Genomic DNA, 54,876 nt, shown 5'->3' with positions numbered 1-54,876 from the left:
AGAACCTGGGATGTAGTCCACCGGATCTCCTTCTGCCAACCTCAACAGTCTGCTAGTCCCAAAGGCACCAGCAGATTCTCTCTCTCTCTCCCCCCGCCCCAGATTTCCTTCCGCTATCCCATACCCTCCCACATTTATCAGATGAAAATAGGGACGTTCTATAATAATATTCAATATTATTATTAGAGTGGTACCTCGGGTTACATATGCTTCAGGTTACAGACTCCACTAATCCAGAAATAGTGCTTCAGGTTGAGAACTTTGCTTCAGGATGAGAACAGAAATCGTGCTCCAGCGGTGCAACGGCAGCAGGAGGCCCCATTAGCTAAAGCGGTGCTTCAGGTTATGAACAGTTTCAGGTTAAGAACGGACCTCCGGAACAAATTAAGTTCTTAACCCGAGGTACCATTTTATTATTATTATTTTATTTATACCTCACACATCTTATTGGGTTGCCCCAGCCACTCTGGGTATATAAAACATAAACATATATAAAAACATAATAAAACATTGAACAATAAAAAAACCTGCCCTATACAGGAGATAATGGTGTTAGACCACCCCAAAACAAGTAACTATAAAACCTTTAGAAGACATCTGAAGGCAGCCCAGTACCGGGAAGTTGTTTATTGTTTTATTATGTTTTCATATATTTTCGGCAGAAATGACTGGCAGAATCCGAGACCAGGGAGAAGAGATGGTGAAAGAAGACTGGAAGAACTTTAAAGACTATATACAGAAATATTGTAAAATTAATGAATGCTAGAAGGATGTTGGATAGAAACGAAGGGGTTTCCAGCTGTAATGCTTTAAGAGATAGGGGGGGAAAAGGTTTACAAATGGGTAAAAGCTTAATGGTAAGGATTTGCTGAACTAACAAATTGAAGTGGAATACAAAGAAGGGAGGTATGAGGAGGTCTGGGGAAATAAGTGTAAGGAAGATATGTTATGGGAAACTATTTGTTTTTTAACTGTTTTTATGTTGTATTTTGTATTTTGTTTCTTTTTATTTTTCATTTTCATTGTTATATTTTAAAAAACTTTAATAAATATCTTTTATTATGTTTTCATATATTTTGGAAGCCGCCCAGAATGGCTGGGGAACCCAGTCAGCTATTATTATTATCATCATCATCCTCATCCTCCTCATTATTATTATTTGAATAGGACGTCCCTATTTTCATCGGAGAAATGCCGGCGGGTACGCGCTTCTGCTCTCCTCCTCAATCCACTAGTCCTTAAGGAGCCCCCGATTCCTCGTGCGCGCGCAGCTGCTTCCAGCTGGCCTCCTCCGCGCGCCCCCCTCGCCGCCTTGCAAGCCGACGGAAGCGCGAAGCGCTGAATTGCAAAGCTCTTTCTTTCTCTCTCTCTCCACCCCCCACAACCCCCCCCGGAGCCCGGTGCCTGCTGGGAGATGTAGTTCCCCTCTCCGTCCGCCGAGCAGGGCAATCCGGCGGCGCGCACGGCCGGCAGGCGGAACCAGCCCGTTTTGCAAAACCGCCTCTCTCCTTCTCCCTTTTCTTTGGGGGGGGGGTCTTTGCAAGCGGGATCGCGGGGTGGGGGGGAGGGCAAGCTTTCTCCCGAGGAGCCGGCCCCGATCCTTCCGCGCGGGACCCCCTTGGGGCGTAGGGCCCGGGTGCGCGCACCTTCCCTTTCTGCAGACGCGCGCCCGGCGGGGTCTTCCTTCCCACGCCCCGCGCACCCACAGTTTTTTGGAGGGGGGTTTGTGTGTGCGCGCGCCCTTCCCTCTCCTCGCGCAGCCCAGGATCGGGCGCAGGAGGTGGGCGCGCTGCGGAGCCTGCCGCTCCCCCGAGGATCCGGGCCCACGGATGGCCGTCGGGGCTGCCGCGCAGGTAAGGCGGAGGCGGAGGAGTTCAGTTGCTTTGATGTGGCCGAGAGGCAATTAGTCCTCATTTGCGTGTCTTCCGGGCCCCAGATGCCACCCAGGGAGGAGGAAGATCAGCCCTCGGGGGGCAAATCTTCGGGAGGGGCGCCCGGGGGTCCCCGGAGCCGGGTATCCCGGCTGCGCGTTGGCAAAGGGGCGCAGGGGTCGTCCGGCAGAGGAGAAGTGTCAAAATAACTCCCCCCCCCCCTTTTTGGTTCAAAGTGCACATGGCTAAGGCCACGATCCTGCACCAGTCGCCTTGCAATGAATCCTAGAATGGTCGAGTTGGAAGGGACCCCGAGGGTCATCCAGTCCAGCCCCCTGCAATGCAGAATCTTCTGCCTCGAACCCGCCACCCTGTGATGAAGAGTCTTGTGCTCTACCAACGGGGAGCTTTGCACGGCGGAGCGTCCCAACTGGGTCGTGGCCTTAGGGTTGAACTTCTGCATAGGGGCAGGAGGAGACCCGCAGGGGTCACCCAGCCCTGCCCTCCTGGCAAGGCAGGATTCGCACCTGAATCATAGAAATGTAGAGTCGGGAAAATCGCAGGTCGCCGAGCCCAGGAGACACAGATTTGAGGCGATCCGTAGTTGAGAATTTCCATTTGGGACCACCAAGTTTTGGCCTCGCTCAGGGCACCATCTGAGCAAAGTCCGCCCCTGTTGAAAGGGACCCCTTGTTTCATCTAGTCCATCCCCCTGGAATCTTGGCTGAAGCATCCCTGACGGATCCAACCTCTGCCTCAAAACCCACAAGGAAGGGGAGTCCACAGCCTCCCAAAGGAGACCTTTCCACTTGGCCCTCAGAAAGTTCTTCCTGGAGCCAGAATCTCCTTTAAGTTGAATCTGTTCCCAGTGGGGCAGGGGAATAGAAGCTCAAAGAAGCATTAGAAGTAAAACCTGCCACTTATTTTCTCAGCGGTGAGCTGCAGGAAGCTCTGGGTTTTCCCTCCCCTCTGAAACCCTTCATTCTAACCTTCATGCGTCACGGGTGCAACGGCTCGTTAGTTTGGGGCCATGAATAATATTTTATGCAGCAGTCGGGGCGCTTAAATGGAAAGGGAATCTTGATTCGAAGGCACTTTTTAAAGCAGGGGTTTTTATACAAGTGGAGCATAAATCAGTTGTTTGCCCCGCGCTCAAGGGTGCTTAATTATAGGTCTTTCTCTAGCCTGTCATTATGAATATTGCTGTTTTGCTCAAGGGATATTTCAGGTGGGGAGTTGGAAGCCAACCGCTGTTCAGGTGTCCTGGGCGGTAATAACCTTGGCGTTTACTTAACCGCGGTGCTGTAACTCGTGTGGCATCTTCTCATAACGAGGCTCACAGCCGCTTGCAGTTTATAAAGCGAGATTCGGCAGAAGTTGGGCATTGAGCCCCATTCCCTTTGGGGAAACATGGCAGGCGACAGAACCTAGGAAGCTCATTTCACAGCCTTTTTGTACCTTTGAGGATCTAAGCCATGGGGAGGCAAACCGAGGCCCGGGGGCTGGATCCGGCCCATTCGCCTTCTAAATCTGGCCCACGAACGGTCCGGGAATCAGCGTGTTTCTACACGAGTAGAGTGTGCCCTTTTCTTTAAAATGCACCTCTGGGTTATTTGTGGGGCATAGGAATTCCTTCATTATTTTTTTTCAAAATATAGTCTGGCTCCCCACAAGGTCTGAGGGACAGTGAACCGACCCCCTGCTGAAAAAGTTTGCTGACTCCTGATCTAAGCTTTAACTTTTTGCAATGGTTTTGTTTTAATATTTCCTATGGGTAAAGACATGGGTAGGCAAACTAAGGCCCGGGGGCCGGATCCAGCCCAATCGCCTTCTCAATCCGTCCTGCGGATGGTCCGGGAATCAGCGTGTTTTTACATGAGTAGAATGTGTCCTTTTATTTAAAATGCATCTCTGGGTTATTTGTGGGGTATAGGAATTCGTTCATTCCCCCCCCCAAAAAAAAATATAGTCTGGCCCCCCACAAGGTCTGAGGGACAGTGGACCGGCCCCCTGCTGAAAAAGTTTGCTGACCCCTGCTCTAACCATTACACCCTGGCTCTTTGTGAAAGCTGCCTGGACTCCCTGTCTGGGGATATGGTGGGATATGCAAAAATACAAAGAAAATCCCTAGCATCGTTTGGATTTGAGTCACACAGGGCCCAATTAACGGTCCCTGGCGGACCAGTTGCAGAAATACTGCAAAACATACAAAAACACTCGGTTTTGTTTTAAGTTTTTCATGTATGCTAAAACTCAGCCTAAGTTGTGTTTTTTTTAAAAAAAAAAGTTTAACCACATCAGTTAACAAACATGGATACATATGCTATAATGTTATTTTTTTAGTTAAATGAATTGTTTAAATTGTTTTTAAGGAAATGATTATTTCTCTCCTTCCAATAAAGTACAGCAGAAAAGTTGTCCACATATAAACAGTTCACTTATTAAACCTCACACTAATTTTATAATTATCTGTCTATGTGTTTCTAACACTATAACCAAATCAATAATTTTTGGTATAACTGTAAAAACTACTCTGGGAATTTATTATTCCGAAAATGAAACCTTCCTCTGATTGTAAATATTAATGCAACAAAAAACAGCATAAAATACAGTATAAAATGTGAATAACAATAAATTCAGAATTCAAAAATCAATTTAGGGGGGAAATCCATCCAGTAAACATTAGATGATCACCAGGGCTAGCTGGCTAAGTTAGTCCTATTTGGGCCAGCAAGGAGACCAGGGGAGAATTAGCTGTGGGATTCCAGAGCGGGTAATCTTCATAAAAAGGGGAGGGAAGGAAGGGGAATAAAAAGATCAGGCTAAGTTCAAATTGAAAGTCAGGTGGAATAGCTCTGTCTTACAGGCCCTGCGGAAGGAGGTTAAATCCTGCAGGGCCCTGGTCTCATGGAACAGAGCATTCCACCAGGTCGGAGCCACCACTGAGAAGGCCATGTTTCCTGTCTTGCCCCGTGCCCCTTGCAGGTGCCAGTGCGGTGTGAGGACGCGGCCCTGTATCTCGCCCCCGAGCGCTGGAAGGAGTGGGCAGCACATGAGGACACCATGCGGGAGAATTACGGCGCCACCATCGCTTTGGGTAAAACAAGGACTTTTATTCGCCCTCCTCCTCCTCCCTGCCCACAACCTGATCTCCTGTGGAATGAATGTGTGGAGTTTTTTTTCTAGACCTAATATGGGGAAATAGAGGCCTGGAGGGTGGGGGGCAAATACAGTCTTCAGGGGCAGCCCCACATACAGCACATTGCAGCAGTCTAATCTGAGCATGGGGTGCATTGGCCAAGTCATCTCTTGTTGTGCCTGTTATATTATCTTTATATTAATTTATTTATAATCCAAATTTGCCCCAGAACCCGATTGTGTTTCTTCATTGTGCAGACACAGGCATTTATGTATTTATCTGAGACATTTGTATACAGTGGTCCCTTGGTTCTCAAACGCTTTGGTACTCAAAACAACTTGGAACCAGAACACTGCAAACCCAGAAGCAAGTGTTCCGGTTTGCAAACTTTATTCAGCTCTTTTTGTTTTGTTTTTGTGACTATGTGGAACCCAGTTCAGCTACTGAATGATGGATTGCGTGACTGCAGTACATTGTTCATTGCTTTGGTTTTATGGCTCAGTGGTCTCGTTAGATAGCAAAAACCATGTGAAATTGCTGTTTTAGGGGTTGTTTTTAAAAGTCTGGAACAGATTAATCCCTTTTGCATTCCTTTCTATGGGAAAGCGCGCCTTGGCTTTGGAACACTTTGGTTTTGGAACGGATTAAGTTTGAGAACCAAGGTACCGCTGTACTTTAGTGAATTCAACAAGGCATTCTGAGGAGAAGCGAACTGTTTCAAAAGGACTGGAGCAAATTTATATTTTATATGAAAGAAAATTGTAAACATTTGAAAATGTTTGTAGGTTTGAATTGAAATGCTTTGTAATGTGAAAATAAGGAACTGATTTACATATAAGGAGGTAATTTTAATAAAAAAGAAGAACATTTAAGGTAAAAAAAGTGGTTATAGAAATGCGAGAATTTAGTAAAAGATGTTTGGAAGTCAGAAAGAGGGAGGGAAGGAAGTCGATGCTCTGTTTGAGCAATGCTTTATGTTATAGATTTGTGTAATGAGTTGTAATTAAACATGAAAACTCAATAAAAATTAATTTTTAAAAAAGTTTGAGAACCAAGGTACTGCTGCAGTTTAGTGAATTCAACAAGGCATTTTGAGGAGGAGCAAAGCCATTCACTCTGAACAGAGATACTACCGAATCTGCCCCTTTGGTCCTTACCGAAGAGTCAGAAGACAGGATAATTTACGCTTTCTCTCTTGCAGGATCGCCAGTCACCAAGCCCGAGATGGTTGCCCAGATTGAGGAAGGTGGCCCGCTGCTGCTTAATGGTCAGGGGGATGTCCAGCCCAGGGAGCGGTCGGATGCTGCCGACACAGGTGAGAGAAGCCGGCAAACCCTTATTGGCAGAAGTGTGTTCCTGGGTCAAGCACCCTCTTATAGTGTCCAGTGAGATGTTGGCCATCTAAGTTGGCGGCCCTCACTATCTCCTGTGGCAGGGAGTTCCTCAGTCTAACCCAGGGGGAGGCAGCCTAAGGCCTGGGGGCCGGATCTGGCCCAATCACCTTCTCAATCCAGCCTGCAGACAGTCCAGGAATCAGCATGTTTTTAGATGAGTAGAATGTGTGCTTTTACTTAAAACGCATCTCTGGGTTATTTGTGGGGCAGAGGAATGCGTTCATTCACACACACACCCCCAAAAATTAGTCTGGCCCCCCACATGGTCTGAGGGACGGTGGACCGGCCCACATCTGAAAAAGGTTGCTGACCTCTGGTCTAACCCTCCTCTGTGCGAAGAACTTTCTTTTCTCTGTCCCTCATTCAGTTTCATCGCATCCCCGCAAGTTCTAGTGTTAAGAGAGAGGGAGAAAAGCTTTCTTCTCTCCGCTTCCTCCAGTCTGTGAATAATTTCACAAACTCCTCTCGTGTTGCCTCTTCCTCGAATTTTCTCCAAACTAAAACGCCCCAAATGCTGCGGCCTTTTTCATAGGGGAATAATAATAATAATAATAATAAATTTTATTTATACCCTGCCCTCCCTGGCTAGAGCCGGGCTCAGGGCGGCTAACACCAATAAAATAAAATCACCGTAAAAACATAATAGAGGGAAAAGAGAGGGAGAAAAAAACCCCAATTTAAAATACAGGTTAAAATTCAAAATGTTAAAATCGCTCCATCCCCAGGATAATTTCAGTCGCCCTTTTCCACCTTCAGGGTTTGGAAGGCCCCTGAGCTGTTTATTTACCTCCGTGTCCTGACCAAAGTGTGGCTTTTATTCTGTTTTTCTTTCCTCTCTGCAGGATGCGTCTCTCTGGAGACTGAGGATGCCAGGAAGAGCGAAGAGCAGCGAAGGGCCGGGGAGGAGCAGAGGATGAGAGGAGAAGCCCCCAGAGGCCCAGAGAGAGGTGAGGACTGTTATTTATTCTTATTATTGCAATGCGATATGGGGCATCCCTCACCCCTGATCCAGCAGCGGCAGTCAGTGCGGGATGCTGCAACACGATTGCTGGCCTTGTTGGCGTATGAGGCCTGGGCTCAGAGACCTGCACCGGCTGCCGATCTGCTCTGGGGCCGAGTTCAAGGTGGTGCTATTAGTATACAAAGCCCATAACATCTTGGGACCAGTTTAGCTTCAAGATAGCCTTACCCAATAAATGCCCACTCGCAACTGGCACTCCTAACAGGTGCTACAATATCCTTTATTGGGAAGCTTTTAATGTTTGATGTTTTATTAAGCTTCTATGATTGTTGGAAGGGACGCGAGTGGTGCCGTGGGTTAAACCACAGAGCCTAGGGCTTGCCGATCAGAAGGTCGGTGGTTTGAATCCCCGCAATGATGGGTGAGCTCCCGTTGCTCGGTCCCTGCTCCTGCCCACCTAGCAGTTTGAAAGCACATCAGAGTGCAAGTAGATGAATAGGTACTGCTCTGGGGGGAAGGTAAACGGCCTTTCCGTGCGCTGCTCTGGTTCACCAGAAGCGGCTTAGTCATGCTGCCCACATGACCCGGAAGCTGTACGCCGGCTCCCTTGGCCAGTAAAGCGAGATGAGCGCCGCAACCCCAGAATCGGTCACGTCTGGACCTAATGGTCAGGGGTCCCTTTACCTTTACCTATGTTTGTTGGAGCCGCCCAGAGTGGCTAAAATTAGTAGTAGTAGTAGTATTAATCCCTGTGCCTCCTGAAGGAGGGATTAATTCTGCACAGTGTCTTTCAATGTTTATCTTTATTGCATGTTCACAAGTTCTAGTGCAGTGTTTCCCAACCACTGTTCCGCGGCACAGTGTTGCCTGGTGTGCCGCGAGATGTTGCCTGGAGGGAGGCGGGCGAGTCGGGCGGCGAGAGGCGGGGCGGCGGCGGCGAGGAGAGGCCGCCCAGCGCGGGGCTCTCGCCGTCTGCCTGGCTGGCTGCCTGCGAGCTCTGCGGGCAGTGCCTCCGTCCGCAGCGCCCGCCTCGCGGCTCTCATTCCCTGCCCCTGCCAAAGCTCACCCAGCCAAGCCGCGCTCTCCTTCCTGCCTCGCTTTGCTGCCTCCTCCCCCCCACCCCCAAAGCTTGGAGGTTCCCCGGCAAGGGGGAGGGAAAAAAATTGAAACTTACACTTTCGTGCGTCCCTCCCGGCGTGACGCTGCGCGCTGACATCACGGGGCTGTAATGGTGGTGTGCCTCGAGAATTTTTTCATCAAACAAGTGTGCCTTTGCCCAAAAAAGGTTGGGAAACACTGTTCTAGTGTAATGGAAGAAGGAGAGAAGTTGTCCATTTTCTCCATCCCTCACTTCATTTTATAAACTCACTTTAAAAAATAAAATAAAATCCTCCAAAATATAACAACCTCATGCGGATAAATAATGAAATATCCCACTCTAACCCAGGAGATAGAGTTTAGGCAATGCATGAAGAATAACAACAAAATAATGTGAGTTCTTATCCCAGCATACTATTTGTCTAGAAGGTGATCAACAGTTTAAGTTAACCCAAAAGTTTATAAAGTGTGAAGGATTCTCTATTTTCATTTTTAGCCATATACAGTGGACCCTCTGGTTACTTACTACTCTGGATACGTAACTTTCAGGTTATGAACGCGGCAAGCCCGGAAGTGTGTTCTTCCGGGTTTCACCGCCACTGCATGTTCAAAAGCGCTCTGCACTGTGCATGCATGTGCAGAAGCGCTGCCTCTGGTTACAGATTTTTCAGGGTGCACACAGACCCCTGGAACAAATTATACCCGTATCCGGAGAGTCCACTGTACTGTAATATTACATAAACTTCTATCAGGTCACCTAAAAACCCCCAAATGCTGCCACCTTTCGTCCTACAGGTGTTGTTCCATCCCCTTTAACGTTTTCCAACTCCTCGATGCCCTTTTGGAGGCGAGGAGACCAGAACGGCACACCTTATTTCACCCTAGATCTGAACGATGGGATTGTGAATGCAGCATCTGGTCGCCCCGGGAATCAGTCCCCTAACGCCTCTCTCTTTGTGCCCTTGATCCCAGCAGGCGGGTGGCTGCTCCGTGCGGTGAAGGTGGAAGCGGAGGAAGAGTACTCGGAGTGGCCGGCGGGCCTGAGCGCAGAGGTGCTGCTCTCAGGACTGCCCGTCGCAGCGGGAGTCTGCAAGTCCGAAGGCCTGAACCCCGCGGAGGAGTACGGCAGCGCCAGTGGAGGAGGAGGCGGCCTCGGCGAGCTGTCAGGCTTGGCGCTGCAGCAGTGGCAGATGCTGAGTGAGGAGAAGCCGCTGGGCTGCCCCCGTTGTGAAAATCCGGGACCCCCGCCTGCCGGCGGCCCTGGGGACCCCCGCCCTCGCCCCTTCACCTGCCCACAGTGCGGGAAGGCCTTTGGCAAGAAGGCCCACCTGACGCGCCACGCGCGGGTGCACACTGGCGAGCGCCCCTTCGCCTGCGCCCACTGCGGGCGCCGCTTCTCGCAGAAGATCCACCTGGGCTCGCACGAGCGGGTGCACACCGGCGAGCGCCCCTTCCCCTGCGACCGCTGCGCCAAGAGCTTCCGCAAGAAGACGCACCTGGTGCGCCACCAGCTGACCCACACCGGCGAGCGGCCCCACGCCTGCCCGCTCTGCGACCGCACCTTCGTGCACCGCAGGCACCTGCTGCGCCACCAGCGCCTCCACGAAGAGGGGGCCCCGCCGGCGCATGGGGAGCTTCCAGAGGCGGGTCAAGCCGCGGCAGGGGTCTACAGGGGTGGCGCCGAACCTGGGCAGGATGTGGGCATCTGCAGTGGTGAGCACGGTGGAATGGGGCAGGTTGCAACCGTCGAAACCGGGCACGTAGCCGATGTCTGCGCAGAGCAGGGCAGACTTGGGCTGGCGACCGTTTCGTACAACAACGAGGTCGGACTGGGGCTGTATCCTGCCTCCTGCGTGGGGCAGGGGGAGCCATATCCGAGTGCAGCCCTGTTTAAGGCTCAGGCGGATCCCAAGTTGGGGAGAGTCCCTGGCATGGAGCACCCTGGGCAGAGGGACGGTGGCATGGCGGCTCCCGGAATGGTCTACCCCGAGCAAGGCCACTTCGGTGGGCTCTGCAGGATACAGGGGGAGGCAGAGGGTGGAGCCCCCTGCATAGAGCAAGTTGGCAAGATCGAACCGCAAGAGGAGGAGGAAGAAGAGGAACCGAACCCTTGCCAACGCCCGGAAGAAAAGCCTTTCCTGTGCTCCGACTGTGGAAAGGCGTTTGCCTGGAGGAAGAACCTGGCATCGCACCAGCGGCTTCACGCCGAGGGCGGCCGCCCGTTCTCCTGCGCAGAGTGCGGGAGGGGCTTCAGCGACAAGCGCCACCTGACGGCGCACCTCCGCGGGCACATGGGCCTGCTGCCCTATGCCTGCCCGCACTGCGAGAGGAGCTTCGCGCACCGGGCCGGGCTGGCGGCACACCAGTGCGGCGGGCACGCCGGGCAGCGCCCTTTCTCCTGCAGCGAGTGCGGGCGCTGCTTCGCCCACAAGAGGCACCTGCAGAGGCACCGGCGCAACCAGCACTCGGCCGAGCGCCCGTTCTCCTGCGCTCAGTGCGGGCGCGCCTTCGGCACCCGGGCCAGCCTGCTGGCGCACGTCAAGTCCCATGCCGGGCAGCGTCCCTTCGCCTGCCCGCTGTGCGGGCGCGCGTTCAGCCGCAAGTCGCACCTGGCGCGCCACGAGGCGGTGCACACGGGCCTGCGCCCCCATGCCTGCGCCCAGTGCCCGCGGCGCTTCAGCTCCAAGACCAACCTGGTGCGCCACCAGGCCGTACACACCGGCCTGCGCCCCTACATCTGCACCCACTGCGCCCGCAGCTTCAGTCGCAAGACCCACCTCTTGCGCCACGAGCGCACGCACACCAGTGCGCCCCTGCCCAGCAGCGCCACCGTGTGGCCGGCTGCCTTGCCCCAGGGCTCCCTCCCACAGGAGCAGCAGCAGCAGCAAGATCAGCCCCTCGTTTTCCCCATGGCTTTTGGGGGCCCCTGGCAATGACCCAAAAGCCACGTAACTCTGCTGCAGGAAAGTGTGTACTCTGTGCTATAAAGAATCAAAACAACCCCTGCAGAAATAAATTGTACACCAATGTCTGCAGCCTAAATATACAGCAAAGTAATCATATTTTTCATAATTCTGGAAGTTATGCTCTCCCCCCTCCCTGGCTAAGACAATAAACTTTTCATAATTTATTTTATTCTTGCTAGTCACTCATATAGGCAATAAACTCCCTGAGGCATTGAAAGCCTTGCTTCACAGCTGTTGGGATATATTCTCAGTGGCTTCTGAGGGTTCTCCATGCTCTCTCTGCAACATCCAAGCCTAAATCCACCTCCATAAGGGCTAGAAGCTTGGGCTTTTTGTGGGGGGGGGGGAATGAATGAGATCTGGGAGAAGCTCAGTGGCGCACTTTTTGCAGGGATTCTTTGAACACGCACCTGAGATACACGAACTGGGTCAGAGCGGGCGAAATGTCTCAGTATCCAGACCTTTTCAGCTTTAAATAATAATGGAAACTTTTTAAAAAATATATATAATATTGCCAACAAATCATTTTAGTAGCATCCTCAAGCGAATGTACATTACGTTTTGTAAAGCCGCCTTTGATGGAAACGGGGGGGAAAGTTATGTCAGTTCTGACTTTAGCCCTGATGCTTTCAGAAATAAATGATCCTTCATAATATTTTGTGTGTCTGCATCTGGGTGGTGTGGGTAATGTCTAATATTAAGCACCTTACAGGTTGGCTCCCTCTCTCACCCTGCGCATGCCCCTCAGCGCACAACTCTGAGTAAATTGCTGCCTTAATTCCAGAGGACTACGCAGCACCTCCTTCTTGGTAGTAGTTTTGCCACAAGTAACTGAGCTAGATGCATCTTGGCCCGGATCCATTATAGTCCTGGTCCTGTTCTGATGACCCCATGACTGACTGGGATCCTTCGCGGCCTGTGTGAGATCCCATGTGACTACTGATGCTGCTCCATGCGAGGGGGTCATGGAAGGGTTGGATGTAGAGGAATGGGGGGAAGAACCAGCTGGGGAACCCCCCAGGGAAGAAGGCTCAGAGCCCACAGATGGGTGGTGGGTCAGAGGGAGAAGATTGGGAAGAGGAGGTGTCAGAAGCTGAAGAGGCAACAGGGCTTAGTGAGCGAGGAGAGCCTGTGGCAGAGAGAAGTTCAGACTCGGAGGCAGAAGCTGAAGCAGGAGAGATGATCTAACCTGGGGAGAAAACAGCAAAGACCTGATGAAGAGAGCACAGCAGAGGTTATATTTTCTGAGAATCCTCCGGAAAACAATCTCTCAAAGGACCTGTTGATGGCATTTTACCATTGTACTGTGGAGAGTGTGTTAACTTATGGTCTCTGTGTGTGGTTTGGGAGCTGCACAGTCAGGGGGAAAACAATGCTGTCCAGGGTTGTAAAGACTGCGGAGAGAATAATTGGGTGCACTCTTCCCACCTTGGATCAAATCTACGCTTCCAGGTATCATAAGAAAGCTGCAGGATAGTGCTCACCCCGGAAATGATCTCTTTCAGCTTCTGCCTTCAGGAAGAAGGTACAGGATTATAAAGACTAGGGCTAGCTGCCTGAGAAACAGTTTCTATCCAAATGCGATTTTGGGTTTAAACGCGTTGTAAGAAGTCTGTATGGGAGTATATTGTATTTAGAAATGGGGTACAGTATCAGAATTTTTAGGGGCTGACCAGGCTGGGATAGTTGGGATAGCAGGCTTGTTGGGTTTTGAATTTCTTATGTAGATTTTTTAATTTTGTTGTTCTGTATGGGACAATGACAATAAAGATTATCGTATCGAGAGGAGGGGGGGCAAGAGGCAGAGATGGATCTGGCTGGGGAAGAGGCATCGGTGTCTTCCCCCTCCTGCTGCAACAAGCTCTCCTCTGCTATTGTCTCCCAGAACCAGGAGAGGCATGAAGAGGGTGGAGGAGAAGTTAGTGTCATGCCGTCTAGGATGCTTAGAAGAGGAGAGGAGGGGATTTAGGCATCTATGGGGAGGCAAGGACCTTCAAGTGCTTCCTGGGGTGCAAGATGAGTTGCTGCGCTCATTAGGCCCAACGCTCCTGTGCAGATCCTGTTGTGGTTTTTTGCCATTAAAGAGTTAACTCCACTTGCTCCCTGTGATTTGCTGCTGGCTCGCTCCTGTCAGGGGGAAACAAAATCCCTGTTATAGACAAATGCTGCATGCACCAGGCAATATGTGAAGGTAGTCCTACTTGGAAGAGGCCCATTGGAATCAGTAGGTCTACTCTGAGGAGTATGCTTGGCTTGGGTATCACCCACAGCAAGTCCGTATGTCTATTCTCTCGCACACTTTGGGGACTCGCACGCATTCTTAAAACCATCTTGGTCGCCATAAAAAACACATGGGTGGTAAGTATAAAGTTGCTGGAGGGCCACATTGCTTCATGGGCACCCTTGCAGGGGCCGGATGCTGTGGGTGGGCAAAGGGGGCAGGATAATGGAGGTGACTCGCCCCCTATGTATGTTGGGCTACCGCCAGGGGGACGGGGGCATTTGGCAGGCCCCCAGCTGGCTCCAGCCACCGGCCGGCAGCCGGGCGATCTCCAGTCCTCAGAACAGCATCAAACAGCGACACAAGCCTCCGATACGTTTAGAAGCTTGGCACGCTCTAGTCAGCAGAATGAATAACTTCTCACAACGGAAGTGGCGGACAGAGACATGTGTAAGCATTATTTACAAGCGTTTATTCAGCATAGTTCAGGAACAAAGGAAAAACATGTCTGCTTCCCTTCGTGTCCAAGCACACAGCAAGATAGCAAAAGCAATATACAATCAGAAGTTCCCAGCAGACTGTGCTGGAAGTAAACAGGCATGTGACACACACCAGTCATGCCTGTTCCTTTTAAGGTGGAATGGAACTAGATCCTAACAATGTATAGTAGGGCACATTCCAGACATGCAAGTCAGATTCCTCAATTCCATTTGCAGAGCAAGAGGGATGGTCAGCAGTCAAGGACCCCAATTCCAGCTGGGTGCGGGTCAGGGCTCAGGAGGGGTTCCCCCACCCGCAACCCTGCTAAAAGCAGGCAGGCCACACTGCCCCCAGGACTTGCAAAACTTAAAAGATTAGTTACTGTTATGTACTGAAGTTCTCACCCTGGGCCAGCAGGGGGATACTGTAGATAGTTATGCAAATGAAGGATCGAAAGTGACGTTCAGTGATTGGATAGTTTGTATGCAAATGAAGGATCGAAAGTGACGTTCAATGATTGGATAGTTACAGAAAATGGTTACTGTTGCATTCTAGTGGAGCTCTATATAAGCAGGCTGACTGAGCTCCTCAGTTCAGTTCTGTTCCAGCTTACAAATAAAGAGCTGCTTTGGAAGAATCACTGTGTCGTCTGATATGTTCGCCCACAACTTAACAGTTACAGGTCAATGTGGGGATTTCAAGCCACGTTCATGATTTTGGATGTGTTGATCATAATGGTTCTTGAGCGAGACTCTGTTCTGCTGTAAAAATTATTTATAGAATGGCAGTTTAAGTTAATGGACTATGCTGAAATGGCTTAAATAACCGGAAGAATCAGAAATCAGGAAGACCAAAATTTTAATACAGAAAGGGGAAAAATGATAACTTATCTTAAAGACCATTGTAAACAATTAAAATTGTTAGTAGGGTTGGAATATCACTCATAGTTTAAGGTGAATTCTGGACATAATGGAAGAGGCAAAGGATTTGGAGTATCGTAAAAGATGCGGAGGAAACGATTAACAATAAGACCCACATAGGGGAGGATGGAAGTCTAGGAGATTCCTTGGAATCTTGTTTTTTATGATTTATGATTGATATATATCTGTAAACATTTAATTTGAAAAACCAAGTAAATCTGTAAAAAAACACACACATTTATTTATAAAAATATTTATATACTACTATGCTATTTTTTTTAACCAAACTGCGGGAGGCAGTAGAAGACAGAAGTGCCTGGCATGCTCTGGTCCATGGGGTCACGAAGAGGCGGACACGACTCAATGACTAAACAACAACAGCAAATGCTATTTTTAAAAAGTGCTTTACAGCAGCAGCAGCAGCAACAACAAAAACTATTCAGTAAAAATCATTTTTTAAAACATTAAAAAGAGTTAAAGCCAGACATCCATTAACCACCTTTCTCCCCTCAAATGCTAAAAGTGTGGCACTTACTGTGACAACTTCATGGGGAGTACTGGTAACAGCAACCTTCCCCCCCCCCCCAGCACTGGTTCTAACCTTTGACAGCCTGAGCTATTATGATTGTCCTGAGGGAAGGCTGAGCTGGTAGAGCACAAGATACCTAATCCAAGGGTTGTGGGTTCGAGACCCACACTTTGGACGACAAATTGCTGCATTGCAAGGGGTTGGACTAGATGACCCTCAGGATCCCTCCCAACAGGTGAGAACCACAAGATGGCCTAAGATGTGGCTTAGGGCCCTCGTATCTACGGGACCGCCTCTCCTGGTCTGCCCCGCAGAGGACCTTAAGGTCCATGAATAACCATAGTTTAGAGGTCCCGGGCCCTAAGGAAGTCAGACTATCCTCCACCAGGGCCTTTTCAGTGATGGCTCCAACCTGGTGGAATGCTCTGTCCCAGGAGACCAGGGCCCTGCAGGATTTAACCTCCTTCCGCAGGGCCTGTAAGACAGAGCTATTCCGCCTGGCCTTCAATTTGAATTCAGCCTGATCTCTTATTTCTCTTCTCTTTTTTTTTTTTAATATAGTTTTTATTGCATTTTTTCAGATACAAACAGAGAGCAACAAGAAAAAAAAGAAAAAAGAAAAATGTGAAAAAAGAAAATAAAGAGAATCATACCCCTTCAACAGCTTATTCCAACTTTCCATCGGACCTCCCCACATCTCCCGCCCAAAGCATTCCCAACAATAAATTTATCAGCAAATTGTAACCTTGTTTCATATGTTTCTTTGGCACTTTCGATTGCAATTTAAGTTTAAAATCCTTATTGTCCATTTACTCTAGAAACAGAACGTATTATCCTTTTTAACATTTAAACTTTGATCCCTTCAATATTATTATCCAATTTCATAAATATTGCACTCTCATTGCTGGGGCTAGCATTTCAGATTATGCGTCACTTTATAGTTCATATAACTTATGAAATTTTTGCAAATAGTTCTTAAATTTTTTCCAGTCCTCCTCCATTGCTTCTTCTCCCAGGTCTCGGATTCTGGCAGTCATTTCGGCCAACTCCATGTAGTCAATCAGTTGCGTTTGCCACTCTTCCAGCGTGGGTAAATCTTGAGTCTTCCAATGTTTGGCGATCAGAATTCTTGCTGCAGTGGTAGCATACATAAAAAACGTTCTATCTTTCTTTGAAACCCTCTGGCCGACCATACCCAAGAGGAAGGCCTCCGGTTTTTTCGGGAAGGTGTACTTAAACACCTTTTTTAACTCATTGTAGATCATTTCCCAAAAGGCCTTCACTCTTGGGCAGGTCCACCAAAGGTGAAAGAATGTTCCTTCAGCCTCCTTGCACTTCCAACATTTATTATCAGACAAATGGTATATCTTAGCGAGCTTGACTGGGGTCATGTACCACCTGTATACCATTTTCATAATGTTTTCTTTCAAGGCATTACATGCCGTAAATTTCATACCGGTGGTCCATAACCTTTCCCAGTCTTCAGACATGATATTGTGACCAATGTCTTGAGCCCACTTTATCATGGCTGATTTAACTGTCTCATCCTGTGTATTCCACTTAAGCAGCAAGTTATACATTCTCGATAAAACCTTGGTCTTTGGTTCTAACAACTCTGTCTCAAGTTTCGATTTTTCCACCTGGAATCCTATTTTTTTATCCAACTTAACAACCTCGTTAATTTGGGCATAATGGAACCAATCTTGCACCTTATCCTTTAAATTTTCAAAGCTCCGCATCCTCCAATTGTCTCCAACTTTTTCTATTAATTCCCAATATTTCGGCCAGCCGGTCTCCATATTGGGTTTTTTCCACGCCTTAGCCTCCACTTCTTATTTCTCTTCTCTTCCCTCCCCCTCCCCTTTTTATGAAGATCACCCGTTCTGAGACCCCACAGCTAATTCTCCCCTGGCCTCTTCGCAGGCCCAAGTAGGACTAATTCAGCCAGCCAGCCCTGGGGATTGTCTAATGCTTATTTCCTCTAAATTGATTTTTGAATTTTATTGTTGTTCATGTTTTTATACTGTATTTTATGCTGCTTTTACAATCTTCAAGTAGATTTTTATTGCATTAGCCGTGAGGCCATAGCATGATATACATTGAAATAACAACATAAAATGGGGGTGGGGAGGTAAAGGTAGATATCGTCCTGGGCGATTACTTAAAGAAAGAAAAAAAAAAAACTGCTGAGGCTGGGGGAGGACCGTTAAAGGGTCCTTCAGCTCCTCAGATATGTCCTAACTCGATTGTCCTTGTACAATAAGGCTACTTGGAACTTCGTTTGGTTGTGCGGCGTATCGACTGCAGCTGTGGTGTTTTACAATGAAGTGTTTAAAATTTGTTGTTAGCTGCCCTGAGCCCAGTTTTTGAACCGGAAAGGGTGGGGTATAAATAAAAATTTATTATTATTGTTGTTATTATTTCATAGATGATCTAGTTGAGATTCCTGCATTGCAGGGGGCTGGACTAGATGACCCTGGGGATCCCTTCCAACTCTACAATTCTATAATTATTATTATCATGATCCCCACCAGAGGCTGCAGGGCTGTTGACGAGGCGCAGCCCCAAAGGCACAAGATAATAGCAGGGGAACTGCGACCTCCTGTCCCTTTAAGCGAGGCGTCCCGGGCAAGGCCTCTCGTCGCCATGGCAACGCGGCCTGCTGCTGGGTTCCTAAGCGAGGCCTGGGAGAGGAAGGGGAGCAGAGGCGGCCTCGTCGTCGCAGCAGCAGCGGTGAGGGGAACGCGGCGTGGGGAGGGGAGACCCCCGATCCCAACCCCCCCCCAATACTGAATCTAGCACCGGCAGGGCCAGGTTTGGGGGGGGGGGAGAGGAATCTCGGGGATGCCGTTCTGGTCCACGTTGCCATGGAAACGGGATGAGGGCCTAGGGAGGATGGCGATGGCAGGGATGCTTCTGCCTCTCTTTGTGTCTCCTCTCCACCCGCACCAGGGCCGGATTGAGGTTGGATGCGGCCCTCAGCTGCTGAAGGTAATGGGGCCCTTTAGATGTCCAGCTGCCCTTTGTCAATAACAAATTGTCGCTGTTTTTTTGGGTTGAATATATGCTATATGGTCATTTATGGACCTAATAAGTATCCAAGGCCATTTGAACATTACAAATAGGAGCCTACACAACACAAAACACTGTTGCTGTATGTGGGGTTTATTTTTTTATCTTATATTTTGGAAATGTACATTCAGGGTTTTTTTTTCCCTTTAAATTTTTTTGGGGCCCCCAAGAGAGTGGGGCCCTAAGCTATCGCTTGTTTAGCTTATATGCAAATCCAGCACTGCCCCCACCCGCGGAAGGGAGAGAGTTGAAAGGGACCCCTGAGAGACATCTAGCCCAACACACTGTTATAAGGAAAATACCTCAAATTCCCTAATGGGGTATCTGGAGTCTAGAGTTCCTCAGGAGATCTGTATCAGGCGGAGAAAATAACAGAGGCCAACCAGAGTATATTGAAAGCAAAACAGCTAGTAAGCCTGATCTCTATTAAAGGAAATGAACTGCTACAACTCACCACACGCAGGAGGGAGGAGAATAATAATAATAAATTTTATTTATACCCTGCCCTGCCCTTCCCGGCCAGAGCCGGGCTCAGGGCAGCTAACACCAGTAAAACTACAGTAAAAACATAATAGGGGATGGACGGACACCAATTTAAAATACAGATTAAAATGCAATTTAAAATGCAGCCTCATTTTAAAAGTAGCCCATAGAGAACCCTGAACAATAGTGTGCAAACCCCTATATAGGCTTTTGAAATTGCCTACCCTGTAGCCAGAGACCACTACCCCAAAACATCATACATACATCGCAGAAGGAGGCGGTCTACAGCCGAAATTTGAGAGTGTTGCTTCTCTCCTGTCTGCCAGGATACGTGATAATGCCTTACTTGGTTGCATTTTCTGCGGTAGCCTGGCCATTCCTTTGAGATGGCAAATACTTTAGTTCCTGAATCTCTTAAGCATAGTGATAGTTTGCTCAGCTTCACTTGCCAGACTGTTTTTGAAAAGGGAGGTGTAAGCCGGTACAGTCCAAAGGCAATGGGAAAGCTTTTCCCATTGCCTTCCTCCTGGCAGAGAAATATTTGAGGTCAATTTGGGAGAGTCAAAGTGGCTTCAGGATTGTTCTCCTGTACTATTTCAGACATGTGGTTTATATATTTATGTATGTGTTTGCCTTGTACACTGGAGACCTTAGAATTCTTGTAACAACCCTGCCATGTATATATATGTTTCTGTATATGCTGGAAGTCACCCAGAGTGTCTGCAGCAGCCCAGTTAGATGGGTAGGGCATTATTATTATTATTATTATTATTATTATTATTATTATTATTATTATTATTATATCCTTAATCAGGGTTACAACAATGATTCAAAGCAGAGATGGGGGATAACTATTTGCAAAGTGGGGACAGGGACTCCTCCTGCCTCTGTAACCCCCCTCCATGTGCACATGTAAGCAGGTGTATATTTGGCACTGTATATGTACCCATGCACATGCCTAAATGTGGGGGTGATAGCAGGCCCCCAATGGCTAGAGGCATGAAGACGTTAGCAGCACCCAGTGCTCTTTGCAAAATACTATACATGTATACATGGATGTGTACAAGGCGTGTGTTGGGAGATGGGTGGGTCTCTACAGCCCATGTGCTTTTACTCAGAAGTAAGCCTTGCCATGCTCACAGGGGAAGATGTTTCTCCCAAGTAGACATGGATAGGATTGCAGGCTTTGCAGTTCAGCTATGTGGAGCAATGGATTGGTGTGCAAGTGAGATGGTTATTGCTGCTGTTATTAGCACTGTAATTGCGTTGAAATACAGTTATTTGCAAAAAAAAAAGTTGAGAAAAGGTAGAGGTGGCCCAGAAGAAAATAGCTTGTTTTCTCCCCCCCCCCCCCCGCTTCTGTGGAAGAAGCATCATGCAACACTAAACCCATGTGTCTGCCTGGGATGTATTGAATGCAGGGGATTCTGTGCATTGAGCTGTTGTGCTCCAGGTTTCCACATCTGCCTGCTTAGTAGCACTGAAGGGAGGTCTTATTTGGTGGTATCAATTTTAGGGCTGCTGGGATTATTGCATCCAGATGAAGCCAATGTTTTTGGCAGTGTGCGCACACCAGCCCACATCTTGGTGCCTGCTTTGAAGCCAATTTCCACACATCAGCTGGCACGTTCTGAAGACACCCTCAGTGCAGCCCTGCATATGGTTTGCAGAGTTGCATATAATAATGAATCACAATGTCTTGTGGTGTATGGAAAACTGTGTGTGATCTATGGTTGCATATCAAGTACGGTATCTTGTCACTTGGCAGTCTATAGCAGTGTTTCCCAACCTTTTTTGGGCAAAGGCACACTTGTTTGATGAAAAAAATCTTGAGGCACACCACCATTACAGCCCTGTGACGTCAGCGCACAGCGTCACGCCGGGAGGGACGCACGAAAGTGTAAGTTTCAATTTTTTTCCCTCCCCCTTGCCGGGGAACCTCCAAGCTTTGGGGGTGGGGGGGGAGGAGGCAGCAAAGCGAGGCAGGAAGGAGAGCGCGGCTTGGCTGGGTGAGCTTTGGCAGGGGCAGGGAATGAGAGCCGCGAGGCGGGCGCTGCGGACGGAGGCGCTGCCCGCCGAGCTCGCAGGCAGCCAGGCAGGCAGACGGCGAGAGCCCTGCGCTGGGCGGCCTCTCCTTGCCGCCGCCGCTGCCCCGCCTCTCGCCGCCCGACTCGCCCGCCTCCCTCCAGGCAACATCTCGCGGCACACCAGGCAACATCTCGCGGCACACTAGTGTGCCGCGGAACAGTGGTTGGGAAACACTGGTCTATAGTAGCCAAAATGGGTTGGGTCTGGTTGCTGCGGCATGTACTGTACTGTGTGCTAAACTGATGGAGAGATTACTTCAACCTATGGAATCAAAAAACTGTGGGGTTGGAAGGGACCCCAAGGGTCATCCAGTCCAACCCCTGGTGGTGCAGGCAACACAACCAAAGAATCCCTGACAGATGGCCATCCAACTGCTGTTTAAAAAACCTCTGGTGGAGAAGAGTCCACCATTAAAAATAATAATAATTATTGCTGCCACCAAGATAACATTTTATACAAACACCACTTTCTGAGTCCATTCCGCTGTCAAACGGCTCTCATCGTCAGAAAGTTATTCCTAATGTTGAGTCAGAATCTCCTTTCTTGTCATCTAAATCCATTGGTTCGGTTCCCATCCTCTGGAGCAGGAGAAAACAATATCGTTCCATCTTACACGCCACAGCCCTTCAGATATTTGCCTTTCGTATCATATCATATTTGGTCAATGAGTGCTCAAAACTGAATTTGCTGCTTTGTGATTGAATCTCACCTGAACATGGGGACAGTCTGGAAGCCTCCTCAGTGTCAGGCAGTGTGGAGTTTGGAATGTACCTGCATTGAGTTAAATTAACAAATCCAAATTAGCAGTGCTTACTTCCTTGGGCATTCATGGGAGAGGTAGCAGGGTAGAACGCTTGATGTGTTAGTTTATTTCTTTTGGTTTCCATTGTCAAAAGACACAGGATTCTAGGTTCCCTTTAAAGTGCTTTTGCGGCTGAAGAGTGGGGTCCTCACACTATAAATAAGTAAACAGATAAATAAATATTTGACCCCATCTTGATCCGACATCCTTTTTCCTCTCCCCTTCCAGGAGCTCCATTGTCCACATCGATACCCATTTGAAGCAGAAAACCACATCCTGCACCCTCCAGGTCCTCTCTCTCTCTCTCTCTCTCTCTCTCTCCAGAGACAAAGGAAGTGATCTACCTAGTTTTCCCTCCCAACAGCAGCCGTTAACACCAGTTGTGATATGATCAAGGTGCCTTGGAGCTAAGTGAGCACAGAGCTGGAGCCAGGTTGTCGTGGGAACCGCCTCCTTGGCTGCCCTGCCCAAGATGGAACCCCGGACGGAGAAGGGCGAGGAGACAGAGAACGTGAAGATCACCTCCCAGCTCCTGAAGGCCAAGACGGGCGAGTTTGACCTGGAGTCTATCCTGCTGCTGAAGCTCCGGGGCCTGGGCATCGCAGACCTGGGCTGCCTCGGTGAGTGTGCCGGCCTGGAGTGGCTGGACCTGTCGGGCAATGCCATCGTCCACCTGGGGCCCCTCTCCTCCCTCAAAGCCCTGGCCGTCCTCAACGTCTCCTCCAACCGCATCTCCAGCTTGGAGCCCCTGGCCGGCTGTGAGAACTTGCAGAGCCTCAACGCAGCGGGGAACCTGCTGAGCAGCCTCCAGCAGCTGCAGTGCCTGGCCGGCCTGCGGCACCTCGAGAGCCTGCGCTTCAGCGACCCGGTGGGGCGCCTCAGCAACCCGCTCTGTGGCGCCCCCGGGTACCGTACCGCCATGTCAGAGATGCTGCCGGGGGTCAAGGTGATCGACGGGGAGCGGGTCTCCGGGCGCGGCAGTGAGCTCTACCAGCTCTGCAAGGACATTGACAGCTCTCTCAAGCGCTGCCACGGAACCGGAACCGGCGAGCTCAGCGGCCTGACCAAGCCCTGGGTGGAGGAGGGGTACTGGGACGTCCGCCCCGCCCGGAGGAGCTCCATCGTGGAAGAGGCCTACAAGCAGTTCAACGAGGCCCTCCAGGAGTGCCGGGACCTGAGCAAGCGCGCCGACGACACCATTTCCCAAGCCGAGAGGGCCCTGAGCGCCCGCTCCGATTCCAGCTCGTTCGTCTTTTGAGCCACCCTGCACTTTGACGCCCTTCCCTTGGCGTTGCCGAGCTGGGCATTGTTCTTTCAGTATCATCCTTGTCACTCACTGGCCTGTGAAGCCATTATTTTGCCCTGGCCTCTGTCCCTTCTGAAAGCAGTGGGTACGTCCACACCCTTAACTGAACCTGTTTCCCACAGCTCCTGAGAAAGCTTGTAGGAGCTGTGTGACCCTCAGGTCCGAGTCAAAGAGCATCGGGAGGAAGTTTTCGGCCACCTGGAGTATCAAGTCACAGCTCAGCTCGTGTTGGGACCTTTTGGGCTACTTCGGTGTAACGTGGAGCCTAGTTTTTTAATGCGGTGTGGACTGGTGTGGTGCTCCTCATCCAGCCCCCTTTCTTAGCAGGCTGACATCTGGGATCTACATCCATTCACCCTCAAGGATGACTCTGTCTGGCTTCAAGAGAAGGGGCCACAGTGCAGCGCCTCTCAGGCCTTGTCCTCCGAGGTGATTCTCACGGCCCTTTTCCCCACACAGTGAAACCACAGCGAGTTGACTTATCCAGCACGCAAACACAGAATCAGCTTCACTTGTCTTTTTAGACCACCAAGTCCCCACATCCTCCTGACTAAACCTTGTCGGTGACAGATTCCCAACATGCGTGGACATTTGTGTGTTGGTATGTCAGAGCATGCACCATAGTTCTTTCTTCACCCCACCAAGCTGGTTAGCTGGGTGGCATTTATGTAAATCCACAGAAAAATATTTTGAGAACGGTGGGGCTGGGCAGAAGTGGCCGGCTGGAGTGTGAACCCACATATTAAGGAATATCCACATTTAGTAATGCTAAACAATTTGTTCTGGATATTGAAAGCCCCATCTGCATTGAAGCAATATCATAGCACATTAAGCAGTCATGGTTTCTCCTGAAGAATCTAGAGGGCTACAGATTGTTAAGGGTTTCTGAGAGTTGTTAGGAGACCCCTAGTCCCACAAGTAGTTGTATGAACCAAATCCCTCTTCTCATGGAACACTCTGTGTGAAAAAGGGAGTCTCCTAACAGCTCTTACCCCCCTTAAACTACATTTCCCAGGATCCTTTGGGGAAAACTATGATGCTTCAAAGTGGTATGATACTACTTTTAAGTTTACAGTGCAGATGGGCCCTTAATTCTCAGCTGGCAGCTTCCATACTGTCCAACTGGTCCTTACCAACTCATTGGAGTTTCCTTCACAGCTGCCCAACCAGCAGGGTTGAGCTGAAAGTCCCCTTGTGAACTGTGTCATCCCAACTGCAGCAGCCAGAAGAGTCAAAATGATGTGTTGTAGATCCTCTACATTTTGCATCAATCCTACGAAGGAGTGACCCTGTTTTCACAGGCCTTGACTTCAGCCAAATTCTCTACCTCGCATGCTTCCCCAAACTCCTCCAGGCATTAGTTATGATGTCCGGGTCATGCTGCTATTCTCTCCTAGAATACAGTAGCTTAGGAATCTAATCTTCTTTATTTCGTCGTCTTTTCCTTTTCTTATCCTGCCATTCCTCCCACGGGAGCTCAGAGCAGCGAACAGCATAGAAATACAATCTGAAAAAAACACATTTCTAAATACAACACAATACCAGCTCATATATACAGTGGTACCTTGGTTCTTGAACGGCTTAGTTGTCGAACAAATTGGCTCCCGAATGCCAAAAACTCAGAAGTAAGTGTTCCGGTTTTCGAAAGTTTTTCAGAAGCTGAACATCTGGTGTGGTTTCTGCTTGAGTGCAGGAAGATCCTGCAGACAATCAGAAGCCATGCCTTGGTTTTCGAACGGTTTCAGGAGTCAAACGGACTTCTGGAATGGATTAAGTTTGAGTACCAAGGTACTACTGTATATTTATAAAGGGCCCTACTATTCCAAAGCCCTTCAAACTGCCCCAGGGCAAGAAAAGAACAGCTCACCAGTCTGTGTGACATTTCACTTGGTTTTTGCAGATTCAGGGGGAGCGTGGTCAGATCATAAAGAGGAGAGTTGATCTGACTTTTGTGCGTGTCAGAGAAGATGGGCTGGAAGTTTCCTGGAAGAGAACTTGGAGATCCCTGACCAGGGGGAGGGAATCCACACCTTTGAAGCGGAGGTGTAGAAAGGACGCTGAGCCAACGCTTGGCATCTGGGGCACTGCATGTTCCATCCGGGGATTGCGTGCTGGGTCTCCTGACATGGGAACGCCATGCAGTTATTTGCCTGTGAAATAAACCCAATGGTCTCCCTTGATTTTCTGCTTCCTGGCTGGGTGCAGAGCTGCCTGGCTTGTGGAGTGCTTGGTTTCTCCCCCATAGTCCACTCCCGATTCAGACGTGCTCCAGAGTGAGATGCTCTTCCCTGGGCAACTGAGCCTCTTCAAGAAGCTGGTGCCTGCCAAGTGCCACCTGGCAAAGGCCCTCCTCCTTCCTATCCATTTGTCATATGCCAGCCGGATGTTTGCGCCCTCCCTGGAAAACCAAACATTCCCCGCCTTCACCAAGGTAACCCAAATTCTGAACAGCGGGAGCTGCAAATGAAGCAAAGCTCCGTCTGCCTTTGTGCGTCTTGCACATCTCCTTCTCTTGATTATGAAGAGGCGGGATAAGGAGCTGTGAAGCCAAATAAATTCTGCCAAACAGTAGAAAGTTTGTTCACACACCCCCCCCCCCCCAGCCCTGCTCCCTGGCTTCTGAGATTCCACCAGCCTCTGTGCATGCATGCAGTTCAATTGCACACGCAGACAGCCCTTACAACGGAGTTTTGTAGCGTGGAGATCTGCGATTGAAGCAAGTCACGCTAGTTAAATGTAACTGCATGTACTCCTTTAGCTCTGCTATAGGATTTATCCTTTTTATCTTCCATAAAATAAAACACACACACACACAAACACAGAGGCTCCCAGGATACTGAGCAGGCCAGTGGTTTGCTTGCCTTAGGAAATTCATACTTCAACGCTCTCTCCGTCTGTGTCTTATTTTATGCAGAGCAGCAGCAACACATTATTTTATTTGGTACATTTCTATCCCCGCTTTCTCCCAAGGAGCTCCTGGGGGCATATGTAATTCTCCCCATTTAATCCTCACAACGGTGAGGTAGGCTAGGGTGATGGTGAGCAACTGGCCGGAGCTCACCCAGTGAGCTTCATTGCCGAGTCAGAATTTGAACCCTGGTCTCCCAAGGTCCTAGTTTGGAACTCTTAACCATTATAACACACTGGCTTGGCCAGAAATCTGTTGTCCTGTTTTCAGTTTTCTCACTTTTCACTTCCCTTTCACAACTGCCTCCACTGCCTGAGTGTCTCTAGAATGACAGACTTGTGATTGTCCCCCAGGGCTACAGAATAATAGAATTGTAGTGTTGGAAGGAAACCCAAGGGTCATCTAGTCCAACCTCCTACAATGCTGGAATCTCAGATAAAGCATCCATGACAGGTGGCCAGCCAACCTCTGCTTAAAACCTGCAATGAACAAGAGTCCACCACCTTCCAAGGGAGCCCAGTCCACTGTCAAACAACTCTTACTGTCAGAAAGTCCTTCCCCTTGTTTCGTTGGATCTTCTTCCTTGTAATTTCATCAAATCATAGAACTGTAGAGTTGGAAGGGACCCCGAGGGACATCCAGTCTGACTCCCTGCAATGCGGGAATCAAAATCAAATCCATCAGTTTGGATCCTATCCTCTGGAGCAGCAGAATGGAAGCTTGCCCCATCTTCCTTCAGATATTTGAAGATGGCTGTCCTTTCACATCTCAGTATTCTCTTCTCCAGGCTAATGTCGGGTGTGCGTGCAGGAGCCAGGCCCTCTGACCAATAGGACTTTGCAGGACTGGGGCCTTCCTAAGTTTGTTCTGAAGAGGCAAAGCACGGCCGCACAGGTGAGGCCAATTGGTAACTCACAGCACCTGGCGGCAAGAGCCGGGAAGGGATAGAAGGTCAGCATTTCCCTTCAGCTCTTTGCTACAGCAACTCGTTCTCTGCCTTGCTGTGTTTGACTCCTTGCTTCTTGATCCTCGGACCCTTGATTTCATGACTCCTTGCTTCCTGACCCTTGGACCCTTGGCTTCTTGACCTCTGGCCCTCGGACCCTTGGCTTCCTGACTCCTAGCTTCTGGACTCCCATTCCTGCTCCCACCCCGCCATCTTGCCCCTGGTCCTGACGTCCCCAGCCAGGACTTCGATCGCCCGTGAACCAGACCGTGACAGCTAAAAGGCAAGAAGGCATCCACCCACCCAATGGCCTGCTAAACCCCACTTCCAAAAGTTCAACTGGAGGCTCCCTTTCCTCCCCAAGACATTTCCAAAGCTGAGACAGGGACCCCAGGAATTCTGGCCCCCCAAGGTGAGTTGACTAGTTTGTCTCAATGGCTGGACCGGCTCTGGAACAGACCAGAAGAGACCACCAGGGTACAGATGCCCACAGATCAGGGGCCAGAGCGCCCTGGCAGTGGGCACCAGAGAAAAGGTTTTGGGGAAGAGGGATGAGACCCCTTGCTCCTGAAATAACCACACACCATGGCTATGAAGCATCCACTTAAACCTTTATTAGGGAAATAAAGAAAGAAGGAAAGTCAAGCTTGGAAGACAGAAGACTCCTCTGGGACCAAGAGTGGTTCCATTCCTGTGGCACCGAGACCCAAACTGGGGGATGTTCTGCTTGGCTCCAAAAGGAAGAGGGTGCCTTGTTTCCTTGATGGTCGGAGAACAGCCCAGTAAAGGTGAATCCCATCTAGACAGGGAGGAGAATGGAGGTGGTTATTACAGATGAAGTGAAGGATTTCAGGCAGGAGTCTGTCCCAGCCCTACCTGGAGATGCCAACATAGACTGAACCTGGGACCTCCAGCCTGCAAGGCAGACGAAACAGCACATCCTAGAATCGTGGAACTGTAAAGTTGGAAGGGACCCTGAGGGTCATCCAGTCCAACCCCCTGCAATGCAAGAACCACAGCTAAAGGATCCCTGACAGACGGCCATCCAACCACCAACAAAGGGGAGTTCAGCATCTTCCGAGTGCGTCCGTTCTACTGTCAAACGGCTCTTACTGTCAGAAAGTTCGTCCTAATATTAGCCAGAATCTCCTTGTCATTTGAACCTGTCCTCTGGAGCAGCAGAAAACAAGCTTTCTCACTCCTCATTGTGATTGAAGGCTGCCGAAAATATATATTGGGCACTGGGCAATGACTTTAAAAAAACAACAACTCCCAGGCCTTTCAACAGCTTTGATAATATTTAGATACCATTTTATCATTATTTAACGTCATTTATTTTTGTCTCAGCAGACTAATGGCAATTGGTTGGCTTGAGCTTTCATACAGAGGTTGCTTACTGGTGCCCAACATTTTTTTTAAATGCTGAGTTGGATTTGAATTGTCGCTGGGAGGTTGGCTGCCCTTTGCTTTATTGTGGATTTGTTGTGTTGGTTGTGTTTTTCAGTTATGTTTCATATGATCACTGCATGCCACCTCAAGAATGCATTGTTGACGAGGCGATCAATAAATGCAACTAACGGAAAACAAGTATGGGCTACAGGAACTGAAGCTTAGCACTCACCACTCTTCTGGGCGCCCCTTGAGAAAAGCAAACTGTCCGATATGGTACCGTTGCTCCTCATACGCCTCCTTGACTGCCTCACATTCCTGATTCTGCTTCCTCCTCACTTCCTGCGGGACACTCAGAAGGGAAAAGGTGTGCCATGAGCTCCTGAGCCAGTCCTTCCCAAGCTTTTTGGGGTTACCTGCCCCTTGGTTCCATAAACTCACCCCCCGTGCCCCCTACCCTATAAAAGCCATTGCTCAGAATAGCAGCCTGCACAATCCACCAAGGAAGATAATAACACCATAAGATTCAAAATAGTCACAATTGATTACAGGTTTATTCAAAATCAGATTATTCAGAACTCAGGTCCAGGAGCATTTCTGTCAAAGTATGACGTGACCCACCTGGAAGATTGGGTTCTGCTCTGAGAGGCACCGCTTGGACTCGTCCAAAATGTTCTGAGGGTCGCTGGAGTTAAACTTGAAGCAAGCCAGGCACTTCTGTTTCCTCTGGGCAGAGAAAAGGAAAAGGAAGGGAAAGGAACGAGGTCTGTTTTCACAAGAGAGGCCCAAATAAGGTTTTGGTTTGCCCCCAAACTATAACAGGAGCAACACCCCAAAACGGCAAAGGCTGCTCTTGCAAGAATATCCCTGCAGCCTGCCTTCTGAAATGTGTCTCCATTTGTGCTCCCAGAAGGGGTTTACAATGCCTGCAAATTCCATCGAAAGAGGAGCAGCGATTTTTAAAATTCCACATAATGGTGAAGTGGGAGGCACAAAGCTTTGATTCACCCTGAATCAGGACCCGGATTCAGACTCAAAGCTAACAGGGCTGGGTCTTAAATCTGTCCGATCTGAATCCGGCTGGTTTTTTGAAGCACTGAATCAGGATCCAAAATGAACCTTGTTTTACCACTGGTATTTTATCTCCAGTAAAGTTAACAAAAATGTATAAGACTTTATCCAATGTATGCTGGAAGTGTAAAGATAAAGTGGGTACATTTTATCCTATGTGGTGGTCGTGCAAAAAGGCAACAGGTTTCTGGAAAATGATTTATAATGAATCGAAGAAAATGTTTAAGATAACTTTTGTTAAAAAACCAGAGACCTTTTTATTAGGAATAATAGGTGAAGACATACCAAGAAATGTTAAAAGACTATTTATGTATGCACCTATAGCCGCCAGGATGCTACTTGCCCAGAAATGGAAAGAAGAGGAAGTACCAACGAAGGAGAAATGGATAACTAAGGTGATAGACTACGCAAAGATCACCGTGAAAATCTGGGACCAAGATGAAAAAAAGGCTACACAAGACTGGATTTAATTTATGGAATATAAATCTACTGTAAAGACTTTAAAACATTAGCAGGACTGATATAGCATCTACGAAGCAATGTGAATTGTGGTTATCAATGGACTTGTAACTGAATGGAAAACTAAGAATGTGTAAGGTAACAAAGGGAAGAAATTGGAAAGGGGGAGTCTAGGAGGGATGAATAAGTAATTAATTTGAATGTTAAATTATTGAAAATTGAAAATAAAATATGAAAAACCAAAAACAAAATGAACCTTGTGGTCAGTGTACCTGCATACTAAAAACACTGAACGTTCCTAAGAACAGCTTGTGCCTCCTCAAATCCTTTTGCTTTGTGACTCTTGTTCTACTGGGGCTAGCCCAGCTTTAACCTACCTGGAATCCTCTAAAGGTTTTAAACTACAGCTCCCCGCCAGACCAGCATAAAAGGCAAGAGCCAGGGCCTTTTCAGCACTGGCCCCAATCTGGTGGAACGCTCTGTCACAAGAGACTAGGGCCCTGCGGGACTTGACATCTTTCCGCAGGGCCTGCAAGACGGTCTTGATTTATCGGCTATTTTAAAACGAGGCTGCATTTTAAATTGCATTTTAACCTGTATTTTAAATTGTCGTCCCCCCCCCCTTTCCCCCTTACTATGTTTTTACTGTGATTTTATTGGTGTTAGCCGCCCTGAGCCCGGCTCTGGCTGGGGAGGGCGGGGTATAAATAAATTTTATTTATTTATTTATTTATTTATTTATTTATTTATAACAACACAGCATAACAGGACCCTCGGGGTCCCTTCCAACTCTACAATTCTATGATTCTATGAACAGTAACAGAAGAACATACGGCAAGTCTACTGCATCTGGCCAGGGGCCCATGGAATCCAGTATCCTGTGGCCAACCCAGTCCAACATCTCTCTCTCCTCCTGTGGCTTCAGCAACTGGTATTCAGAATCATGGCTAGTAGCCTTCAGGAGCTCTCTCCTCCTCCATGAATTTGCCTAATCCTCTTTTAAAGCCATCCAGTTTGGTGGCCGTCGCTGCCTCCTGTGGCATTGAGTTCCACAGTCTAACAATGCACTGTGCAAATTAGTGAAGCTGACCAGAATCCCACATAACTTGCTCACGGGGGGGGGGGGGGGCTCATAAGGATCTGTGGATTCCTCCTCTGTAGGCTTACTGCCTCTTTGTTTATGATGTTTTAGACTTCGAATACATTTTAAAAGGAACAGAGAGTCCAGCCTGGCAATGGATAAATTAGCACCTTCCTGGCTCACCCCGCCTGGCTTGATCCGGCAGTTTTGCGTCCCCCGTTGCTGCTTCCGGCAGATGGTCTGCACAAGGTCAACTTCCAGCTGGACATAGGTTCCCCTTGGGAATTCCTGCAACCAAAGAAAGCCGAGCTCAATGTGGAAAAGAACGCCTTGCCAAACTAGGAGTTCCCCAGTGGCAAATTGCCTTGCGTGGGAGAGTGACAAGGGCGGTCAAGGGTCTGGAGGAACGGTGGAGAGACTTGGGGATGTTTAAATGATGGATTCAAATGAGAAGAAAGGAGGTTCCTACTAAACATCAGGAAGAACTTGGACAGTAAGAGCTGTTCAATGGTGGAACAGTCTAGGTGGACTCTCCTTCCTTGGAGAGAGCCATTGGTTTGAGTCCTACCCTCCAGAGCAGGAGGAAGCAAGTTTGCTCCATCTTCCACATGACAGCCCTTGAGCTATTTGAAGATGCCTCTCATATCTCCTCTCAGCCTCCTCTTTTCCAGGCTAAACATACCCAGATCCTTCAACTGTTCCTCATCAGGCTTGGTTTGCCTTGATCATGAACAATAAATACAGTGGACGCTCGGGTTGCGAACATGATCCGTGCGGGATGCACGTTCGCAACCTGCAGCATTTGCAACTCACAGCTGCGCGTCTGTGCATGCACGGGTTGCGATTCGGTGCTTCTGCGCGTGCGCAACCTCCGAAATCCGGAAGTAACCCATTCCGGTACTTCCAGGTTTCGGAGCATCCGTAACCTGAAAAAACACAACCCGAAGCGCCTGTAACCCGAGGTATGACTGTAAAACATCAAAGAATACACAACCAGACTGAACATCTAAAAGGGACAATAATAATAACAACAGTAACAGCTCCAGTGCCCAAACAAAAACCCCTAAGCAATAACACAGCCAATGAGTCTGATCAGCAGCCTCAGCTTTGGTAGCTGCAGTCCAGGTCCCACCCTCCCAGGCTAGGTGGGAAGAGGCCGGCCAAGGGGGAGCCAACTTGTTTTCTGCTGCTCCAGAGGGGAGGACCCAAACCGATGGATCCGATGACAAGAAAGGAGATTCCGACTCAACAACAGGGAGAGCTCTCATGGCAAGAGCTGTTGGACAGTAGAATGGACTCCCTCAGAAGGTGGTGGACTCGCCTTCCTTGGAGGCCTCTAAGCAGAGGTCAGACGGCCGTCTGCCAGGACTTCTTCAGCTGTGATTCCTGCCTTGCAGCGGGTTGGGCTAAATGATCCTCAGGCGTCCCTTCCTGCTCTCCGATTCTAGAATCCTGTGATTCTGTAGTGATCAGTAGAACACTGATAATCTAAGAACCAGGGATCCAATCCCAGATGTGCAGAAGGAGAAGCAGAGTCTTGGGACCCCCTTAAATCGAATGCACACCCGACAACATTTATCTGAGGAAAACAGGGACACCCTCCAAAATTCTCTGATGAAAATAGGGGCATCCTATTCATAGCTGTCAACGTTTACCTTTTTTAAGGGAAATTCCCTTATTCTGATTAGGTTTCCTCGCAAGGGAAAAGTTGACAGCTATGATCCTATTCCACACCCTCCAACACATCTCCAATAAAAATAGGAAAAGCAGAACATTCCAGGACTCAGAAACTGGGACAGATTCTGTAAATCGGACTGTCGCTTGAAAACAAGGACGCTTGGAGGGTCTGCTAACGTCCTCAGCTTGTCCAACAAATTGGGAAGTTCATTCCCCGCCACTATTGCACACAGAGGGCGAGTTTTATTGGGCATAGGTGGGTGGCAGTCCGTGGGGCTTTGTTATATGGGGTGACGATCCTCCGCCTCCCCCTCCAGCCCCACACACGCTCCCCCCTCGCATGTCCCGCTCACCGTCTCCGTGACATGGGTCACGGCTTGCTCCTTGAACGTCGCCTGCACGAGGTCCCTGCTGTGGAAGAAATCTAGCACCAGCTCCAGAGCCCTTTGCTGGAGGGGCGACTGGTTGGCATCCGCCAGGGCCAGGAGGCCCAAGCACAGCACTAGAAGCCCCTTCATCCCCTTGCCCACGTCCCCAGTGGATCTGCTGCCCACACCCTGCCCTTGCGAACTCCCCTGCTGGTCTGTTGATCTTGGTCGGTCATTAACTTGTTCCCATGAGAGCTGTCCCAGACGCAGGCCCCCTCGCCTGCCCTCTGCCCTCTCCGGTGGCTGCTTGTTGGTTGATGCCCAGGAGATGAAAGGGAGGGGTGGGCAAAGGGCGCCCGTGCAGGAAAACAACAGGAGGAGGGGTCCCTTTGGCCACCCCTCCCAACCAGCTGCCAAAGATGAAGGGCGTTTTTCCCAGGTCTGCTTTCTCTTTGGGGCTGGCACAGGAGATGCAGGATCTCTCGTTGATGCCAGTGGCTCCCAACGTGGGCGGTACCTGCTGCATAAGAAGATAAGAGCCTGCTGGATCAAGAAGAATGTTTTTAGCAGGTGCCAGAAAGAGCACAGAGAATACAGAGGAGGTGCCTAGCTGGTATCAATAGGCAGGGAGTTCCAAAGCGCAGGCACTACCGCACTCAAATGTTGAGTTCTTACAAATGGGTATTGCATGGCACCTGTAACAGTGCTGGTTCTGAAGATCAAAAGGGTCGAGTGTGTGTCTACAGGGTTAGGCAATTTTCCAGGTAAATTGGTCCCATATTTTTAAGGGCTTTGTAGACTTATTGCCAGAGCCTAGGACTTGCCGATCAGAAGGCTGGCAGTTCGAATCCCCGCAATGGGGTGAGTTCCCGTTGCTCAGTCCCTGCTCCTGCCAACCTAGCAGTTCGAAAGCACATCAAAGTGCAAGTAGATAAATAGGTACCGCTCTGGCGGGAAGGTAAACGGCGTTTCCGTGCGCTGCTCTGGTTCACCAGAAGCGGCTTAGTCATGCTGGCCACATGACCTGGAAGCTGTACGCCGGCTCCCTCAGCCAATAAAGCGAGATGAGGGCCGCAACCCCAGAGTCGGCCACAACTGGACCTATTGCTCAGGGGTCCCTTTACCTTTAGACTTATTGCCACACCTTGATCCTGGCCCGGTAGCAAATCAGCGAACAATTTTCTGTTTTACAATTTAGAATATTCATTTAAACAACCTTAAAATATCAATGACATCCTTTCTTCTCTTTCCACGGTTCATTTTGCATATCATAAATCCATTCAGTATTCCATTATTACATCCATCAAAATGAATTTACACTGCTGAATTTATCCAGGTTGTTTCCCCTGAAACAGCTCTGAAAGGCAATATTGATATTAGAGATTTGGCCTTTCCCATTCCACCAGCCACTTTGTTGTGTCCCCCCCCCCCCGCCCCAATTGATTTCAGTGTTTGATCTACAAAGTCCACAGCTTTCACTTCAGGAACACATAAGCAAACAGAAACGTCCTGAGCCTTGCAGTTTCCCAATGCCTGTTGGGGAGCCTCTTTCATGAACCTGGCATTTTGGAGGTCAAATTGCCGGTGGCCAGTTTGGTCCCCTTCCTAGCCAGAGAAGCCAGGATGGCAGTGACAAAGCCAAAAGCAGGTTTGTTCTTATTTTAAAGTGGGGAATGGCCTCAATGATTCATGCACGCTGGTATTTAGAATCCACATGTTTTGCTGGCTATGTTCTATTAGAATGTTTGTGGAAAACATAAAAGGTTAGTACATTTTGTGCAAGAACAGCATGCAGGATCAGGCCAGTGGTCTATCCAGTCCAGTATCCTCTTTGGAACCAGAATGGGAAACCCTAAAGCTGGTGGGAATACCCAGTGGGGTGATATCAAGCCGGGGCAGGGAGGGGAGTGGGGCTCTGGAGGTGTAAATAACTTCTTCTTCTCCTTCTTCTTCTTTGGCAGGCGATCCCTCGTAACTGAGTAAGATTGTCTTCCCTAAACAAGGTTTTAACAGTGAGTCCATAAGCGACAGTGGAGACCATTTCTGGATCCACACATCCTTCCACAGTGGGGACATAGGTTTCCGAGCAGGAGTTGATCACAGTGTGGATTTGCCAAGTGTGCCTTCCTCTTAGTGCGTTTCTCCCTTGCGTCCTGAGTTCGAGTGTCTTCAAAACCCATGACACCTTTGGTAAAGGCTGTTCTCCCACTCGCAGGCCAGTGTTTTCCCGTTGTCGGTGTTTATACTACATTTTTTTAGATTTGCTTTGAGAGAGTCTTTAACCTCTTTTGTTGACCACCAGCATTACACTTTCCATTCTTAAGCTCGGAATAGAGTAGTTGCTTTGGAAGACGACAATCAGGCATCCACACAACATGACCAGTCCAATGAAGTGGATGTTTAAGAATCATTGCTTCAACACTGGTGATCTTGGCTACTTCCAGTACACTGGTAGTAGTTCACCTGTCTTCCCAGGTGATGTTTAAAATTTTCCGGAGATGCCGTTGATGGAATTTTGCTGAACTGATTGAACTAAATAGTTTTAATTGGATTTTGAATAAATATGCAATTATTTATTACCATTTCAAATGCTATTGTGTTGTTATCCTCCTTAGTGGGTCGTGCAAACCACTGCTCTGAATAATGCTTTTTTAACTGGGGATGAGTTTATGGAAGGGAGGTGCCAGTGTGCTCCCTGATTGTTTGGCAGCCACTGGAACTGAAACATGAGATTTCCTCCAGAAAGGACAAATCCACACCACACATTCAAAGCACAGGATTTCCCCCAAAGAACTCTGGGAACTGTAGTTTCCCCTCTCAGAGAGATGCCATTCCCAGCATCCTTAGCAAACTGCAGCTCCCAGGATTCTTTAGCAGTCATGTGGTTTAACTGTCTCGCTGCGCTTCAAAGGTAAGGCGTTGGCTCGGCTCCTCCTCCTTTCTCGCCCCTTCCGATGTAGGCCCCATGCGCTTCCCGCAGAACTACTTCTCCCATGATGCCCTGAGCGGAAGAGCCTCTCGCGAGAGCTAAGCCGCGAAACCCGGCCGCCATCGCGAGATTCCCCTCCCACGCTTCTCGGGCAAACGGGACGGGGCCCCATTTCCTGCCTCTGCGCCCGGCGGGAACTCGCTCTCCCATGATGCCGCGCGGCGGGCTCTTTTCCGCCAATCTCCTTTCAGAGTCCGGGCGGGGTAAGGAGGGAGAAAGAGGAAGAAGGTCCGCGAGGAGAAGCAGGGAAGCGGAAGTGCGTGTATTGTGGAGGGCGAAAAGGGGCGGGGCTTGGGGGGAGAGAGCGAGCGGGCCTTTCCGGTTCCTTCATCCGGGTCCTTTCTGCTCTATTAAAATAAAAAATAATCTATATATACACCTAGATGTATATATAAGAGGCGACGGGGAGAAGGGGGAGGAAGAAGGGAAAAGAAAAGACGAGGCCTCGCCCCTCCGCCGCGTGACGTCATCGCGTGAGGTCACCGGGCCCGGCGATGATGCGTCGGTGACGCGGGCCTCGCGTCCGCCACGGCCGGGGACCGTCACGGTGTTGCTATGGCAACACCGCCTGCTGGGTCAGGGGGTCACCGCGCGGCCTGGTGAGCGGGGCGGGGGGGCAGGGAGAGGGCCGGGGGGGCCGCCCTGGCGGTGGGGCGAGGGAAGGGCGGGCCGAGGGGCGCCGGGGGGGGGCAAGGCGCAGCCCCCGAAAGAGGGAGAGGCCTCGCGGGTGGGGGGGGCGCAGGGGAAGCCCCTCCGGGGGAGGAGGGAGGGGGGCCCTCTCTGCGTAGCTGGGTAAAACCCGGGTTTGGACCCTTCACCCCCCTCCCCACTCAGCCACCCCCTCAGAGGGTCCTGCTGGGGGGGGGTCTCCAATGCCCCTCCCTCCTCTCTTTCTGCCCCCCCCCCCGGGAGTGCTGCCCTCCCTCCTCCCCATGGCACCCCTATAGGGCGGTGTGGGCTCCCCTCTGCGTCCGCGGGCATTGAATGCCTTTCTTCCTCCCACCCCCACCTCAACCCCCCCCTTCCCCAATTCCTCCCGAATTCCTGAAGTTTCCTCTGCACAAAAGGCTGGCTCCGGAGCAGATCGCCCGTTTCCCTAGCCAGGGTCGATGGGTGGGCCCTGGGGCACCTTTGGGTGGTGCCCCCTTCCCGCCTTATTCGTTCATTTTGAGCCAACGTTGCCCCGGGGCTTCAGGGTTTAGGTTGAGGCTTCCTAGGCCTTGAGAGGACAGGGCTGGCTGCCCTGCCAAGATGGGCTTGGGGGCCTTGTGAACTTGTGGAAATGATGGAGTGGAGTGCAGTGGGTAAGAGGGAGACAGCGGCCTTTTTTATCTGAATGGGGAAACCTGGAAATGCCTGTAATTCAAAAAGGGCCTCTCTCAGTAGGCATTCATATTCACCTGAACTTTGGCAGCTTTGTACCTGTAAAATGGGGGTTATTAGGTGCCCATTCTCACTTTTTCCATAGCCTCTGGTTGTCCCTGGAGTCAGGGCAGTAGTGGTAGAATTATAGGACAATCCTTTGCATGTCTACTGTGAAGCAAGTTTAATCAAATTAAGTGGGAATTTCTCCTGAGTAAGTGTTTTAGCTATTGAGTGCGAAAACCCCCCAACCTATTATTTCAAGATACAGGGTCCCAAGCTTCTAGATATAGCTTCTAGAGAACTGGAAATTTCAAAGGTTGATGTTCAGCACAATCCTGTGCTGGAGGTAAATTCCATGGTGTCCAGCAACTCAGCCTTCCTCGCTAAAGCATGCGCAGCATTGCAGCCTTAAATGGCCAACTCTTTTCTTTTGACTCTTTTGATTCACCAACCCCAAATCAGAGCCAAGTTGAAAAATAGTTTAAAATTGACTTGCCTGGTCACCTTTGAAATGTGATGCTGGTGATCAGAACATGAGGGTTTCTTCCAACCTCGCTAGGCTGGTGCTGGAAAAAAGAAGCAGGGAAAAAAGCAAAGATTTCTCTCTAGCCCTTGAGCCTTGGCAGAAAGTTGCCCTTGCAGTTCAGTTGGAAAACGTGTGGATGGCAGAGGTCAAAAAGATATTTGCAGCCTCTGGGGACAAGTGAGGGAATTGCTCTTGTATTTCTGGGTCCGCTGCTAAAAATGGCTTGTTTTCTGCTCTGTGGGTTGTGCTGGGAAGGCTGCAGTGGGGCTGGCTGGCGGGTGGGGCTTTGGGGCTGCGTCGGAGGAGCTTGGGCTGTCAGGAGTGGAGCTTTGTTCACTGTCGGGCCAGTTCTCCAGTTTCTTTCCTGGATCCTTAACTGGCTTCTAGATTTTCCTTGAGTGCTTCTGGCCGTGGTTTGGGTTTCCCATCTTGACAGCAAAGTGTGGCAGGAAGCGATTAACCTCAGCTTGATAAGGTTAACTGCTGCACAACTTTCGATTCCTTAAACATTTTGTACTAAGAAGGGATTTGTCTTTCTAGTCCCCTCATTAATCAGTTCAGATTTCAAAGCTTTTGTCTGAAAGAGAGCACCTTTCCCAAGTGGAAGAAACCTTATGTGAAAGTTTTTGTAATTTGCTTATGGGCAAAAACTATCTTGGCCAGACGCGTTCCTCTGGCTGTGGGAATGGGTCTGTGCCTTTGAAGGGACATGGCAGAAGAGCTGTGGAATGGCCGCAACAGCAGATCCTGCTTCCACCTGTCTTCCAGAGAAGGCAGTTTTGGAATGGGAACCTCCAGAGACTGTGAGGAGCAGCCTGAGAAGGAATGATGGGGCAGGCTCGGCAGCTGCTCCCTCCTCATTCTGTCTGCCAGGCTGGACCAAGAGAGAGTGGGGACTTGGGGTGGCATTGCTGGAGGCAATTCCTTCCTTTTCCCACCCCCTGCAGACTATCTTTTGTGCTGATTCCTGGTCCTTGGAACAAGGCATCCTCTCTCCCTTGGTCAGAGTGTTTCACTGTGTCCTTCACATTCTTCTTCAATTTCCTTTGCCAAAGCTCTTCCAGTTAACGTGTATCCACTTTCTCTGCTGTGACCCCATCTTGTTGAGCGACTCTGGGGGTGTTTGGTACAGCTGCCGTTCAGTGAGCAGGCTATTAAGTTTCAGTTTTGAAACCCAGGTTCACCACCTTGGAAGGTGGTGGACTTCCCTCCTTTGTTTGAGGTTTTTAAACAGAGTTTGGATGGCCATCTGCCAGGGATTTTTAGCTGCGATTCTGGTATTGTAGGAAGTTGGACTACGTGACCCTTTGGATCCTCTGCAATTCTATGATGCTGTGATTCCCCGCTCAGCTCCAACATTTGCTTTGCTACCTTTGACTCTGCCTAAGCCACCATATGAATGAAAAGTAACTTTCCTAAGGGCCAGGGACTTCTGTAGGAACCTTTTTGAAGAAAAAATAATCTTGACTTTCAGGGTGCTGGATTCTTTGTCCAAGATTCCAAGGCTGTGTTTTCTGGGTCAGATTCCGCAGTGCCCTGAGATCTTGGGATCAGGCAGTTAAAGCAAGGATTGAAAGACGGTGGATCAGAAGACAGCTGAGGCTATAGGGAAAGATGTGTCTGCAGAGGCTCAGGGAAAGAAGTCTTGCTGTGTCAGGAAGCCCCCAAGTGGGAAACGAAAGCAAGGATTCTCTTGTGGGCTAGTGCTTCACAGCCAAAGGTATTCTGTGGCATCCATGAGACTGCAGAAAGCTACCATTTCCAGCAGCCATTCAGTAGCCTTCAAGGATTTGTCTAATCCTCTTTTTAGTGGCCACCACTAAGTCTTCTGTCAGCAAATTCCACAAGTGAATTGTGCATCGTCCAAAGAAGTCCTTTCCGTTTCCTGTCTTAAGTCCCTTGCTCGTAATTTTCATTGAATTATCCTGTTATTTATTACACATATTATGCCTCTAAGGTTACAAATCCTTTTCAAGGTGTACAAGTAAAATAAAAACCACACAGTGTGGTTGCTATGAAGCAATGGCAAAGCATTTTTAAAAAAACCTCATCCTTGGTGGCAGAATTCTCTGCAGCATTTGGGAGCAGAGGGTGTTACTTTGGCCTGCCTTCTCTGCCCTCTAGCATTGCCTGAGGTAATCTGGGGGGGGGGGTGAGATTCCCTCCCTCCACTTTCTTATAGAATCATAAATTTGTAGGCATGGAAACAACCCAAAGGGTTATCCAGTCCAACTTGCTGCAATGCATAATTTTTTTTACCATGCATAATTTTATAACTGTCCAGCATATCCCTTCTTACTATTTTTTTAAATAGTGGACGGTCATCTCATATATATATAAAAAAAACCAAGTAGTGTACAGCCAGGAAACTCATCAGGAAGAGGCCTCTGCTCATTTGGGTTGTGGTTTCCTTCACCTTCCCTTTGTTTTTTGATACGGAGTGACCCAGACTCCTTAGCATACGGAACGCAGCAGCTATAGCATCATCTGTATTTCTGGGCAGGAACCGTAGAATTGCAGAGTTTGAAGGGACCCCCAAGGCCATCTAGTCCCTGACTCTGCCACCGTAGTCCTCAGCCTGTTATTTGGCACCTGCTGCTGCTTTTTTTCACGTTCTCTATGGTCTTGCAGTTCACATGTCTCTCTCCCCAAGTGGTGTCTGTCTGTCTGCAAACAGAGAGGAGACCTGGCAGCCTTTTATTGGGCCGGCTTGTCTCCCAGAGGCTGCAAATGAGCTTATGAAATGTATATTCTTTCTTGAGTTTCTGTGTTCAGCATGCAGCAATGAACATAAGAAGAGTCTCCTGGCCCAGTGGCCCATCTAGTCCAGCTGCTGTTCTCACGGCGGGCGGCCAGAGCCCTAACGGTTGAATCTAGTGCTTTCAAAACAGCAAAGAAACAAGCCGTTAGCTTTGCACAGAGACTCAGAGAAATTGAACAAAGCTAGATGATTTGCAGGGGGCTTGGGTTACACTGGGCCTCAGCACCCTGTTTGCTTAACCTCTTCTCCTCCCGGTTGATGCAGGGCCTTTCGGAAAGAGCAGCAAAAATAAACCGCCAGAAGGATGGTCAGACTCGCAAGACGAATCCCGTTTGCCTTTCAGTTGCCGAGGAGAAACATGGTCTCCCCTCCCTGGATAACTGTCCTAGGAAATGCCTGCAAAGGGGGCTGCCCAGGTAGGGTGAGGGCAGGGGAAGTCTGAGCCGTGGGTTGGAGCTCTCTGGGGCAGCTGCTTCTTGCCTCCCGACGCCTTGCTTAGGGAAGGCTCCTCAGTCCCTGTGCCCTAATTGGCCCTCCAGCAGATGCCATTGGACTCCCATCAGCCCTGAACATTGACCATTCTGCCTGGGGCTGATGGGATGCCATCATCTTCTGGAGGATGCCATGTTGACTATCCCCGCCCTGTGCACTTTGATGGGCATGGCTTGGCTCCAATTGGATGCAGCCATTTGATGGTGACTAGCGCTAGGCGTGTAGGGCTTCCTCCCACAGATGTAGTGGGGGTGGGCCCCCCCCCCAATGCGAAGCACACACAACATACGCACAGAACCTAAGCAGAGCCTGCAGGATCAGGCCAATGCCTCACCCAGTCCAGCTTCGGTATGGCTCCTCCTCCTATAAGCTTTGATATTTTATCTTGCAACAGTACTTTACAACAGTCTTCCAAGGACAGACGTTAAGCGAACCAGCCTGTAATTTCCAGGGTCCCCCTTAGATCCCTTTACAAAAACCGTTGCCACAATGGATACTTTCCAGCCCTCAGGCATAGAGGCTGATCTGAGGGACAAGTGACATATTTTTTTGTTAGCAATTCCACATTTGAGTTATTTGAGGTGCTGCGTCTAATCTTTCTCCCCATCATGAACCTGTAGCGTTCCTGCTGGGTCCTCAGTGGCACAACACCTGCTTTAGGGAAGCTTTTAGTGTTTGATGTATTACTGTATTTTAATATTTGGTTGGAAGCCGCCCAGAGTGGCTGGGGAAGCCCAGCCAGATAGCCAGATGGGCGGGGTATAAATAATAAATTATTATTTATTGTATTATATTTGAATGCAGAAAGCCCCAGGTTTAGTCCTTGGTCATTCCTGGCCATTGGCCATAAACATTCTGTCCTCACTGTGGCCCCCTAGATGCCTCAGTGGGAAACCAGGGAGCAGAGCATGATCCCCAAAGCCCTCTGGATTCATTGTTGCCGTCAACTTTTGAGGCGGGGCATAGCCACCCTGGCCATGCTGGTGGGGCTGATGGGAGTTGTAGTCCAGCCACATCTGGGGAGTACCTTGCTGCCCATCCCTGCTGGTCCGAGGCTATGGCTTTGGTATAAGGCGGCTCCTGCCACTCCTGGGTTGGGCTTCCTGGGCTGAGGCGGCTTCCTCAGAGCAGGGCAAGCGCTGACCAGTCCATCTTGTCGCAGCAGGTGACGTCTGAGCCTGCCCTGGTCTGCGTCTCCCCGGAGGAGGTCCCGGAGAATCCGCAAGGAGTCGGCGGGTGTGGTGATGGAGAACTACGAGCTGGTCACTTCCCTGGGTAAGACGCCGCTGGTTTGGTTTGGGGGAGGCAGTTGCTTGCCAAATGCTTTGTTGGCTTACCTGTAGGGAGCCTCGGAAAGGCTTGGCTCCTCGTTCACGCTGGCTCTGCTCAAGAGGGGCGAGCTCCTTCACCCCAGTATGGCTCCCCTTTATCACATACACAGCCCAACAGGACAGTGACAATAACCCACCAACAGCATACAAATCAATATGGCTAACCTGATCCAAAACACCCACCCACCTCACCCACACACGAAAACAAAGATCACCACAGCCAATCACAAGCAAACAATCACACCCTAGGCTAACCCCAACCTCTCTCACCACCAAAGGAACACAAGTGAACAACACAAGCAACGCTGACACCAAACTCTACATACATTAAACACAATAGAAACACCGCCACCCCACCCCACCCCTATCCATCTTCCCTCCCTCCACCCCCCTCTCTTTTCTCTTTTTTCTTTCCTTCTCCCCCTAATGCCTCAACAAATGAAACAGATTTGTAAAAATGTTACATGGAAAAAAAAAATACGAGGCATTACACTTCTGTAAAACAAGAAAATCCTGAATAAAATATATATTAAAAAAAAAAAGAGGGGCAAGCTCCCCTCACCAGATGATGCAGAACGAGGCAGAGAGACTACCGTTTAACTTCAGATAGCTGATACAGTGGTACCTCGGAAGTTGAACGGAATCCGTTCTGGAACTCCATTTGACTTCTAAAACATTTGGAGACCGTGGCGTGGCTTCTGATTAGCTGCAGGAAGCTCCTACAGCCAATTGGAAGCTGCATCGGACATTTGAGTTCCAAAGAACATTCGCAAACCGGAAAACTCACTTCCGGGGTTGCGGTGTTCAGGAGCCAAAATGTTTGAGTCACAAGGCATTCGGGATCCAAGGTACAACTGTATTGTGAGGGCCAGAGGGTCAGTCAGCCTCTTTCCTGCCAGTTGTTAGGTTTCCACTCCAGGCAGCAGAGGCCCCCCAGGTGAAGAGCCAGCACAGCTCCCACCTAGCATGCTATGTTGGAGCCCAGCTCTGAGGTTTCAAGAGCATGTTTTGTGGCGGCTGGCTGAGTCTGCTTTGGTGCAGGAATCTCTTGGGGTTGCTTAACACAGGAAGAGCCTGCTGGATCCGGCCAGTGGCCCATCCAGCCCAGAATCCTGATGGCCCCACCAGATGCCCGTCATGGGAACCCCGCAAGCAGAATCTGAGCACAACAGCCGCTCTCCCCCGTTCTTTGCCTTCTGGCAACTGGGATTCAGAAGCATCGCTGCCTCTGACTGTGGAGGCAGACCAGAGCCACCATGGCTAATAGCTCCTCCATCAGCTTGCCATCCATTTGCCTCTGTGTGTAGATGTGATTCTGTGGTAGATATTTCCCCCAGAAAAGAAACCCTCTGCCTTTAAGATTGTGTCCTGGGGTGTGGTGGGGTACGGAGGGGCCGCCTCTCCAATGCATCTGCATTCAAGGAGTGCTCCTTTCTCTGTGCCAGGTGTGGAAACCTGAGTCAGCCTTTTAAAAGCCACCGCAATGGAGCGTAATGGTGTTCCTCCCTCTCCAGGCTACCCGGTTCTCAAACCTGATCTCCTGTCTCGGATCGAGCGTGCTGGAGAGCAGTGCGTTGGTGATCAGCTGGACTCTAGCAGAGGGATTCCAACAGATCCCTGCCCAGGTAAGCCACTAAGCAGAGTGGGAGAATGGATCACCTTCATCATTTTTGTTGAATTAATTGAACTAAATTTGGTTTGGAATAGATGTGCAATTAATTGTTAACTGTTTCTGATTTTATTGAGTTATGATATTTCTTAGTGGGTCGTATTCAAAACTACTGTTCTGAATAATGCTTAGGAGAGGGTTGAGGGCTCTGGGGTTGAGTGTGTGGAACTAGGAGGGCTGAAACAGAGATAAAAGCCATGGAGGCCACAACCAGAGTTTCTGGAGGCCCTTGGCAGACAATGCCTGTGGTACCTTTTGGCTTCGGTCACTCTGCAGGTGTGGCCCCTTCTTCTTCTTCCAAGTCTTCCTGTTGGCCAAGAAGGCAAGGGCAGGTTTTTCACACAGAGAGAGCACAGCAAAGCTAACTGCTTCTCCCCCTGTGCCAGGCTACCGGTTCTTCAAACCCGAGAGCTTATCCTGGATTGAACGGTGGGAAGAGCTTGGCGTCACGGATCGCCAGAAGCTGGAGGAAGGCAAGCTGTGCACAGGCTCCTGCCAAGGTGAGGAGCCGTCCAGCAGAGGCTGTTGCCTATTGGTTGACTCCAGCAGCAGTTTTGGTTGCCAGGCCAATGGGGAGGCAGCCTGTGGCCCTTCAGATGAGGCTGGACTTCCAAGTCCCATAATCCCTGGCCAGGGACTCTGCTGGTGAAGGGGATGGATGGGAGCTGGGAGCCTGACGATATTTGGGAGAGCCACTTCGGTTCTAAAATAATAACTAATGAGGCACACATTTATTTACCATTCTCTGCAGCCACAGCAGGTGCTGTGATTTGTCAGCCATTTGACCTCAGCCCTGGAGGTGCACTCCATTGTCTCTTGAGACAGGCGGATAAGAACAACCCATTTATTCTTTAAAAAAATGGTTTGCCCCCCTCCCAGCCCTGAATGGACAGGCTGGATTGTTGCCTGCATAAAAATATGGCATGTTGTGGACCTTTTCACTCCCCCAGCAGCCTTGCCCCAAACATTCATGGTATACCTCCTAATTCTTATTATTTAACTGGTTTCTTATTGTTTACATATATTTATAACATAGCAAGTATAGCAACAGAGGCCAGATAAAAGCAGAAAGAAATAACCAGAAATAAACATATAGGAGCAAAGTTCCATACCATAATAATAATAATAATAATAATAATAATAATAATAATAATAATAATAATAATAATAATAATAATAATAATAATAATAAATTAATACCACCAGGTTTCAAGTAACACAAGTGGGCTTACATTATCCTGCACCTTATTACTTCAGTATATTGTAAAAACAGCCCATTAATTGATAAATACATTGCCTTGTTGATTAATTGATAAATACATTGCCTTGTCGATAAATACATTGCCTTGCCCTGTCTGGTTCTCACCATACTGTATATGTAAGCTTAACCATGCCTGCCATATCCCAGACTGCTTTATACATTCTCTCATAGGAGTGGCCTTTGATGCTTTCTCCCGGAGAATTGGTGCCCAAAACGAAGCTCCTCCATTCTTCTGCAAAGGCCTCCTTGTGCTGTGTCCCTCTCGCCCCTTCTCGTGCTTCCTTTCCACCTCTTTTTCTCCCTTTCTCTCTTCCCGCCCCCTTCAGGAGCAGCCGGCCGCGGCAAGGCCATCAAGGAGGAGGAAGGGGGCCAGAAGGGCTTTGTGGCCAGCTTGGAGCGCTACCAGCTCTTCCCCGACAGCTCCCGAACGGGCCTTTTCCTGGCGCCCAACGCCGCCCAGCTGCGGGCGCAGCAGCCTCGTGTCAAGAAGGAGGAAGCGGCCTCGTGTGAGCCGGGCCTGTGCGGCCCCGGGCGCCCCTCTCAGGGCCTGGGCTCGGGCCCCTTCGCCTGCGTGGTTTGCGGGAAGTGCTTCCGCCAGAAGCAGGGCCTCATCACACATGGGCGCATCCACACGGGCGAGAAGCCCTACCCCTGCCTGGAGTGCGGCAAGCGCTTCCGCCAGCGCCCCAACCTGCTGACGCACCAGCGGGTCCACACGGGCGAGCGGCCCTTCCCCTGCCTGCGCTGCGGCAAGCGCTTCAGCCAGAAGGCCAACCTGGCGGCCCACCAGCGCACCCACGCCGTCCAGGAGGGGCTGATCGCCCCGGAGCCCAAGACGCCCGTGCCGCGGGGCAGCCGCCAGACGGAGAAGCCCTTCCCCTGCAACGTCTGCGGGAAGAGCTTCAGCCAGCGGCCCAACCTCATCACCCACCAGCGGATCCACACGGGCGAGAAGCCTTTCGCCTGCACCGAGTGCGGGAAGCGCTTCAACCAGCGCGCCAACCTCATCACCCACCGCCGCATTCACTCGGGCGAGAGGCCCTTCCCCTGCGCCACCTGCGGCCGCCGCTTCAGCCAGAAGGGCAACCTTGCCGCCCACCAGCGCACCCACTCCCAGCAGAGGCCCCACGCCTGCTCCTGCTGCCCCAAGCGTTTCAAGGGAGAGTCGGCCCTGCGAGCGCACCAGAGGACCCACCGGCAGGTCCTGGGAGCTGACCCCCTGGCCGGAGCCCTCTTGGCGGTGGCTCCCGGCCTCCAGCAGCAGGCCCCGCTCCCTGGGGACCCCACCTCGGCCGCGCAGAGGGCCACGCCGGCCCCCCGCCAGGATCTGCCCGGGGACCCCACTCCGGGCGTCCATCGGGCTGCCCCCTCCGGGCAGCAGGCGCAGCAGCAGCAGCAACAACAGCAGCAGCAGCAGCCCCAGCAGCAGCAGCAACAGCACGGAGCCCCTCATGGGCCACAGTCTCTTCCCGCGGACCCTCCACCCGGTCCCCACTCAGCAGCAGGCCCCGCTGGACACCTCCAGGGTGTGGCCCCCGGCTCGGAGCAAGGGCCAAAGCTGAGTGCCCCACCGGCCGTGATGGACCCCCACGCCGAGATGCTCCACTGCCAGCGCCGGCTGAGCCTGCCGGCGCTGCCCACCTCCAGCGCCCATTCCGTGGTGCCCATGGGGCAGCCGCAGCCCATCACCACCAAGCCCAAGAGCCTGGTGGGACCGCGGCTGGATGCCCCCAGCGAAATGCTCCACTGCCTCTGCCACGCCAGCAGGGCCTCCCTGGTCATTCCTCACCCGCCACACCTGGGGCAGCTCCAGGCGGGCGCCAGGGACGCTCCTGGCCGCGCCTGGCTGGGCATCCCGTGCCCGGCCCGCACCCTGCAGCTCCAGCAGGGGGCCCAGGGCCACCCCCCCGCCCCCAACCCCAGACTCTGCTCCATCCCGGACTCCCTGCGATAGTTTCCTCCTCCCCAAAGACGGGCGCTGTGCAAGCACAGATTGGTGGGGGCTGGGCTTGGCCCTCCCCACAAAGGACCTCCCACACATAAACAGCCCTCGGCGGTGGGGCAAGGCGGTGGGACTCATGCATGTATTGTGGACAGGAGAGCCCTCAGCCTGCACCGACCCCCCCAAATCTTGAGACATATGCAAAACCCCCCTCTTTGCTCCTGCATCTCCTGGCACAGAAAAAGATCGAGATTTCTTGCAGCGCCACCAGACTTCTCCCCCTAGAAGCTTGCGCCCGTGGGGGTGTCATTGTGCCAAGTGTATTTTCTTCATCCCTACAATCCCGCCTCCCCCCGCCATGTACCACACCCTCCTCCCCCCACCCCAGGAACCAGTGGAACTCTGCTCAACCGCCTCGTGCAGCACAGATGCGGCGGAAATCTGCCTCCCCCAGGGGAGGCGAACGGGGCCCTGCGAGCAGGCAGCGTCTCCTGACTGGCAGGCAGCAACGTTATAGGGTCTTCCTTTGAAAAGAGGACTCTGGAGAGGACCTGCTTTCTTCCCCTCCTTCCACCATGCCTGCTGTCGCCTAGCAAATTCCACCTGGGATCTCTCGCCTTCGGGGTCCAGAGTGGCGGGTGCAGGAGAGGACAGCGTCCTACGTGTGAAACTGGGAGATGCCTTAGCTGCCGTGCGAGGCCAGCCAGAGTTGACCAGCACAAAAGAACCACAGGAACAGCCGCTGCTGGACTCTGCAGGCAACGGTCTACCTGGGGATCTTGCTGCCTACCAGATCCCGGGCTCATTTCTCTCGTTTGCCCTGTGCAACCGAGGATACCAAATGCAGGAGATTCGGGTGACGAGGAACATTATCAGTCTGCTGCAGGAGCAACACGGATGGTTGGATTTTCCGGGGGTGGGGAGGGGGCAAACTTGTGCCAAGAACCCTTGCCCATAATCTCCCCGCTCCCCTGCTTCCTCGCGGGCAGAGCAGACTCTTGGACGCCTCTCCTGCCCATTGGCACTCTGCATGCTTTGCCTTTTCACGGAAAAGCGGGGCGGGTGGTTGAAGGAGGGAAGAAGCCCCTCCCCTCCAAAGACTAGCAGAGGGGGGAGGAGGACTTCAGCATGCTTCAGAAGCGGCACGTTGCTACGGAGCGGTCTGGATCCTGGGCGCAAGCAGCAAAGTCCACTCTGCGAGGCGAGCTGGGCTTCCTTCGTCTTCAGCCTGTGGAGGGGGAGGCGGCGCTGGTGGGAAGCAGCCCCTCCACAAGGCCGTCCAGCGAGCTCTGGGCAGCTGTGAAGAGGAGAGGCGCCTGCCTTGTCCCCAAACCTGGGTGCAACCGGTGGCCTAGAAGCGTCCAAAGCTGCCTTCTCCAGGCCCTGGTGCCCTCCGGGTGTTTGGGAGCACGAATCCCGTAGCTGGTGGGAGTTGTGCTCCAAAACACCCCGAGGGCAGCAGGCTGGGACCAAGGCCGGTCTGTAGCGTAGGCGTGGATGAGGTATGGAAGCGTTGACCAAAGAGGAGGAGGAGGGGAGGGATGTCCAGGGGTCCCTCCTCTCGGGAAGGCTGGGTTGTGGGGCAGGAGAAGCAGCCGAAGCACTTTACATGTGACCCCGTTAGGCCCCCTTGACCTCGGTTCTGCCTTCTGCCGTGTGGCCCCTCTGGCTTCCCCACTCTGTGTTGACTGGTCTGCAGAGACCGCGATGGGCTAGAGGGCTCTCTGCATTGGCTCAGTGGGCATCCATGTTGGTGGGCTGCTTGTTCCTCCCCTGCTTTGCAGAGCAGGCCCCCAAACCTCCCCTCGGGATGCCACCCCTTAGAAAAAGGACCCCGGGCAACGAGAGGGGGAATCTGTGCCTTAAGCTCTCAGATCCTCGGCCCACTTTGTCAACCAGTCCTGGTTGGAGGGTGGCGTCGTGGTGGGGAGGGTGTTGACTGCACATAAAACTGGGCCCGGTGCTTTAGAAGCCGTGGGCAGGGCACACTTGGGGGGCAGAGGAAAGAATTGTAGGGTACAAGAGGCACGAGAGCCCCAAAGGAGTCCAGGCTCCCACAGCGGGGAGAAGAAGGTGTGGAAACTGCGTGCCCCAGACAACGCTGGCTCTTCTTTCCTTGAGGGGCCGCAGGCTGTCGGGTCGTCTTGGCCAGACTGTGCCAAGTTGAGGCCCCGCAAGCGCTCTTGGATTCCCAGCTCCTGCCAGGCCCAGCAGGCAAAGGCTGGTTGAGATGCTGAGTTGCCCAAAGGAAGAGAATCTGTGTGTGTCTGGGGGGGGGGAGGCCCAGGTGGCTGGGGGGGGCAAAGACCCCCCCCCCGTGCCAGAAAAGTGCAAAATGCCCAAGGAGAAAGCGGGTGGAAAGAGAAGTGTGAGAGAGCCAGGATACATGCAACACAGCTGATAAAGTGATTGGATCCTCTAAGGTGTCTGTATCTCGCCATCCCTCTGGCTATCGGCCGTTTTTGGGTGTGGCTTTGGCGGGGGGGTGCAGTGCAAAGGGTTTACGTACTCATGGGTGCAAACAAAGGGGAAGCTCCCTGTGGCTGCAGTGCAAAGGCGGGAGACCCTGTGGCTGATGCTTCTCCTGTTACACGTTGCCCCCGACCCAGAGTGAGGCTGGAGAATTAATGTTTGATCCTTTAGTGTTTGGGGAATGGTTTGTTCCCACCTCTCAAGGACCCGCTCTGATGTCTCTGGGGGTGGGTCTTCTGCAGTTGGGAGGGGTGCAGCCCTTGCCCCGACCTCTGCACTGTGCAGCTTCCTGGCTCTGAGTAAAAGTCACCCCTTCCCCAGGAGGCTGGAGAAAAACCTGGGTCAGCTCTGGCCACAGGAATGTCAAATGCCCCCGCTGCCTCCCAGGCTCCCTTCACCAGGCTGGGCATTCGTTCCAGGCTAAGGCTACACTCCTAAACCACCTGAGCTGCTATGGAGGGATCCTGACTGGAGAAGGTAGCTCTCCACTCTGCAGAGGGCCCCTTCTTGCGCAAGGGTTTTAGAGAAGGGTTTTAGAGATTGCCTTGCTGGCAATCCCGGGTCCAGGGCAGCCGTGGGGAAAAGAGATGCTCTGCTTGTGCCTGACGGGTATTTTGGGGCTGGTGACTTAAATGCAATGTGTGTGTTTGCTGGGAGGAGGCGTTGGGCGCCAACCCCTTTGGGGAGGAGGGAGCGAAAGAACAATTGATGTTATGGGCAGCCAAGAAAGCTCTTTTCGGTCCTTGTGTTTGTGTCCGGTTGTTTGGCCTTCACCTTGGTGTTCTGGGGGGGGGGGAACACATTGGCGCAGACATGCTTGCTTGGCATTTCCCCGGTTGCATGCTGAAACCCAAGCGGGTTGTTCTGGCCAGGGTGGGTGGGCGTGATAGGGGGCGGTGGCAGGGGGAGGCAGGAGCAGAGGGAGCTGGCTGCCGGTCTCTGGGGACAGGCCAGTGGTGTGCTGCCTATTCAGTCCAAGGATGCGGAAGGTGGGCTGCCTAGCCCCCTGCATCAGTGTGTCGGTGCACCTCTGGCCCATTTAGAACCAGACAAGATGGTACTTGGTTGTGACAGAGGCACCCTCCCCACTTCAAGTAGCCCTGGCATCCCTGGACCCTGGCACAGGCCACTTAAGAACTCGTGCTTCTTCCGTCTCCCTTCGGAGCCGCAGGTGGGGTGTTGGATAGGCTGGACTCTTGTGTGCCCCAGTGAAATTCTGTTGCGTTTGGGGGGCTGTGTGTGCTTCTTGTTTTACGGGGAGCTGTTCCCTCCCCGCCCTTCTTTGCCATGCATTTTTGCTTACCCCAGCTTGCTTGACGCTCTCTGTCCTGCAGACAAAACTTCCTGAAGTGCACTTGCCCTCTTGCTCATAGCCCAGATTAGGTAGGCAAAGGGGTGTTGGTGGGTCTTTCCTCGAGGCCTGGATGCTTGGACCTTGACGAGGAGTTTCTGGCTCCTTCTAACTTTGCATTTCTCCCCTCGCCATCGGCAATACCCAGTCTATTGTGTTTGTGTTGGGGGGGGCGTTAGTTCCTCGATTGATGCAAAGCTTATCAAGAAGACTTCTGTTGCAGGCTCTGGGTCACTGGCATCCCACCCCACTTGGTTCCTTGCGACCCATAGTAGCTTAAGTGTTTCTTTCGCGGCTGTAGAGAGACCCCGACTCGCCGGGATCCCTGCTGCAGCCGCCAGCAGGATCTTAGCCCTCTTTCAACCTGGTTTTGCTTATAAGGAGCTTTGCCAACCAGGCAGCAGCCTTGGAGTGGCCTCAGCATCGCACGTCTTCAGCAAGTGTGACTGGAAGAGAAGGAGGGTTGTTGGTTGGGTCGAAGTGGTCCTCGCTTCTTCCTGCCCTGCAGTTTGACAGACAGGATGAGATGAGTGATGGCTGGGCGTGTGGGATCCCTGGAAGAAAGTGTAAGATGGCCAGGTGGTTCTGAGCGCCCCCTGCTCCCAAGTCCAGCCGTGCTTCAATTAGAACCTCCCCTTTTGGATCTGCCTCCATCGCACATTTTAAACTGGCTCAGAACCTGTTTAACTGCCATTGCACCAGAGTAGGAGACTCTCTGGGGTCCCAGTTCAGCTAGTTGTGGCAAAGACCCATTGAAAGCGATGGGACTTTCATCCTTCACGAAAACTAGGTGACTCGCCCCCCCCCCCCCGTTAAGGTAAAAAGTGTGTAAAGAAAATGCAGTTTATATTGCAATGACATTAACATCTTATAAATGCAGTAATATAAATCCTTGATGGACCAAGCTATCTTTTGACAAAATCAAAATTCCTCATTGGCCGCCTTGTTGAGAACATCGCAATGCACTGTGATAGAGCTTTGATTTCTGATTTGCAGTTGCTTAAAAGAGGAGAGCAAACTTGCATCGGTGTGCAAAACGTGTCCCAAATGCACTTTGGGAAGTGTCCCAGTGGAGGCCTTTGACATTTTAAGCCTTCTCAGGTGGAGGATACTGGAAATATTTGACTCGGGGAAGTTGATTTGTTGGGCATGCCATGGTGCTAGCAAACCAGAACTCCTTTGCATGTTGGAGCAAAATGTTTTGTGTTCTCCTTTATGTAGTTGCAAATCAGAAATCAAAGCCTATTGAACTGCCATGCTAGATTTTTTAACAAAGCCATCAATGAAGGTGTTACGGAAACATTTGGCCCCTTAAGGATTTCCAGCAGAAGGTCTCTTTGTGATAATTTTTCCCCGCTGAAATAAAAAATATATATATTTTCTCTGTGTTATTTTAACTCAGTTTCCCCAGCCCCAGTTCAATCATGGCCAGCTTGAGTTTGATCTGGACTGTTGCTTCTATGAAGACGAGGCTCCCTAAAATATAAACCTCTACAAAACCTCATTTCTCCAGGATTCCTGTGTGCAGGACCTCCCAGTGGCTTAAACCGGTTTCAAACAGGCTTAATTTGTGCATCGCCAATGTAAGCTCCTTGTAGCTTCTGTGCTTGTCTGTCGTTTTGTTCTGTGGCTTGGAGGGGTGACTAGGCAGAGGCAGAAAAGGCCGGAGAGGCTGGGAATCTTTGGGGAGCAGTGTGGGCCCAGCCGAGCTGGGGAAGAACCACTTCCAGCCCCCCTCTGTGCTCTGGAGCGTGAAGCCAAAGCCTCGTGCCTGACACCCCCTTGCCCTGGACATTTGCAGTTTGGGCGCTGCAGGTGAACCCACAAAAATTAAGTAGGACCGAAGAACACCATTGCCTTGCAGGATCAGAACTGGGTCCCAGCACTCTGTCTCCAGTAGAGAGGCCAGCCAGCCAGCCAGGCTCCTGGGCGTGATGGCAATGGCCCTTCTCTGTTGTCCGCTGCGTGTCTCTCCCCCCCCCCCACCGGCCAAGGGGGGCCATCCTATATCACCTCTGCACATGGAGGGTTCATTTAGCCTGTCCTGACCCCCCAGTAAGTTGCCTCCTCCCGTTCAATAAAGGACATCTACATTTGCAGCCATCGCAGCATCCCACAAGCGAATAGCCCCATTGTGTGCTGAAAATACTTTTGTTCGTCCCGGACTTGCTGCCGACCGCTTGCATTGGACTTGCTTGACCCATCCGGATTTCAGCTGGACATTTGGGGCTGGGAGATCCCTGAACCCCCCAATATAAATCATGACTCCCTCTGTAGCCTGGAGGAGGAAGGTTTCTATCTGGCAGTGTTGGGGTCCTCCAAGTTCTGGCCCAGGCATGCAGCCGGCCGATGGAATAAGGTTGCAGTTGGATGGGGGGCAGCCAGCCTGGAGAGGGAGATGGGGGGGGGGACAAGCCAACAATAGTTGGCTGGAAACATTTATGTGACATTGCCAGAAAGCCCCCTCCCTTGCCCCCCCTTCCCCCTGCCTCCTCCATAAGTTGCCTCCTTTTACGACATGTTGATATCTTCATCCCCATTAACCCAGACGGGCCCCTTAGGGCTATTCCAGATGTATTATTATAATAATTATTATGTTTTATTATTATTTTCTGAGCTATGTTTGTTTGCAATAAAGGCTTTCTTACAGTTGCTGGAGTGAGCGTCCTGCTTGTGTGTGAGACACTAGCAAGGTCTTGTGGGTAGAAGACGTACAGCCCCAGAATTGTAGGGTTGGAAGGGAACCTGGGGGTCATCTAGTCCAACCCCCTGCAATGCAGGAATCGCAGCTCAAGAATCCCTGACAGATGGAACTCTGCCCCTGAAGGACCAGGTGCGCAGCCTGGGAGTCATTCTGGACTCGCAGCTGTCCATGGAGGCGCAGGTCAGTTCTGTGTCCAGGGCAGCTGTTTACCAGCTCTATCTGGTATGCAGGATTAGACCCTACCTGCCCGCGAACTGTCTCGCCAGGGTGGTGCATGCTCTAGTTATTGCCCGTTTGGACTATTGCAATGTGCTCTATGTGGGGCTACCTTTGAAGGTGACCCGGAAACTACAACTAATCCAGATTGCGTCAGCTAGACTGGTGACTGGGGGTGGCCGCCAAGACCACATAACACTGGTCTTGAAAGACCTACATTGGCTCCCAGTACGTTTCCGAGCACAATTCAAAGTGTTGGTGTTGACCTTTAAAGCCCTAAACGGCCCAGTAGACCTGAAGGAGCGTCTCCACCCCCATCCTTCAGCCCCACAGACACTGAGGTCCAGCTCCAAGGGCCTTCTGGCAGTTCCCTCCCTGAGAAAAGTAAAGCTACAGGGAACCAGGCAGAGGGCCTTCTCGGTAGTGGAGCCCACCCTGTGGAACGCCCTCCCATCAGATGTCAAGGAAATAAAAACTATCTGACTTTTAAAAGACATCTGAAGGCAGCCCCCTGCTTTTAATATTTGATGTTTTACTGTGTTTTTAATATTTTGTTGGGAACCGCCCA

At 50.8% G+C, this 54,876-nt stretch overlaps 4 protein-coding genes across 10 annotated transcripts; 3 read left to right on the top strand and 1 right to left on the bottom strand.

Moving 5' to 3' along the window:
* The first annotated feature begins 1,423 nt into the window (after positions 1–1,423).
* Positions 1,424–12,084, top strand: ZNF467 (zinc finger protein 467). 2 transcript variants are annotated; one of them, XM_081163598.1, is made up of 5 exons: positions 1,424–1,853; positions 4,857–4,968; positions 6,212–6,325; positions 7,247–7,351; positions 9,436–12,084. In XM_081163598.1, exons 1-5 carry the CDS (start codon positions 1,830–1,832, stop codon positions 11,397–11,399), a joined length of 2,319 nt encoding a protein of 772 aa, XP_081019724.1. In that variant the 5' UTR covers positions 1,424–1,829; the 3' UTR covers positions 11,400–12,084. The 2 variants fall into 2 exon arrangements, with proteins under 2 accessions (XP_081019724.1, XP_081019725.1); XM_081163599.1 differs by having other exon boundaries at positions 1,426–1,853; positions 9,439–12,084.
* A 6,104-nt stretch (positions 12,085–18,188) lies between these two features.
* On the top strand, positions 18,189–25,510 carry LRRC61 (leucine rich repeat containing 61). 2 transcript variants are annotated; one of them, XM_081163935.1, is made up of 2 exons: positions 18,189–18,312; positions 22,253–25,510. In XM_081163935.1, exon 2 carries the CDS (start codon positions 22,497–22,499, stop codon positions 23,280–23,282), a length of 786 nt encoding a protein of 261 aa, XP_081020061.1. In that variant the 5' UTR covers positions 18,189–18,312; positions 22,253–22,496; the 3' UTR covers positions 23,283–25,510. The 2 variants fall into 2 exon arrangements, with proteins under 2 accessions (XP_081020061.1, XP_081020060.1); XM_081163934.1 differs by lacking the exon at positions 18,189–18,312 and adding an exon at positions 18,320–18,570.
* Positions 25,511–27,774: 2,264 nt separating this feature from the next.
* RARRES2 (retinoic acid receptor responder 2) lies at positions 27,775–33,443 on the bottom strand. The gene is made up of 5 exons (XM_081163974.1): positions 33,215–33,443; positions 31,368–31,472; positions 29,195–29,299; positions 28,806–28,915; positions 27,775–27,983 (listed from the first exon to the last, which is right to left on the bottom strand). Coding segments are annotated over exons 1-5 (486 nt in total). The 5' UTR covers positions 33,380–33,443; the 3' UTR covers positions 27,775–27,982.
* A 2,911-nt stretch (positions 33,444–36,354) lies between these two features.
* Positions 36,355–49,987, top strand: LOC308569346 (uncharacterized protein). Of its 5 annotated transcripts, none has more exons than XM_081163102.1 (6): positions 36,355–36,474; positions 41,135–41,286; positions 42,525–42,637; positions 44,208–44,318; positions 44,749–44,862; positions 45,950–49,987. In XM_081163102.1, the coding sequence occupies exons 3-6, from the start codon at positions 42,607–42,609 to the stop codon at positions 47,575–47,577; spliced, it is 1,884 nt and encodes a 627-aa protein (XP_081019228.1). In that variant the 5' UTR covers positions 36,355–36,474; positions 41,135–41,286; positions 42,525–42,606; the 3' UTR covers positions 47,578–49,987. The 5 variants fall into 5 exon arrangements, with proteins under 5 accessions (XP_081019228.1, XP_081019229.1, XP_081019226.1 ...); XM_081163103.1 differs by lacking the exon at positions 36,355–36,474 and adding an exon at positions 36,496–36,817 and having other exon boundaries at positions 42,528–42,637; XM_081163100.1 differs by lacking the exon at positions 36,355–36,474 and adding an exon at positions 36,496–36,817.
* Positions 49,988–54,876: the final 4,889 nt, after the last annotated feature.

This window comes from Podarcis bocagei, assembly GCF_964188305.1.
Source record: "Podarcis bocagei genome assembly, chromosome: 12".
Classification (NCBI taxonomy): domain Eukaryota; kingdom Metazoa; phylum Chordata; class Lepidosauria; order Squamata; family Lacertidae; genus Podarcis; species Podarcis bocagei.
This window is presented reverse-complemented; position numbering and strand designations above follow the sequence as displayed.

Coding starts and splice junctions, on each gene's coding strand:
- LOC308569346 (XM_081163102.1), top strand. CDS start 42,607: ATGGAGAACTACGAGCTGGTCACTTCCCTGG. Junction 44,319..44,748: donor TCCAACAGATCCCTGCCCAG/GTAAGCCACTAA, acceptor CCCCTGTGCCAG/GCTACCGGTTCTTCAAACCC. Junction 44,863..45,949: donor GTGCACAGGCTCCTGCCAAG/GTGAGGAGCCGT, acceptor CGCCCCCTTCAG/GAGCAGCCGGCCGCGGCAAG.
- LRRC61 (XM_081163935.1), top strand. CDS start 22,497: ATGGAACCCCGGACGGAGAAGGGCGAGGAGACAGAGAACGTGAAGATC.
- ZNF467 (XM_081163598.1), top strand. CDS start 1,830: ATGGCCGTCGGGGCTGCCGCGCAG. Junction 1,854..4,856: donor CCGTCGGGGCTGCCGCGCAG/GTAAGGCGGAGG, acceptor TGCCCCTTGCAG/GTGCCAGTGCGGTGTGAGGA. Junction 7,352..9,435: donor CCCCAGAGGCCCAGAGAGAG/GTGAGGACTGTT, acceptor CCTTGATCCCAG/CAGGCGGGTGGCTGCTCCGT.
- RARRES2 (XM_081163974.1), bottom strand. CDS start 33,379: ATGAAGGGGCTTCTAGTGCTGTGCTTGGGCCTCCTGGCCCTGGCGGAT. Junction 31,473..33,214: donor TGACCCATGTCACGGAGACG/GTGAGCGGGACA, acceptor CTTTGGTTGCAG/GAATTCCCAAGGGGAACCTA. Junction 29,300..31,367: donor GCCGGATCAAGCCAGGCGGG/GTGAGCCAGGAA, acceptor TTCTCTGCCCAG/AGGAAACAGAAGTGCCTGGC.